The 70,878-nt window shown below is 47.6% G+C and overlaps 2 protein-coding genes across 3 annotated transcripts; one reads left to right on the top strand and one right to left on the bottom strand.

The window, feature by feature from the left end:
• Positions 1-16,503: 16,503 nt before the first annotated feature.
• On the top strand, positions 16,504-42,360 carry FAM20A (FAM20A golgi associated secretory pathway pseudokinase). The gene is made up of 11 exons (XM_087826323.1): positions 16,504-16,910; positions 33,997-34,181; positions 34,852-34,902; positions 35,461-35,539; positions 36,749-36,841; positions 37,239-37,354; positions 37,875-38,055; positions 38,927-39,036; positions 39,758-39,839; positions 40,339-40,398; positions 41,698-42,360. Exons 1-11 carry the CDS (start codon positions 16,504-16,506, stop codon positions 41,960-41,962), a joined length of 1,629 nt encoding a protein of 542 aa, XP_087682449.1. The 3' UTR covers positions 41,963-42,360.
• A 3,572-nt stretch (positions 42,361-45,932) lies between these two features.
• On the bottom strand, positions 45,933-63,687 carry PRKAR1A (protein kinase cAMP-dependent type I regulatory subunit alpha). Of its 2 annotated transcripts, none has more exons than XM_016201477.2 (11): positions 63,614-63,687; positions 60,170-60,358; positions 55,030-55,200; positions 54,143-54,234; positions 53,878-53,939; positions 52,986-53,032; positions 52,126-52,284; positions 50,880-50,940; positions 49,690-49,811; positions 48,645-48,726; positions 45,933-48,389 (listed from the first exon to the last, which is right to left on the bottom strand). In XM_016201477.2, exons 2-11 carry the CDS (start codon positions 60,344-60,346, stop codon positions 48,217-48,219), a joined length of 1,146 nt encoding a protein of 381 aa, XP_016056963.1. In that variant the 5' UTR covers positions 60,347-60,358; positions 63,614-63,687; the 3' UTR covers positions 45,933-48,216. The 2 variants fall into 2 exon arrangements, with proteins under 2 accessions (XP_016056963.1, XP_016056962.1); XM_016201476.2 differs by lacking the exon at positions 63,614-63,687 and adding an exon at positions 63,205-63,310.
• Positions 63,688-70,878: the final 7,191 nt, after the last annotated feature.

The following is a 70,878-nucleotide window of genomic DNA, read 5'->3' as shown; positions in this document are numbered from 1 at the left end:
GCAGGAGAGACTTGATCAGTTGAGGTGGAACTCAAACCAGAACCGTTATCTATTTCTGGCTTTGGTCTCTCTCTCTCTCCCCTTCCCTCCTGTCTCAGGTCAATCTCTTTGTGATCATGCACATAACGAGGAAGATGAATTCGCAAGACATCAGCCCGTGTCACGAGCAATTTCCCCCACTGCTGTGCAAGTTAGAAGAAAACACCACCAAATAACAAGAGGCCTTGTCGTCCACACCCCCCACTCCCCGCCAGCTGTTGACATTTTATAAGCCAACAAAAGGAGCCTGTGGCTGGACAAAACAGCACACCCAAGAGGCGGACAGTCACCTCCCCGGGCAGCCGCGCACTTGGATGCAACGGGGGACACCGCGTGGCTTTTTCTGGGCACTCGAGACGGGCTTCTTGGAGCCACCAGCAGGAGCTGTGTGAGCTGTGGCCCTTCTGACGACATGAGAACCGATTTGGGAGAAAAGCCCTGTGTCACCAATATGGAAAGTCCCCAAACAAGGATTCTCGGACAATGCCTCTCACGGCCAAGTTTATGGGGTGGCCTCCCGACCAGACCCCACCCCCCGGCAGGTAGCTGCGGCCAGCCCGGGGCCCGGTGGGAGAGAGATGACAAGCTGGCAAGAGAAGAGCAGAAAAGAAAGGAGAGTCGTTGTTCCTGGGCTCCTGCCGGCTTTCCTGCCCCTGGTTCCTTTTCTTCTTAGGTTACAGGAGCCTTAAAATAAATTCCCGGTGTTTTGCTGACACTGGCCTGAGCGAGGTTCCAATTTTTGTAACAAAAGGAGTCTAAGTGACACCGATAGATGATACTTCCCCCCCGCCCCTTTCCAATGGGGAAACTGAAGGTCAGTGCAGGTCAGGGACCCGCCCAAGGTCGTCCGGTCCCCCTCCTTGGTAACCCGAACTCTGAAACCCATGTTCCTTCCGCTGAGCTGAGGGGGACAGGATGTGTCAGAGCCGATGGCAGCCTGAGCAACCAGGCCTTACCGTCTCGTCTCGGGGATTTCCTTCCCGGTCCTCGGCAGGAAGACGCCCGGGGAGAGACTCTTCCATCCCGTGCTCCTGCGCTCCCTCGGGGGTCAGTTCTAGTCCCGTTTTTCCGCTCAGAACGGCAGCTTTGCTTCCAACCAGAGCCCCAAAATCTCTAGGTCATGGGAGGTCAATAAGAGAGGCATTTGGGAGCCAGGGCTCTGGGTACATCTCCTCTGAGACTCGAGGTCAGAAAGGGTGCCTACTGTTAGCCCCCTAGTATTCGACTGTGCACTTCAAGGTTAAAAAAACAAGTGGCGAATTTCAGTCCCCTCGGCCTGCCAAAGGCCGACACCCTCAATCTTCCCTCCCGCCTTGCCTCAAGTGCGTCCTGCTATTGAACAGAATTGACCGATTTGAATTTTTTTAATGTATCTTTATTGTTGACAGTATTACAGATGTCCCCCTTTCTCCCCAGGGACCCCTCCTACCCACCCCCGCCTCCCCAGCCTTCACCACACTGTTGTTTGTGTCCAGGGATTATGCATAGATGCGTATAAATTCTTCCGTTAGTCTCTTCCCACCCACCCCCACTTTCCTCTGAGATTCGTCAGTCTGTTCGGTGCTTCTATGTCTCTGAATCTATTTTGTTTTATGTTTATTTTGTTCTCTAGGTTCCATATATAATTTTTATTCAAAAAGGGGAATGAAAGGATGTACCACCCCAAATCCTACGACCCTAGCACCCCCCGTGTTAGGAATTTGGTAACAGTTTCCCGGACATCCCTTTCCTTGCGCACCTGTTTCAGATAAAGTTGCTGGAAAGGCGTCTATCTGATTTTGTAACATGCTCTTTCCTTTTTTCACTTAACGTGATATCATAAGCACTTCTCCTGTTGCTGCTTGTTCTTTAGAATCATAAATTTAAAGCGAGGCAAACGTTAAGGGTGCAGCGTAATTACCGTGGACACTTGCGGCGGGGAGGGGGAGATCTTTGCTACCCTCAACCCCTTTCTTCTCTCCAAAGGGCAATAGCTTATTATTAGGAGCCGAGCTAAATAGTCCCTCTTCCGCTTCCTGGAAACCTAGATACGTGAGAGAAAAGTAAAGAATTAGTGAGGATCTATTATGTGCCTGTTCGGACAGAGCTATAATCTCAGGGAAAGGCATACGTAGCTTAAAGCAAGTAGAGGCAATGCCGTCTTCCCATCCTGGACGAGGGCTTGTGTGTGGGTCAGCCCTTGGGAATGTTATAAACACCTCCCTTCGGCTACTTACATCATGCTAAATTTTGCTCAGCTTTAACCATAACAGTGATCATTTCTATGGGGAAACGAATGATGGCAAATCTCATGGGAAGGACTTGCCTGCATTCAGGCCTTAAGCATAGTTAAATAAAGGCCTTGTCCCTCTTGGGTTTGTTCTATCTCTGTACACAAGGATCAAACAAAAAAACCTCCTTGAAGACAACTAAAAGGAGGAAATGTTCAGGAAACCAACACTATTTGTATGATGATTATTATAAGTTAACATTTATTCTGTGCTAGCTAAAGGCGAGGCATTCATTGTACTAAGCTCTTAGCTCGTGTTATAGTATCTCATTCAAACATTTAACAATCCTACTGCAGACTCCTGTTATCTCATGGGGAAAGCTGGTGCGGTTGAGTAGCTTGCCCAAGGTCAACAGTCTAGGAGGTGCCAGGGCCAGGAACCCAAAGGAGGCATTCTCGCTCCAAAGCTGACGGCTTCGCCACCGCCCTACGGGACACGGCGACATGAACTTGCCGGTGGTCTTATCTCAGTGATTGAATTGCTTATCTCACCTCGCTCCAAACTCCCACGGGATGGCCGTCGGTAGGAGCCACATATTCAAAACAAGGCTCTCCGGGTGCTCTGCTACCGTCCTCTTTTCTCCAGCCCTGAATCTCCCGCCCCTCCCACCTCCACACTCCTTTGGCAGAGAATGGGCGAAACTCAATGTCGACAAAGTATGAGGAACAGCTTTTAAGAGAATGATGGTATCATTAAAACGTTTACAAGGCGGAAAAGCGTCTCCACACACAAGGATCCACCACAAGTGACAGCTGGGAATTCATCTGCCCATTAGATTGTGTCGCAAGATAATGTATTTCAAATATTAACTCACGCCCTCTCTCTTTTTGGCCCTGCTTCTATTTTTAACAGCAAAGCTACTATACGATGATTAATTCAGGGAAATGATGGAAAGAAGGAAGCAAAGGAGGGAAAAATATTTTTTTCCTGGCTCTAAAGTTTTAGAAGCCTAGCATGTTAGGGGCCTGGAAAGGCCTCTCAGCTTAGAGAAATATTTCTTGGAAAACATCTTGAGTAACAGGAAAGCCCTATAGGAGCCGTACAAGTAGGGACAATGAAGTCTCGATGGTGACGGCTTGGGCCAATGAGGGAGGGCCGAACTGGGCCGCACGTGGCCCATCCAATGACGCCCTTAGAACCAGATTGCATTAAAGAGTGAATAAGCCCAGGGGACATCTAATTAACCACAATTTAAATACAATCCTAGAGCAGGAAGAAACCTCAGATGAACTGAGATTAAATTTTTACCCTGGTGAAGTGGGGCTTGAAATAGAAATTTGACTGAATTTTTAAAAATCGAAGTTATTTTTTCTTGAACCCTCAAGCTTCTGGGTTATACAATTGACTGCAAAACAGGAGCATTCCTGGCAGAATCCTGTCTCAAAGGCAATCTGAAGAAAGAATTGGAAGGAAGGGCCTCCTAGCCGGTTTGGTTCAGTAGTCAGAGCGTCAGCCCGTGACTGAAGGGTCCCGGGTTCGATTCCAGCCAAGGGCACGTACCTCGGTTGCAGGCTCGATCCCTGGCCCCGATCAGGGCGTGTGTGGGAGGCAACCAATCGAAGTGTCCCTCTCACATCAGTGTCTCTCTCTCTCTCTCTCTCTCAATCTGTGAAAAGCAGTGGAAAAAATATCCTCGGTGAGAATGAAAAAAAAAAAAAAATAGGGAGAGGTTCCAGGCCACAAGCTTGGGAGATTTCTGAGCAGCAAAAGGGACGGGCCACGCTTCACTGCCAGGTCAGCTCCTATAAAAGTCATCCCAGAGCAGGGACGTCAAACAATTTCGAAACACTTCTTCTTAGGGAAAGGGCCAAATGTTGCATAATTGAGAAACCAGTTGGCAGCCCAGGGCCCAGGACTAACACTGAACCCTCTCCAAGTGTATCAGGAACCCTGTTTCCATGGAAAGGGTGGGCTGTGCCTTTGTTCCCTGTGACCTTGAGGCCATTGTTTGCTCTTCTCTTTGACAGGAGCTGGAGATGTTCCTTTTTTAGCCAACAGATGAGGGAAGGGAGAAATCCGTAGACACACGTGCGCCGAATCCTTGGCCTCCCTTGGACTGATTGCTGAATACCCTGTTTCATGCCAGGAGTTTGTCTCCAGCTTCACGCACACTCGGAACTCAGTGGATGCCTTGGAGACGGCGTAAGTGACCGAGGGCAAGGGAGGTGCCTCCTGCAATCACAGAAGGTTCTTGGACTTTCTATTCAAAGTTCCATCTGAGGGTCACCTGGGCACTTGTTAGAAATGCAGGATCATGGGCCCCACCCCAAGGCAGGCCCAGAGGACCTTTCAGGGCAGTGAAAATACTCTGTGTGATATTATAACGATGGGTATTTGTCACGATGCATTTGTTCAAACCCACAGAATGTCCAACACCAAGAGAGAACCCTGTGATGTGTCCATGTAAGTTCATTAATTGTTAACAAATCTACTCTAGTGAATGATGTTGATAATGGGGGAGGCTGTGCACGTGGGGGGGCAGGGCTGTATGGAAAAATCTATCTTCTCCTCAATTTTGTTTTAAGCCTAAAACTTCTCTAAAAAATACAGTCTTTAAAAATAAAAAAGAGGTCCCAACTGCTCCAGCAGGATTCCTTCTGATGGGAGCTGTGTAAAATCAAACAATGAGCGTGGAGCGGAGGGCGGGCCCTGGAGTTAAACCGCCCAAGTTCAAATCCGACCCTCATTGCTAATTAGCTCTGGAGCCTTAAGCAACGTGTTCTCTGGGCCTCAATTTCCTAATCTGTAAAATGGAACAATGATGGTGATAATAGACTTAGTTCCCAGGGTCCTGGTAAGGATTTGATGAAACAACATAAATAAAACATTTAGCATAGTGCCTGGTGTACTGAGCCCATTATAAATATTAGTATTTTTAAGAGGAAGTGTTTTGTGCTTTGAGTACCTAACAAGGGTGCTGAAACAAGCTTGGAGATCCCTTCCATGTTCTTTCTTTTTGGCTGCAGAAGACACAGCGAATGATTTTTAATGGCTGCTGATGGGTCCATGCTAAGTGGTGGGTAGTGTAGGCAGTTCTCGAGCGGATGGCATACCTCACAGTTTCTCAGACTCTAGTCATCCCAGAAACATCACTGTGGTTTGTTGTGTTTTAAAAAAAACACAAAACACACACACACAAAAATATTTCCACGTACAACCCATATATGTATTGTTTTTGCTTAAATCAATTTATAATGAATTTGGGGTTTTTTAAAGCCACATCCTAAGCTATAGATAATATCTATGAAGCCAGTAGTTTGATGAACTAGTTTTTTTCTAATCCACATTAAAGTGAAACCATAGCTATGGAAATAAAAACATTCCCACACACAGATAAAATGTTGCTTAGAACTCCAGGAAGTCCCTTCATACTCACTTCAGCATTTTCTTAGCTCTCAGCTGCAGCTCTAAAGGTTTTGGCGTCAAATCTCTGCACCCAAGTGATTTGAGCAAAACCTTTTGGCTTCCCTCTCATCCAGCTCAGCTGGGGACCAGAGTCACCAGGTGATGTGCCCAAGATCACACAGCCCGGGCCGGGCAGGAGGACTGGACCACAGCTTTTCTGAAATGCAGGAGGCGGGAGCATCCTTGCTCTGCCCAGCGGCCCCGACACAGCTGCGCGTCTCCTCCCTGCTCCGGAACCTTCGCCTTGCTCCTGGGATTGTTCAGGGCCCCCTTCCTTTCCCATCAGTGTGATTGCTGGGTTCAGGCCGCAGAGCAAGAAGCAATCACTTCCAAATGCCATGGCCTTCATTTCTCAGTTTGCCAGCGTCAGGAGGGCCTGATTTCTTTGAGACTTGTCAAGGTTTTTCCCACATAACCGAAGCCAGGGCTCGATTTTCCTGCCCTCCTGCTTGTCACAAAGGGCATTTCAAAGGATGAGCCTCCCGGGCCAGGTTCCAGGCTCCTTAAATACGTGACCGCGAGGCTGCTGCGAGAGGCATGCACGAGCGAGCTCCGTGAGGGCCGCCTGCAGCCCAATTATTTCTCCATGTTTCCTTTTTCCCTCCGAATTATCAGGCAAGAGTCTGGCGATCCTTGACAACGTTAATTAACGGCTGAGGAAGGAAGACAAATCAGCAGCGTCCCGTGCTCTGCTTTCCGGGAGCGTGGTAATGTGCTCGGACGTTGCCTTGTCATCAATCAGGTCAGCTCAGGAAAGGTTTTCTGAGGGCTCCAGGCCAGCGACGCGGGTCAGGCGCTGTGCGGGTTGCCAGGCGCAGCTCTGGCATCTCGCGGCCCTCGCGAGAGGGATGTGTCTCTGCAGCGGGGCGGCCAATGCACGAGTTTTCAGCTGTGTTTATCTAAATCAGGCCTTCCCCGTGGGGGCGATATTGGCCTCGGGGAGGGGAAAATGGTCCTTGGAAGTGGAAATATCTTACAGTGCTCACTTCTACCCACAAAATCGTATTCTTCAGGGAGAACTTCAATTAATTTAATCATTTAAATTTAACTTAACTGCTTTCTTAATATGGAGTGATAATGGGTAGAGAAACACTGATGTGAATGAATCTATATTTCCAAGGTGCTTCTCTCTTTTTTTTTTAACCCTCGAGCAAGGATTTTTCTATTGCTTTTCAGAGAGTGGAAGGGCGGGCCAGAGAGAGAGAGAGAGAGAGAGAGAAACATCAATGTGAGAGAGAGACATTGATTGGTTGCCTCCTACACTCGCCCTGTCGGGGGCCGGGGATCGAACCTGCAACCGAGGTACATGCCCTTGGCTGGAATCGAACCCAGGACCGTTCAGTCCTCAGGCTGACATTCTAACCATTGAGCCAAACCGGCCAGGGCAAAAGTGCATGTCTTTTGACCTAGCAATTCTGTTTCTATTATCTCTCCTGGAGAAAGAGTCCCCAAAAGAGGCGTGTACACTAAGTTGCTGACAGCATCTTCTTCTTAAACACCGGGACAACCTAAACGCCCAGCAGTTGGAAATGGTTAATAAACTGCGGTGCATCTGTAGTGTGAGATACTCTATGTCAGTTCGAACGAATGGGGTAAATCTAGAAACAGAGAAACTGACACGGAGAGGCCTCTAGGTCATAGCATTGGGTGGAAAAAAGCAATCTGCAGAATATATATGCATGATCACATTTATATTAAAACAAACACCCGGCAGATCTATGCGTTTCCATAAGCAAATGTTCTATTTGCCAATGCAAAAGGGAGTGAAAGGAAGGGCATGCACCGAGGTGATCAACCCAGCTTACCCCTGGGGAGAGGAATGCATCTGCTGGTGGAGTGGTGGCTGAAGGGGTACATCCAGGTTTGTTGTACATTAAAAAGATTGTGATTTGGGTTGTATCCTTTATGTCCCCAAATGTAATCTTAACTGATATATCAAATTGTTATCCACTTGTGGGTAAATCCTGGCATAGAAGGTCATAAAGGCCACATGAGAGCCATGGGAGTGGAAGGAATCTTCCAGAAAGAGTCTCTAGAATGGGGGAGGGGAAGAAAAGATTTCTGGGGAACCTCTACTGGTGCAGAGGGTGTTAAGAGGCTACGGGAGTTAACACGTGTTATTTGGTTTGGTTGAATAAGCGTTTAACAAGCACGAACGTGAAGAGGTAGGAAGGAGGTTAGTGTTTCTTCAGCGAAAACAACCAAATACAGGTATTCCTACCGAAAGCAACTCACTCCCCAGCTAAGGTGCTCAGGCCTTCCTGGGGTTTTTATTTCTGCTAACCCAGAATATAACCATATTTCATCAACAGTGCCTCCGAATATTATCCCTTTTTATGTCTCACTTTCCTCTCAAACTTTATGTAGACAAAGTTCACAAGGATTAATTAATAAATCACGGGTAAAGGATTTCATTCAAGCCCCTTTGTGTGTGTCATTACCGATTATTTTCCAGATTGAGCTATATTATAGCATAAACCACAATCATTCAACACATCCCTCCATATGGCAAAGGCTCTGTACAGTAAGAGTACAGAGCAAGTACTAAACCTGGTCCCAGAACATAACGGCCACTAGAATTAACTGAAAAGGTTCTTGTTTCTAAGAATCTAACCATGTATTTCACAGACAGAGGTATGCTTTCTCTTACTTCCTTTTACGTCAATCATTTCACCCAAATTAATCTTCCAAGGAAAGCATACAGAACTGCAATTGTGTTGTCATTTCCTTCTTACAAGAAAAATAACAAAGCAGATAAGAATCTGCCTTCCCCAATGCTAGCGAGCCAGCATCAATGGCACACTATGGCAACTTTCTGATGGTTTCTTTCAAGGTTCAGCAAACTACCACCCATGGGCTTAATCTGGCCCACCACCTGTTTTTGTAAATAAAGTTTTATTGGAACACAGCCGAGCTCTTAGTTTATGTATTGTTCCTACTGCAACGGCAGAGCTGAGTCATTGTGACAGAGACCATCTGGCGAGAAAGTCTAAAAGACTATGAGGAAAAAAAATTGCCAGCTTCTGAACTGGTTTTAAAAGTGTGATATGTTTTTACATTTCTATTAATCCATTATTATTAACTGACATCGTAACACGGTAACATCACTGTTAATAAATGTTGATCTGGAATCAGCAATGATTTCTAAAGATAATGAATGCTCTCCTTTTCTGTTCAAGGGTGGTTATTACTTTTTAATAGAACTAACTAAAAATATTATCTCCTACTCGGAAGGCAGGATCTTGAGTACAGCACTTGATAGTCACCCATGTTTCAGGCTAGCTGTAAACTCCCCGCTTTAGAACCACAGCCACCACCACCAAGAAAAAAAAAAGTTAGTCCTCGCAAGAGACTGGGAATAAAACATCTACAGCTCTAAGAGACATAAAAAGGTAATTATGCCTGATCCCATGTGTCCCCTTCTTCCCTTTTGAGAAGATTGCCTCTCTAAATAGAAGAGGTGAGGGCCTTTTAAAATGTATCTCATCCTTGGATCTTCTGACGTCATAACCTTCCTAGGTTCGTGGAGCAACAGCTTCCTAGGAATTCCTCAGTGAATTAAAGCGTGATAGCGAGGAGGCGGAGAGCAGGGGTCTGCAGCGGGAAGCAGCGCAGGGACGCTCAGGCTCGGGCGCTGCCCCGGGAGGGGGCTGCCCAGGCCCCAGGTTTGCAGGGACGCTCAGGCTCGGGCGCTGCCCCGGGAGGGGGCTGCCCAGGTGCAGGTTTGCAGGGACGCTCAGGCTCGGGCGCTGCCCCGGGAGTGGGCTGCCCAGGCGCAGGTTTGCAGGGACGCTCAGGCTCGGCCCCTGCCCCAGGAGTGGGCTGCCCAGGCGCAGGTTTGCTCAGCTCCCGCCCGGGAGGCCGAGCGTGGATTTCTGGTTACCAGCTTCCCTGTGGTCGCCTCTTCAGGTCTGCCCTTGAGCATTAATGAACACAGGTCTTGTGTGATGAATTGGCCCCTCCTCCTGAGCTTCTTTATTTTCTCTACGGTTTCCTTCTCTAAACAGGTACAGTTATTTGCACTTTTGTGAACTGTGGGCTCAACCATACCTTCAAGACAATGAAAACAGCACGTTTCAAGGTAGCCTTCATTTTTTCATACGCCAAGTACTCTTTTACTTTCTGCTTCAAAAAGAATATAAAGATGTTTATATAAAATCATAAAAATACTGGTAAGCAAAAAAGAAAGGGAAAAAACCCCACAAAATTCATGTTATCTATCAGTCCTACCACACAAGGAAGCCGCTGTAAAATGCTGCTATGTATTTATACATACGGGTAGTGGGTTGAATGGGGCTCACTCACCCCCTCAAAAGATATGTCCCATGTAATGATGTTAAGGATCTCAAAATGAGATCATCCTGGATTATCTGGCAGGCCCTAAATCCAGTGAAGAGACTTCTTATAAGGGGAAGAAAACCCACAGGCAGGGGAAATATCCGGGCAAAAATGAGGCAGAGTTTGGAGGGATGTGGCTACAAGCCAAGGAAAGCCTGGAGCCCCCAGAATCTGGAGGAAGCAAGACAGGATTCTCCCCTAGAGCCTCCAGGGGAGCCCTTGAGTTCAGGCTGCAGGTGTTTAGAATGGTGAGAGAATAAGTTTCAGTTGTTCTAAGCTACCAAGTGTGCGGCACTTTGTTACAGCATCCCTGGGAAGCTAAAACAAGACATTTGTTCAGTAAATATTTGTAGAATAACTATGAGCCATATACTAGACCAAGGAGCTGATAAAGAAGACACCAAACCTTTCAAAGTTTTTTCTGTGCATGTACATAGAAATATATGTATAAATTTTCATGAGTTATAATATAAAAGCCATTAACACACATTTTTCACCTAATTATATAATAATGAATAAACCTGGCTTCACCTTGTAGATGCCCACATTTTGCCCGAGCAGTTATTAATTTTTGAACGCTGAGCTTGTTTCCTTTTTTCTCCGTACGGCAAGAACCATTCTTTATCTAAATCTTATGTACACCTTTCATTATCTCCTTAAATTTTTAGAAATGGAATTCTGAAGTCAAAGCCTGTGCCAGTTATCAATTTATTGCCTCTCACCTCCCAACTGACCCTTCTTTCCCCTGCTTTGAGAACCAGGAGCTGGACCCTGCCAACATTTCTCCTCTATCAGTTGTCATAATGACAGGCTTTCTCAGCAGAAGGCGCCAGAGGGACACTGCAATCCAGTGGTGGCAGGAAGACACATCCCTCCTGGTCCCAGTCCTCCGTTTTTCTATGCAGCATGGGAGCTCAGCAGCCCTCACAGACCATCTCAGCCATACTCTCTGGGCCACGCTTCCCCATACAGTGTAGCTGTTTCCACAGTAGCTCTGGCCATAGCCTCAGGCAGCTGTCTCCCCTTCCCGTAGGTGCATCTACAGATCAGCATGGCCTCCCACATGGAAAGTTGCTTCACCACCCATGGCTGGGTTTTCCAGTGGTGGGCACATGATCCTCAAAGAAATCTAAATCTCAGCCTTGGGCTGGGGACGTTGGAAACCTCTTAGTCCTTAATTCCTCACTGTCCGATTTCCCCAGCCTAGAAGTAATAGCTTCTTTTTCGCACATGCTGCTTCTGGATCCTTCAGAGGTGTCTTAGCACCTTCACTAGTTAACAATTCTTTTGATTAAATTTTTCTTGTTCAAATAACTGGCACGTGTTCAGTCCCCTCCCTGACTGACCCTGACTGACACAAAATCTAAATGCATTTACATTACCAAATTAATTTTCAGAACAGTGCCTCCCATTTAAAATTCCTTTCTAAGCCCTAGCCAATTCTGAATATTTTCATTCATTTGTAGCAGTGAATATATGATAAGAAAGAAATTATCACTTCCAATTGTTTTCATTTGCATTTCTTTCATTACTAATAAGGTAGAGGGAAAACTATTCGAGTAGATGATATATTGAAAGGAGTGGTTACCTCTGGGGAAGGAAATGAGAGCGCGGGAGAAGGAGGGGTGGGGAGCTTCCACTTCTTACTCTAAAATCCTGCATATTGTTCAAATATTATACAAAGATAAAATATTTGCGTATTGTTTATATAATTAAAAATATATGCATCGTGTAAGTGAGGTGCAGCCGGGCCTTCTCTGACGATGCACACGTGCTGAGAGTCTGAGTTGACGTCTTCTTCAGCAGAGCTGTGCAGTCAGCTTTGGAAATGGCTTATCTAGACCTATATCCACAGGCTGCAGGCCTGACCACTGACTCATCTCTCTGAGGCTACATCTAGAACATCAAAGGGAACTGAGGGCTTGGCACATATGCCTGGTCATGGCAGCTATAGTTACTGTATTTTTGGAGAAAGGAAAATCATGATTTTTTTTCATGCCCTTCCTTGTGGTAAAAGCATGAGTTGGATCCTAAATTCAGATTTTTAGTTCATAAAATATGGTCATCATACACTTTGGGAAGAACTGAGGGAGAGTATGGAGACCATAGGGTCCACTTGCCTTTTCCTAACTACCAGGTGAACACAGTTGAAGCTTGTGAAATGCAGGACTTAGTCTAACCCAGAGACAAGGGGGGGGGGGGGGGGCTCGTACAACACAGAAGTGGGCTACAGTCATCTATTTGTTCTCGGAAGCATTAATCATCTTTTACACCTTTCATCCTTGCTTCCAAATTAACAAACAAAAGCAGCATGAAGAGAATTAAGATAATAATTGAACTTATCACACTTGATAATTTTATTTTTTTGTCTGACAGGGCTGAAATATTAATATTGTATTACAATTATTTGAAATCCTCTCCTTAGGAAAGGATTCTTTAGTTGCCAGCCAGCTGGTTGACCTCAGTTGGGCTGGACTGGACTACATAAGAAATGAAGAGAGGAGTGGCAGCCAGCTGGAGCAGGGCAGATTGCCCTACATATGAAAGGATCAGGGAGGGAAGGAATGAAGAGAAGAGATCAAGCCTGTGGGATGGAGCTGTGGAGGTGGAGGGGAAGAAAGGAGACAGTGAGACCATAAAACATGGACTTTGTGAAGAGAGAGGTATGTCTTACGGATGTTTAGAAAAGTATAGGGTCACCACCGATCTCACTAATAGAATTCTCACTTCTCTGTCCTCTCCAAAGTTATTGAGTCAAGACCTACGTTCGTTTTCAAAGCTTTTGGAGTCATTTATATTTACTTTAGCTGTATTGATGTTCTGAGACTGACCTTTGAGCCAGTCCAAGATATTGATTTGTGTAACATTTGTTTAATGTTTGTCTCACCCACTAGCTACGAATTCATACACTGGATGATGAATTACTAGACAAGAGTTAAAATACTTTAAGACGTGACTTTCTAAAGACCCCTACCCAAAATCCTAATTTCCCTCCTGCAAATAGATGTGCCGTCAATGTAGTAAAATCTGGAGCAGGGGAAACGCATCTGTTGTTAGTCTGGTATATAAAGCTCACATAGCATGTACAGGGTGCTGCTTAGAAGAATTGCATGATCTGAAATCAGCTACATGAGTGTATGGACTTTTAACCTTAACATCAAAGCTCAACACTTTAGTTCAACCATCCCTTTAAGATAGAAGAACCCAGAAGAGGCCACAAGGTAAATCAAGTAGTTTTTAGTGAAATATTGTAAGTGTACAGAAAAGTACAGAGTAGTACAACCAACCTCCATATAGCCAGCACTCAACTTTGTCAGATTTTAACAGTTTGTAATATATCCTTCAGATCATTATTCTAAAAAATAATTCATTACGGACACTACTGAAATGTACTGTCTCATAATTCTGGAAGCCGGAAGTCTAAGGTCAAGAGCACGGCAGGGTTGGTCTCTTCTGAGGATCATGGCAGAGAACCTACTGCATGCCTCTTGCCCCGTTTCCAGGGGTTTGCTGGCAACCTTTGATGTTCCCTGGCTTGTAGAAGCATCACCTGGTCTCTGCCTTCATCTTCACATGGCCTTCTCCCTATATGCATATGTCGGTGTCCAAATTTCCCCTTTTTATAAAAACACCAGTCATATTTGATTTAGGACTCACTACATTCCAGTATGACCTCATCTCTACTAATTACATCCGCCACAATCCTATTTCCAAATAAAATCACATTCTGAGGTCCTAAGAGTTAGGATTTCAACATATAAATTGGGGGGGGGGACATAAATCAACCCATAACCCATGCAAACAACTAGACACTAAAAGGTCAACGCTTTAATGGGAGTGCATGCAAACAGCTCTGAGGGGTCATGACAGCACATGGCACTGAGCTTACAGGCAAGAGAAAACAGGGCAGTGGCCAGAGCTTGGGTAGGCCATGGTCATTCTCCAGGCGGGGGAACACTGGAGAACTGGAGAAATGGAAAGGGGGGGGTGTATTTGCAATGGGAGGCTTCACACAGAATGATGCGTCCTCTTAAACAGCAGCTGGGAATAACTTGGGTGTGAATTGACAGGACGTTCATGAGGCCGGCCGGGAAGCCAGGAGCCAAGATGTAGAGAGTCCGAGCAGGAGCAGAAGGGAACGGCTCGATTCTGGGAGGGAAAAGGAGAGATCTAGACAAACCCCAAGAGGAATGGCATCTGACCAGCCAATCCTGCCTCTCGTATTTCCACTCTCCCACCCCAACCCCATTCATACTTAATATCTGGCTTCCACATACAGTTTTGCCCTTGACCTTTACAGGGCAGGGAAAACTTGTTTAGATAAGCTCCAACCGAGTTAGAAATATTGTTCCCTGAATTGAGGCCAGACAAAGGAGTCCACTCAGGGAGCATGACCCCAGGCATGGGGGAGAACGGAAGTAAGGAGACTCGTGATGGCTTCATGCCCGTGTCCTTTGTCAGGCCAGAAAAATGCAAATCAGCTTGCCACATAGTTATTGCACAAGTAACACCGTTCAATGCCCACTTCTCCATCCACTGGCCATGATGTCGGAAGATGAAAAGTTTCTCTGAAACTGGAGACCAGTTAAAATTTGGTTCCAGATTTTTAAAAACAGGAGGCGGTTCAAGAAACCCTCCAAAATGCCTGTCACCGTACCCAGCTGAGTAAAGCAGCCGGTGATCCTATTATCCTGAAAATGGTCCCTTTCTGGTATATTTCTTTCCCATACTTTGCTATTTTTGTCTCACTCATGAACCCCGTCTACCCTGCCCCAGGTGTACCACAGCATCCAAGGAGTAAGCATATTTCTAGCAAACACATTCCACACTGGGCTGGGGCTGGCTGTTCTAAGCAAGTTATACACTTTTAACTCATGGAAGCCACACAATAACCCTCTTGAGGAGGCTCATATACAGATGAGGGGCTGGCAAAGGCCACAAGAACCACCCACAGAACCACCCACGGGTGGGAAGAACTCTGGTCTGAGCCCACCAGTCCAGGTGTGTCTGAAGGTCTTGACTCCCGCACCCAAGGAGATGAAGGGGTAGGATCAACATGCATGGGAAGCTCTGCTCCCTGGACAAGCAGACCAAGGCACAGATGTACTTTCCTGAACAGTCAGGAGGGTGGGATGGCCTAGGGCAAACTCAGCCTCCTTCCTCTATCAGGTCATTAAACAGAGGAGCCAGGAGTCCAGGCCCCCTCTCCCCCTCCCTGTCTCTCAAAAGGAAAATTGGGTGGGGGTGGGGGAGTTACAAATTACGCACAGAACACCGGGAGAGGGCCTGCCTTGTGTCCTGCAGTGATTCACTTGGGTGGACTACTTTCACACCAAGCCAAATGCAAAAAGTTCAGAGCGGGGTCACGGGGGGCCCTCCCTCCTTGAGCGCAAGAACAGTCTGCTCTGTAAAGCGCAGGCACCCTTGGAATCACAGGCCATCCAAACAGGAAATCGCCAAGATTCTAGGTAACACGGGTGCCTTATTTTTAAAGGTCAAACTTTTTCATTCACGAAAGCGGGTGTTTCCTGAGCGCCCGTTTCGTGCCACGCACGTGGCGCGGAGTCGCTCTGGGTCTGGCGTGTGCTCCGTGGGAAGGCACGGAGAGAGACTCACGCACGCGGGCGGCCAGTCTTACAGGAGGCTTTCGGGGGGCTGTCTTTTTTCTTTAAAAACATTAAAAAAGAAAGAAAGAAGAAAGGTTTTCCACGCACACGCGCGCGCGCACGCACACTGCTTGAGTCCTTCAAAGCGACTGGACTGACCCTGGGCCGGGAAAGGGGGGGCCGGGGCGGGGGGGGGCGCGCGAGGAGAGGGCCGGTGGCAAGGTGGACGCGCGGCGCCCGCGGCGGGGCCGGCGCTGGCCGGCGAGCTGCGCCCGAGGCAGGTGCCAGCTGACAGTGGGCGGGGGCGCGGGCGCCGGGCCAGGCGGGGGCGACGGCGCTACCTCTGCCTCTAGGCGTCGGGCGCGCAGACGAGCTGGCCCGAAGGAGCGGGGGGAAGGAGTCGCGGGGACGTTCGCGGCGGCCGCCCGGCGACGGCACCCCCGGAGAGACGCCCCAGGCTCCGCGGCCGCCGCGCCCCTCCTAGAGGCGAGCGCCGCCGCCCGCGGGGACGGCCACACCAGCGCCCCCGGCCCTTCACCTGCCGCGGGCTCCCGGGCGCGCGCGCGCGCGCGGGGAGAAGGTGCGAGAAACGGGGGCCCGGGAGACGCCATCCCCTGGTCTCCACTCCGCGCAGAGAAGGAACGCCCGCCGGCACCGCGAGACCCCGCCGCGGTCCCTGCCCCTCCTCCCCCCGCGGCTCCCAAGTTCAAGGGCGACGCCCCTGAAAAGCCGAGCTCTCCCGCGCCGTGAGCATTCCGGCCGGCCCGCGGGAGTGCAGGCGGCCCTCTGCGCCCGGCGTCCCCTCCCCCCGGGGCCCCGGAGGCGCCCGCGCGCCCGGCGGGGCCATGCCCGGGCTGCGCCGGGACCGCCTGCTGACCCTGCTGCTGCTGGGCGCGCTGCTCTCCGCCGACCTCTACTTCCACCTCTGGCCCCAGGTGCAGCGCCAGCTGCGGCCCCGGGAGCGCCCGCGGAGCTGCCCGTGCGCCCGCCGCGCCTCCTCCCCGGCCCCGGACTCCGCCGCGGCCGCCCGGGACCCCGGCACGGCCGCGCACAACTTTTCCCGAGCCCGGCGGCCGGGGTCCGAGCAGGACCGCGGCGGCCGCGGTGGCCCCGGCTCCAAGCTGCAGGCCCTCTTCGCCCACCCGCTGTACCACGTCCCGGAGGAGCCGCCTGTCCTCGGGACGGAAGACTCGCTCCTGGCCGGCCAGGAGGCGCTGCGGTATTACCGGAGGAAGGTGGCCCGCTGGAACAGGTGAGGACCCCGCCCGCCGCGCTGGAGAGCGCGCGCGCCGGCCCCGGCCCCGGCCCGGGCCTCCCCGCGCCCCCCGCCCCGGGCCCGGCCTCCCCCGCGCCCCCCGCCCCGGGCCCGGCCTCCCCCGCGCCCCCCGCCCCGGGCCCGGCCTCCCCCGCGCCCCCCGCCCCGGGCCCGGCCTCCCCCGCGCCCCCCGCCCCGGGCCCGGGCCTCCCCCGCGCCCCCCCGCCCCGGGCCCGGCCTCCCCAGCGCCCCGCGCCCCGCGCTCCCCCGCGGCGTCGCCCAGCCCCCGAGCCCTGGGCGCTGGGCTCGGAATGTGCTCCCCACCCAGACCCCACCAGCTGTCGCGGACCTCAGAGTTCAGCCCGAGTAGGTCTCAGTGCGAGAAAAAGTTTCTGTGCAGCTGCACAGCCAAACACTGCTCCGGGCCCCTCCCCCCGAGCGCCTTCTGGCTCGCTCCTTAGCCCCGCTCCGGTCCCCTGGGCCATTTCCGCCCCCTTTCTTCGCGTGGAAAGTCGCCGTTGGACTTGGGTTTTCCAGAATGAGGTTTCCAAACAGCAACTCCAGGGCTGGTTCAAGTTCAGCCCTCTGCTCGATGGGCGGACCTGGGCGCCTTCCAGAAAAGCCAGGCTGCGCCCTGAAAACCCAGCTCTTTCCCTTCCCTTCCCCGTCTGCCCCGCCGGAGGTCAGCCGGGGCAGAAAGTACACCTTCGGTTCCCTGATAAGGCCACCGCTTCGTTTTATTGAAACCTGATGGGCCCCTTTCTGATGAGCGTTACAACCTGAGGCGGCTTTAGTCTCTTGGTGATTTGGGTTGACTTGGATCTGAGACTGGATGCTTTCACGGAGGAAATAAAATTCTACCTGGGATTTAAAAAAAAAAAAAAAACAACCCCAAAACAAAAAGGAAGGGGGAAAGATACCAGTCATATTTAGGATAAAATTAAGAAGGATGTTTTTGTAAAAAGGCCGCGGGGGAGGCGCGCGATGTTGGAGAAGACTAAAGGAAATGGTCAGCGCTGAGATCCCCAGCTCCTGGCAGAAAGCTGTGGTGTGAGTTGGGACTCAGATTTGAAGTATAGACTTGTCTAAATATCACTCACATCCACAGTTCACTTTTACACCACACCCATCAATTTTCTTAATACAAGAGATTTCAAAATGAGATGTCATCCGGTAAACAGTCCCTCCGGAGCATGAGGAGACCATAAATTGTAGTGCTAGTCCGGTTTAACTGTTAGGTCATTATTCTGGAGTACAGAAATTAAAAAGAGAGTTATTGGCTGAAATCACTGCGGTGAATTTCAATTGCAACTCTTTGGCTGATGATTTTCTATTAGAAAGAAAGTGGTTCTAAATCCCGTCGCTAATTGTGTGCAAAAAAAAAAAGGCAACTTGTGATTGCTTCTCAGGCACCGTCACTTTTGACATTACCTTTATGGGAGTCTGGCTCGGTAAACTAGGAAATACGGCCCTCAGGAAATTGTCTACATGTCTGCTGCAGATTTAAGAATGAGGGACTGTGGGCCCAGTCGCTTGTTTTGGTAAATGTAGATCGGCGTTCGCCTAGTCACACGGCTGTGGCCTTAAACTTGCCCTTGTTTCTTTGATCCTGAAGGAGGAAATCCCAGAGGAATATTTTGGCAGAAAAGCAAAACTCTTTCTCACGAATCTGTCCTACAGTCGATATTGAGCTAGATTTCTACACCGTGATGGGCCACGAAAGCACATTTCCTGATCAGAAATGATCTTGGTTGTTTAACCGAAGATCAGCGGGGGGCTGGTGGCCTTGCCCTACTAAGAGGGAACGGAACAGTTTGTGTGGTTGGTTGGACGTGACAGTTGTGATATTTAGCCATCGCTTCCTTCTAATGCTTGAGGTCGTGAGTGAGATTTGTGGGCTGCAGCAGGACGGTCAGCTGCAGAAGGGCCCTGTGAAACTGGGCCTCAAGGGCAGAGAACACTCACGCGCTCCCAACCCGTATTGTAAACGTCCGCCGGGTGATGCTAGTAAGCACGTGTGTTCTTACATGTATCAGGGTTCCAAATGGAATGTGGAAGACTCATTGGCCAGCGTGAATTTAAATCACGCTCAGAGCTGTGTTTTGAAAGATAGTCGTTCACCAGCTTAAGGGAGAGAGTGCCCTGACCAGTCGGAGGGCATGTGGAAGCTCTGGCCAGTGAAGGCTCTAGATCTCAGTGCAGACAAATAATTAGAACAGCAAAGGAAGACACTGAATGGCCTTGCTAATTGTTTGTCTCTTACGCAGACAAACCCTCCTTCTTTGGAGCCACAGCCCAGCCAATGTTTAAACACCAGGGATTGATAGACATATGTGGATGCTTCCGTGCCAGTAATTACCGAACATGAACTGCCATCCAAAACAATCGTATCAGCAGACCGTCCGCCAAGCCAGGAGAGGCGCAGGTAGTCAGATAAGCCGAATCAGCATTCCCCGCCTCTCACACAGAGACCATTAGTCTGACTGAGGGATTTTTTAACCATCACACTAATAAGTAATGGTATGAAGCCGGAAATTATCTTTCTATAACTCGAGCTCATTACCAACTGGAGGTAGATAATGGCCTGTCTTCCCCCCTCCTAGACGTTCCTTTTTGATTTCACACCGTGGAAGATGGAGCGGATACGTTGTTTTGAATGTTTTAGGTTCCCTGTCGCTATTGCTCATCGGATGTCAATGAGCTGTGACGCTGAAGTGTGGAAGACACGCCGTGGGGGTGGGCTTCGCGTGTGCTGGCTGACACGCGCGCCTTCTGCAAACCTCAGCCCCCTGTTCTTCCCTCCTCAAAATATAACTAAACGCGGTACAATCCAGGTTAAAGTTGTAATCAGGGGAAGTGTTTCTGCCAAGTCATCGGCCACCGATCACAGCGAGCGAGCCAGCGCCAGGCGCGATGGCACCGTCTCGAACAGTGGAGGAGAGAGCGAGCACGGGGAGCAAGGGGAGTGTATCCTCACTGTTGAGGCCATAAACCAGCCGGCCAGGAGGAGTCTGCTCCTTTCAAAGTCATGGTGGGAGGCAGGGCCTACCTGGAGCACAGGTAACTGTTCGGGGTGTTACTGTCCTTGCCTTTCGGAGGCTGAGCTTTGGATTTCTTCCCTGCCCACAAGCTGCCCAAGCCAGAAGACGGCTGTCCTTTGACATGTCAAAACTGGTCGGCTAGGCCTGGCCTTTCGCCCGCATGTCTTTGGTTGGCTCCTCTGGATCCCTCTGGTCATGACAGGCAAGGTCAAACCAGGTCAAGCCCCACTGGTGTGGAGACTCCGGCAGCTACAGCACCAACATGAGTTTTCTATTCTCTGCTTTTCTTTCTTGACATCTTCCTGGGGTATCAGGAAAGTTATACGTTCCTGCGATGATAGGCCCAGCATTTCTCAGGAGCGTGTGCAGACCTCTTGTGTTTTTCCCATCATTGGAAGCTCCCAACTTCCCCTCTCCTCCTGTCTCCTTGCTGTCCCCGAGAGAGAGTAACCCTGAGTCTCTCTTTGAAAATCACAACAAAGAGACTGGGCAACTTTTCAAAAATGACAGTGGTTCAAGGGGAGTAAGTGGCCCAAGTTCTTTTGGGGGGAGTGAGGAGCTTTGAGAAGATCCAGAAGCTGAGGCAGATCTAGGAGAGGTGGGGAAAAGAGCCAGGAGGGAAGAAAAAGCGCCCAGCTGGAAACGAGGATTGTCTAGTCTAGGCGGTTTTGGAAGAAAAGCTTCTCCCCACTGTGGCATCTGTGGAATGAAAAATACAATCTTTTAATTCTCACCCTCACTTTTTTATCTCTTTCCTGCTTGCCTCATGCTGGCCCCAGACCACTTGGAATGTAGATTTATTGGGAGCAGGCAGTTCAACCCACAGAGCAGCTAAAAGTCCAGGTTCTTACTCATGGCAGGGTCAGCAGGGCCTGGGTCCATTGTCTGATTCTTCCGCCAATGATGCCAGGCTAAGAAAGGAAACAGCCTCTTCAACTCAAGATGGACCACGGCCTGCGTGTGGTTAGCAAAGGGAGTGGGGACCCTGGCTTCCAGTTCCCACTTCCCTCAATTAGATCTTTGCTTGGCTGGTTTGGGGAAAGCTATTATGTTAGTGGTTTCTGAATCCCTGGACTTGTGGCTGGAGGGAACGTCTTCACTCTTCCAAAAATCAAAATCTCTGAGCAGATGGTTTCTGAGAGCCAGTCCAGACGCCCCTCCTCCATCGCTCTGAAGCCCAGCCTCACGGCCATTATCACTGCGAAGTCTGGGAGGGTATCGATGTTGTCCATCCAAGGAGGACAGGCACTTCCTATTTCCAGATATATCCAAATGAAGCCCCTCTGCCAAGAACTGGAAGATGTTCTTCAGCCGTCCCATTGTTCCCAACCCCATACTCTCTCCTTTCACCCCAACCAAGCTCTCATCAGTCCTGGGAACTCAACTGGCTAATGCTTTGCATGCAGACCTCTACTTGAAACATGCTGGATATGTGCTGAGTACTTCAGCTACACTTGCTAACTTAGGCCTCACAACTTCCCTAGAAACAGGTGGGGGTGGTAGACAGAATTCCTAGGGGGACCCCTGGATTCCCAGCCCTGGCGTGCACACACCTTCTCCTCTGAGGATTCAATCAAATGCTTATCCAGGTACAGCCATAAAGGGCATGAGACCTTAGGATTGGGAGGTTATCCAGGTATGTTTGACCTAATCACATGAGCCCTTTAAAGGCAGAGAGTTTTCTCCAGCTGATGGAAGAAGACGAAGTCGAAGATTCAAAGTACAATAAGGATTTGCCGACTTGAAGGTGGAGGAGACTACTTGGTAAAGGAGGTGAGCGACCTTTAGGAGCTAAGAGTGGCCCCCAGCTGATAGCTATCAAGGAAACAGGGACCTCAGTCCTACAACCACAATGAACTGAGTTCTACCAACAACAGGAATGAGCTTGGAAGCAGATGCCTCCCCCCACCGCCCCGAGCCTCCTGATGAGAACTCGACCTAGCTGACAACTTCACTTCAGCCTTCAGCCCTGCAAAGAGAATGCAGCCACACTAGTGGACTTCTGACCTATGGCTCTGTGAGCTACTACGTGGGTGTTGTTTTAAGCCACTGGGTCTGTGGTAATTTGTTACACAGCAATCGAAAACAAACAGTACTGCTGTTTACTTCATTTTATAGAGGAAACGGGGCAAGGAGGTTATATAACTTGCCTTCTGAAGTCAGCAAGCAAACCACAGGCAGGCTTTGTACCCAGAGGGTCTGGCTCCAGAATCCATGCGGCATCCACTGATGTCCACAGGTCCGCACTTTCCCTCCTCTGGAAAGGCTGTTCCGACTGCTTCCACCCACCCTCGCCCCTCCCTGATGGGACGCACCCTCTCTATATAATACCATATTGCTTTTTATGACTGTGCACTGTCCGGCTTCATGGCAGCCGTCTGGAGCCTCAGGTGACAATAAATAGCCACTGGCTCCCGGCAGGAAAAGCTCCCAGCTTGCATGTGGTCACACTGACACATCTGGTTCGTGGTTTCCCACAGGGAGAGCCAGAGTAAATATCTACGGAACAAAGAATTGGGAACAGATGACCTCAGGATTTTGGGGGGCTGTCCGTCAATGGCCTGTTACCTCCTATGACAAAAGCCTCGAACAGAAACAGTCCCAACTATAAAATCACCCCACCTCTCACTTGTCTCCTCCTCCCTATAAACGTCTAAGGCAAAACCACCTCCTGAGACAGTCTAAAGTGTGGGTCCGGGGTTCTCTCCCTATGGCAGTCACTAGTCTAAATAAAATCAATTTCCAACGAAAACGCCCCAAAGGAAAGTTGAGAAGGTGCCATTTGCCAGCAAGAGGGAATTTCCTCAGCTTCCTGAGCTTTCGGAGAAAGAGCAGCCAATTCGTCCTGCGTTAAAGGAAAGCGGGACACGCAGGGACCCTGACTTAGCCACAGCAGTCCCCGCTCTGCCCGTGGGCAGGTGCTGACCTGTGCTTTTCCTGTGATTACACATTAAGCTGGAGGCCGACGGGAGCTGCGGATTGTGCTGAAGCAGGCGCGCAGCTGGCCCAGCGCCAGCGGGGAGAGCGTTTTAAAAGCTGCAGAGGTAGCGAAGCAGAAGTTACCAGGCTGGAGAGCATCTGTGTACCTGTTATTACAGGCAGGCACACACAGAGAAGCCTAATGAAAACCATAGTATGGAAAAAAAAATAAAGGCTTAGTTCTTTCTGCGGCCTGTCGCTTGGCAGCGTGTCCTGTGTGGAAATGTGAAATCAGGACAGAACGGAGCTGGAGCGCCTCGCAGATGCTGGCATCCAGGACCTTCAATCCCTAGAGCCTGACCTTGGAGGCCAAGCGCCGGAGACGGCCAACACGATCTGGGCTGAGCAAGAGGCAGAGTTAAGAAGCAGCAAAAGGCCTATTTTACTGGATCCACTAGCAATAAACCACATAAATTTGGGAAGCCACAGGAAATAGAAAATAGTAGAGGGCTACAGTTCCTAAGGAGCCAAGAACCTGTAATAAAATTCAGCAAAAATACGGAGAGTGAGAGAGACATCTAAGGAGTGTGGGCACATGGACCGAGAAGCTGGACCGTAAAATACAAGGCGGCCTGGGAAGGGGTGGGGTTTCAGAAAACTTGGGCGAGGCTGGTTGGAAAAGAGCACCGCTGGCAGAAGGAAGCCCGAGCTGCGCGGCCCGGGAGGCCGAGCACAGCGCTCCGTAGGGCACTTTCCTTCAGCCGTCGATGCCCGGGTCACGCTCCGCGGGCCGTGGGTAAATGTTGTCGATGATGGTAACCAAAATGGAGTCCGTGGGGAGGGACAAACCGTCGCTCCCAGCCAACTCAGGCGTCCCACGGGGTCTCAGTTTCATTCAGATGGCGGTCTTCTATCTCTGATTCGTTTTCTTCCGTGGCTGAAGGGTGACGAAGCCCATGGAGAAGGTGTACCCAGCCCAGCTCATGCTTTTTCACTCCGAGTGAATGAAGAATTCTGCGCCACCAGCAGCTGCCCATTTGTACGCTCTGTGCCCCTCTGAGCTTGCAGAGATACTAGAGGAAGTCAGACTGACCAAGCACAAGTCCAGGAGCAAATCAAGGCCCACTGTTTCATGGTAGGGTTTTTAAAAATGGGGTCATGGGAGCCCACTTAGTCCAAGTGGTCAGGCCTGTATTTCCCTTATATTTCATGCAAGATTTGCATTCTGTGCCTATGTTTATTTTCCTGGACATGGCTCGTTATTTTTGCAAAGTGTCACGTACATTCGTCAGGATACTTTGGTTTCAAGTGACAGAAACCCAACCCAAACTAACACAGGCAGGAAAAGGAAATGTAGAGACTCAAGAAACCAAAACTCAGTAAGGGCAGCACTCTTCACTCTCCTTTTCCTTAGCTCTTCATTTCTTCCCTTTTTATTTATTTATTTTTTTAATTTATCTTTATTGTTGAAAGTATTACAGATGTCCCCATTCCCACCCCCCCCTTAACCCCTTCCATTCCCGCTCCCACCCAGATGAACCAAAGAACTTACGTGCCTATGTTTTCTTTTTAATCTGTTCATGGGTGGACATTAAGTTCCCCTTCTGGAGGCGGTTTTTGAGGTCCAAAGGTGAAAACTGGCTCTTTGTCTCTCTTTGCACTCCTGTAATAGTCCAAATCCGATCTACGCGTCACTCTCTGGGTAGGTCTTACTCAACTCAGGATGGGCTGGGACTCAGTTAGCCCAGAGTACACACAAGGGGTCTGTTGCAACACAGCATGAAAGCAGTTCCAAGAGGAAGAAGTGATTGTATTTCAACCAGAAGGGAAATGAGTTTGTGTTGGGAAATCAGCCCATTTGGCAGACTCTCACTAGCATCTTGGTACAGTCATTGCTTTCCCAACAGCAGACGGGTACACTGGTTTCATGCTCCCTCCACACCACCACCCTGGTCTTCAGGGGCTCTCCATCCGTAGTCTCCGTAAACCTTTGACAAAACATTGCTTTCTTGGCATCCTCTATGGAAAAGCAGAAAAGATCCAGGTCAGAAACTCTGGCTGTTAGTTCCTTCTTTTCTCTTACTATGTTGTCACCTCCACCTTGTGGACCTTAATTTCCTCCCCTGTGGATATGAGGGATGATCTCTTCACGGGCATTGAGAGGGCTCCAGTAACATAATAGATGGAAAGAATCCCGAAAATACATTTGTAACGAGCTCAACACATATGCAAGTCATTAATAGCATTAGATAAAAAGACATATCCTAGCCCGACCAGTGTGGCTCAATGGTTGAGCGTCAACCCATGAACCAGGAGGTCATGGTTTGTTTCCTGGTGAGGGCACATGCCAGGGTTGCAGGCTTGGTCCCCAGTAGGGGACATGCAGGAGGCAGCCGATCTGTGTTTCTCTCTCATTGATGTTTCTGTCTCTCTTTCCCTCTCTTTCCCTCTCTCTCTAAAAAATCAATAAAAATATATATTTTTTTAAAAACGCAAACACATCCTACATTAAGTAAGTACCACGAGGCTTTGGCAGAGGCATCAAAATCTACGTGTCCAAGCCTGTTGCTGCTAGGTGGGGCCATGTGACCAGCTCTAGTCAATGGTATATTTGGAGTGACTACAGCTCTTCCTGGCCAAAGCATTTAAGAGCCAGCACGGAACCAGTTTCTCCCTTTTCTTGCCCTGATGACTGAGAAGGCCACACGCTGGGATCTTGTTGTGTCCATCAAGCTGGGTCCCTGAGTCACTCAGCAGAATCCCTGCTGACCTTCATTAGACAGGTGGCACTAATAAGAGAGAAGCAGCCTTGGTTGTGCTAAGCCACTGAGATTTCAGGATTCAGTTGTGACTCTAGCAGGACCTGACTTCACTCCATAAACTCAAGTGTGAAAGAAATATAACACTGATTTTTTTTTTTCCCCTAAAATTTAGCCCAATGAGATTTACCCCCCTGTGAGGCAGGTTGGAAATTCAATTTCATTCATTCCTAGGACTCCTTTCCCCAAACCCCCTAGTGTTAGAGGGATGTCCTTAGGGTCTTAGGTAGCAGAACATTTGAGGAGGACCCTCTCTCCATGTTCTGTCACCTGGTCCAATGCAGGTGGGTGACACTGTTGTTTCTATGCCAACCTCTGGCTCGGGATTGGGATGATTTGCTGAAATGCACCTTTCCAGGCACAGCCATTTCCCACCCCCTTGGCTCACCTCCAGGCCAGACATTCGACCCCAAACCAACTCTCCTCTCCTACTGTTGGAGCATCTGCAGGCTTCCCCCAAAGTTTGTGCTTCTGTAGGCACTTCCTACTGTCTGTCCAACACCAAGTCTAGCCTAATCCTTGGCTTTCCAGAAATAAAAAATAAGACAAAGCCAGTGAAGGAGCAGGGTAACCTGTCTAAACATCTGCTTGGCCTGGGATCATAAACACCCTCAGAGACAGGGAGACACAGATGCCTGCTACCTTCTTACAACAGGGGTGCGTGAAATTCCTCAAGCACAAAAAACACATTAATATCTCAATAAATGATCCTCCCCCATGGGTGACTGCTCATGCTGAGGAGGAAAACGGGCCAAGATCTGCAGTCATCCAGTTTGTAAGTCAGATGGAAAAATCATGCCATGCAAATTAGCACTAACTCACAGGCCAAGGGCTTGAAAGAATTTCCTCTGTGGGTGGGCCACGGGGAAACTGGCCTCCAAACCATGAAAATATGTGGCCCCAGCCTAACCCCATACATTCAGATCCCTCCACCCAGATCTTCAAATCTGGTCAGGCCTGTGTGACAGGCTGTAAGGCAAAGTTCAAACACTTTTCAGACTAAATGTATTCTGGTAAACCCTTGATTATTAGAGGACTGGGGTGGGGATTTTTTTTTTTTTAAATATATCTATTGATTTCAGAAAGAAAGGAAGGGAGAGGAAGAGAGATAGAAACATCAGTGATGAGAGAGTCATTGATCAGCTGCCTCCTGCATGCACCCCGGTCTGGGGATCGAGCCCACAACCCGGGCATGTGCCCTGACCAGGAATCAAACCGCGATCTCCTGGATCCTAGGTCGATGCTCAACCCCTGAGCCACGCCAGCCAGGCTGGGGTGTGGATTTTTAAAGCGCCTCCTTTCTCTTGGTCCACTCTGCGTACTGCTGTTTCCTGCAGTCAGGAAAATGGTAGAAGAGAAAGGGCACATATTCGTCAGTGTCATTTGCTAACAGAGTGAGTGTGTGTGTGTGTGTAGTGTGTGTGTAATGTGTATGTATGTGTGGGGGGGGTGTGCACAGGTATTTGTTTATTTCAGGGCTGCACAGTTGGAGGATGACAGGAACCAAAATTAAGGCATTTAAGTGGATCAGTATCGCATCATTTGCAAGTAACACGTGTGTTTTGTGTTTTATCTTGTTAGGTTGGTCTGACAACTAAATGAGTCTGACTCACATTTGTGTTTTTTGGAACAACTAAACAACATTTACAAGGTCTGCCATGCTGAAGATAGAGAAGGAGCTTAGGAGGCCCCGAGGAAAGCTCTTATGCTATCTATGGAAAGTACTACATTGCACAGAGTCCAGAATCCATCATAGCCACTTTCGGGTCAATCATCAGAGGATTAAGTGCTTTATTTGCTCCTGAGTCTATGGCTCCAGCCCAGGGTTTCTCAGCACTACTGACATGCAGGGCCAGATAAATTGATGTGCTGGGCTGTCCGGTGCATTGGAGAGTGTTTAGCAGCATCTCTTAGCACTTTCCCCCTATGACTATGACACAAAAACATCTCTAAATGTTGTGACCCCTGAGGTATGAAGCTGCCCTGAATTGAGAACCTCTGGTCTACACCAGGGAGGCTGTTTCCCTGTGGAAAAAAATAGTCTGCAGCTGTGGGACCCGTGCTCTATGAATCATCACATCACAATTAGGTTGAAGGGCTTCTTTGTCTAGTGTCAATACTTGGTGTTTCCCAAAATGTATTGTGCGCCACACAGAATCTAGGGTATGTCAACAGGTGCTGTGTAAAGGAACGGTTTATAGATGTTCTCTGAGCAGGAGGCCTAGCTGCAGGACTTCTCAGAGCCTTTATGGCCGTTACATAACTGTGATTCTCCAAGAGGTTCCACAGTTTGCAGCTCTTTCCAGATTTATTTGCATGCCACCAGTGATGATTGTTAGTCTTTTTGGTGCTTAGCTCTATGTCAGGGAATCAAATCTGGGAAACGTGGCCCAGCTAGAAGGTACCTGGTTGGTTCTCTGCCTTGACTCTGGGGATCCCTTAAATCAGGGATCGTTCTTGCCTTCTTCTCCAGGGTGTCCAACCTACTCACATCTTCAGCAAGTGATCTGGAAGCTCTTTTGAAGGTACAGAAACAGAAGCTATAGTCCCAGCTCTTGGGATGAGGGGCCTGTCTCTCCCACCCTCCTCTCTCTGATTTGCAGACTCATCGCTAAGAGTGACTTTGATTTTCTGATACAGCAGCATTGTCACCTGCCACCTACCCCTAAAACTCGAGCTTTGGCCCATGAGCTAACGAAGCGGGTAGGCCTTTAGGGCTGAAGGGCAGGCTCCAGAGGGTGGATTTACTTCTGTCTGGGGAAGGGAAATGAGGAGCAGTTAGGAAACTGACTTTGGGGTCCGCCAGATCACCGCAGCCCTGGCTCGCTGACATTGCCTCGCAGCTGCCGTGGACTTCCCTTGGCCTCCCGGGCACAGAGGTAAAAATGGATGTGGAGGCAGACGGACAGAAAGGGATGACACAGGACATGTGCCCTCTGAGCCCACTGGGGTGGAGTGGCGGGGAGACGTCGGCATTCTGTGACCTGTTCATGATGAGCCCCAGGATTTTGGTGATGAGGCAGCCGGTCTGCGGAAGGTGCATTAGGGGGCGAGCTGGTCAGCCCACGTCACTCTGCAGTGAGCGCGTGCAGCCAGCAGGAACTCAGTGCTTGGTCCCAGAAATAGTCTATTGGAACAGAAAAGGCATTTCCAAAAGCCCGCGGCCTCGAGGGCCTCGGTCACATTCATGTATTGCTATTGTCCTGATGGTCTCATACTCAGGTGCTGGCCAGGAGAGCCCAGAAGGTCCATTAGAGAAAGCCCTGACTTCCTAAGTCAGTGGGGCCCAACGTGACATGCTGGGTGCTCAGCAGATGTTTCCAGGTTGTGCATTGCACAATTCACAGGCATATGGGCCATGAGACTGACAGAGCTTCAGCCGAGGGCCCAGTCCCCCCCCTGAGGGGGCAGAGGGCTGTAGGGTGGGGAGGGGAGCTGAGGGGAGGAGGAGGCAGGTCACCGTCAAGACGTATGTCCACGTTAGTGTGAAATCTCAGAAGAAAGGCGCCTAAATCTTCAAGGCACTAGTAATTTGTTGACATCTTTTCACATTCTAATAAATAGCTACGCTCACGCCTCATTTTATAGTCCTAGTTTTGTCCTGTTTTGAGAAATGTTCTCTCTGAGACGAATGTCGGGAGAAAGGATCCTGAGAGAGACACGGACCAAACAGATGCACCGATTTCATTCGAAAGCCCAGTCCCGTAGAAGTTCGCTATGGTGCTGTTTTGTTTGTTTGGTTTTTGTGTGGTTTTTGTTGTTGTTGTTAATTCTCACCTGAGGATATTTTTCTCCATCGCTTTTCAGAGAGAGTGGAAGGGAGGGAGGGGGAGAGACAGAGAGGGAAACATCGATGCGCGAGAGACTCGATTTTTGGTTGCCTCCTGCACACGCCCCGACGGGCAGGGGTGGAGCCTGCAGCTGAGGTACGTGCCCTTGAGCGGGAATCGAACCCGAGACCCTTCAGTCCTCAGGCCGACGCTGCAACCAAGTAGCCAAACTGGCCAGGGCTGCTTTGTTAACTTCTTCATAACACAGTGCCTTTGGACCAACCTTATGCGTTCCAGTGACCAGGAGCACGGAGGCCCGGTCCTCCTTGGGCCCCCTGAGTCGCAGCTGTCCCCCCGCCGTGCCAGGCTTACTTGTAGCACCTGGATAATTAACACCCCACCCAGGCTCTGCCCTCGGGGTCCCAGAAGGGACTGGGGCGCGGGTTGTCTCCCTCCACATGCTCTCAGCTCCCCACGTCCCAGGAATAGGGTCCAGGCCCCCAGTTAGCCCACCAGGAGCACCTGAGGTGCCCCGCTGCGGGCTTCCCACCCCTCCCCATGCCAGCAGACGCCCCTCCTATGTCCCAAGGCCAGACCTGCCCGAGCGTTCAAAGGACGGGAACCACCGCTTCTCTCTGCCGCCTCGGAGATCACTCGGCCCCTGCTTCGTTTGCACATGGAGAGACCGCAGACAAGCTACAGCAGGACCCGGGTCGCCTGGATGATCCTGCAGTTTGCAGACGTGCGAAGGCATGACGGTGGCGGTGTCTCATGCACCAGCATGACACAGGTGTCGCGCCCGGCTTGTGGGATGTTCCAAGGGGCTTTGCTCTGGCTTGCAGAGCTGGATGTGTCTGCGCACCCACTGCAACTGTGTTTTTGAAAACCTGTCCTCCACCTGGTGTCTGGTCTTCACAAACTCTAATAATAATTAGAGAGAGCAACCATGCCTGGCCGGTGTGGTTCAGTGGCTGAGCATCGACCCATGAACCAAGAGGTCACCGGTTCGATTCCGGGTCAGGGCAAATGCCAGGGTTTGGGGATCGATCCCCAGGAGGGGCGTGCAGGAGGCAGCCGATCAATGGTTCTCTCTCATGGATGTTTCTGTCTCTCTATCTCTCTCCCTTCCTCTCTCTCTAAAATCAATAAAAACATATTAAAAAAAAAAAAAAGAGCAGCCATGCTTGGATGCCTACTCTATGGTTGGATGTTACTACACTTAACTCCTATGACACAAAGAAGCAGCTGTCAGCATCCCCATTTTCCATAATAGGTAAACTGAGGCTTAGGGGGTAAACTGCTTTTTTGAAAGCCATGCCCTGTCCTCAGTCTTCTCATCTGCAAACTGGGGATAAGAATACGGATCTCGCGGGGTGGTTGTAGGCTCGCATGAGACACTGTGTGCGTGGGAGTGGCCCCTGGCCCCATCCTCCAGGGCACACTGCTGGTAAGAGGCAGGACCAGGCCTTTGTGACACCAGAGTCCATGTCCTTTTCTACGATCGCCCTTCTGATGAGCTTTTCCTCAGCTTTGCGGTGCTTATTCTTGTCTGTGTCTTCGCCTCAAGTCAGCAGGGGTGGAACTTTGCCATTATCATCACTGTCCCCCGACTCAGGCCTCCTTTTTTGCTTCTGTACTCTTTATTTGGGAGGGTCTAAAATGTTCATGCTGGAGGTGGGGGCACTTGAAGTGGCCCTTGTAGGAGCTCTGGAGGTGAAGGCTGCGGTCACAGGGACTGAGGACTTAGAAACATACTAAGAAAAGTAGGGTTATCGAGAAAATGAACAAACTAGCGAGTCTCATTTTGTCTGGAACTAAAACAAGGGTTCAAGCAGGCACTGAGTGACAGTGACGATTATTGAGAAAGGCATCTATCACGTTGGCTCACGTGGGCCTAGGAACTGGTTGTGTTTATTTTAAAAAGTCCCTAATTGTTGCGGACATGGGGATGAATTTCAGGGTCCTGGTTGGAACTCAAGGGGCAGATGAGATGGCCGGGCTCAGTCCCCGCCACGGCGTGTGGGCCACGGAGAGTGGGAGGTGACACCATCTCCGCAAACCCGAGCAGGCGTGAGACAGCTCAGAAGTGGGAAGGGCGCTGCGAGACCCTCCTTCCCCCGGGCTGTGACTGGCTCCGGGAAGGGCAGAAGAGCACAGCAGAGAGCCACGTGGCCCGGGCTAACCGTGAATGCTTAAGGAGTAACTTGTCCTTATTCAGAAGTGGCCCCCAATTTGCCGCATTTGTTTTTTTATTTGGATGCAGTAACCCCACTGCTGTCATAGCTGGAATCCATGGGCTATGGGCTCCACTTAAGGAAACTCCAGCCCTCGCCACCCCTCCTCCCCATCATAATGGTTTCTCTTTCTCCTGACTTTCAGTGCAGCTCTAGTTCAGGGTGACTAACTTCGGTCAGGACTTCACAATCTTTCCATCAGACTCCCGAGAGAGTTCAGTGATCAGAGTCTTAGCCTCAAAGGAGCCTTGAGAACTAGAGCCTGGCCCGACTATTTTTTCAAATAAAAATAAATGTTAATGTAGTTATAAAAATCTGGCAGGAGGCCTACTGACCTAGTCAACCATTTGCCTTTTTTTTCCCTTGATTTTCATAAAGCCCTAAGGCTGAAGCGGTTTAAAATGTGTCACTTAAACAAGTGTATCAATTACTCAAACCTTCCCCCACCTCAAGCTGGAAACTTTCCTCTTGGGAGAGAGTCTCAGTTTTTAAAATGTTCCTGGACCTGAACAAAGTAAGGGTATTGGCTCAAAAATGAAAACTCCAAAATCAAAATGAATTAATATATAATTGTTTGCAAAACCACAAGTCAGTGTTGACTCACGTAAATTACTAGATACTTTATTCAGAACAGAATTCAAAGTGATAAAAGGAAACTTGCAAAAATTATAGCAAAAGAAAAAATTGGATTGTGGGGTGGATTTTAATATGCTTGATATGATATGAGGTGAAAGTCCCCAAAAGTAGAAATACCCAGAGGCTACCAGGGCCCTGGAGCAGGTACTAAAAGAAGGCCACGACCAAAAGCTTCCAGATATCCATTCGTTCACATCTGTTTATAAACCTGTGCACCTTCCTCAAGACAACTGACTTTCACCCTGGACAGGAAACCCCCAAAAGGACAACCATGCTCTGTTACTTTATTCACACAGGGGCAGGAGAGCGCGAGAGGGTGGGGGTGAGGATGAGGTGATTGACAGCTCACTTGCAGGTTAGGCTTGAACTCATGACCCAAGTTGGTATTCAGCACTTCCCAAACTCTTCCACTAGGGGCAGTGCAGAGTAAAAACACCCTGTACCCCTGAGGGTCTGGATTCTTGGACGTAGAGCCCCAGGCTTCCTTCTTCACCATACCATGTCTATATTTAACATAAAGGTAATTTGAAAATCTATTATCCAATGAGAAAATTTAACACTGCGGCAAGAGTATCGGCCATGTTTGCTTCGTTACTCGCGCCATCACAGACCTCAGAGGCGTGGTATCACAGTTGAAGAAATATGGGTGTGTCTCCACCCAAACCCTGACCCCATAGTCAGCTTTACCTGGCCAGATGGCAGCATGCTAATTTGCCCTCTTTCCAGTCAGAAGGCTTCCGTCTTTCACCCACCACTCGCTGATTCAGCCTGCCTCCCTAATCCCCAGTGTACCTGTCCCTGCCTGCCTCTCCCAGTGCTCAGATCGTCCCTAATCCGAGAGCACCCGCCACATCTCTTCCATCCAAGTGCCTCCCAGGGAGTCCAGCTGAAGTCCACCTTCCTCCGTAGTCTTCCTCCGATTGCTTCGTCACATAATCATCTTTCCTTTCTCAAAAACGTTAAGGTGTTTTCGTCCACACCACGTGTCTAGCAGTCGATTTACAACTGCCTTACATGTCGCTCTGATCATCCTAGACGCACGCCTTGTCTCCCAAACTGGTCTCTTCGCCCCTCTCAGTGGCAGTGACACTGCCTCTTACTTTGTTCTTTGAGCAGGACGAACATTAAATGAATAATTCATTCTTTCCCTCTACGACGCATCAATTAATCTCACTCGGTTTCCGGCTCTACTTAAGGACCCTCACCCTCTGTTCTTTTCATTCCCACCAGTTACCTTCTCTCCCCTATCCCCTGACTCCTTAGGTCAGAAAATATTGGTAAACATAAGACACAGACTTTTTAATGAGCAGGTGCACGAAGAGGCTCAGGATCACTTCCTAAGATCCCAGATTACATGCGGTCCCTAATTTCACTTTAACTGTCTGCGTTTTCCCTTCACAGGCTTTGTCCCGGTTTGCATTAGGCGCTTGTGTACTGTGTATGGTGTTGTGTTAATTGCTTGCCTGTTTCACTCACTAGATTGTAAGCTCTCTGAGGGCAAGGGGGGACCACGTGGCGCTTTTGCCACACAGCCCCCCCCCCCCCCCCACCGTGATAGGTGCTTAATGCTCCTGCTGAATGAACGGGGAGTCCAGACCAGGTATCTCGGCGGGTCTTTGCATTCGTGTCCCTCCGATTTAAAAACAACTCTCCTGCTCTTTCAGACGACACAGGATATACAAAGAGCAGCTGAACATCACTTCCCTGGACCCCCCGGTGCAGCTCCGCCTCGAGGCCAGCTGGGTCCAGTTCCACCTGGGAATCAGCCGCCACGGGCTGTATCCCCGGTCCAGTCCTGTCGTCAGCAAACTCCTCCACGACATGAGGCACTTTCCCACCATCAGTGCTGGTGAGGCTCCCAGGGTCAGGCAGGAGGACTGGCTGTCCCCCAGAGAGGCTGGGTAACCGCCCCGGCTGTGGGGCGAAGTAGGAAAGGGTTGTCTCTGGCTCCTGACAGACAGGAAAGTAAGAAAAGAGAAAACCATAGGCATTGACTCTTTCCCTTTGAAAGAGCTCGGACAACCATAATCTTACCGCAGCCGAGGTGTCCTGTCCGCTTAAGGGAAGGTGATCGCCACCAGTTAGCCAGCGCCGTCTTCCCCCTGGCAGCTCTGTCCTACGCGGCGATCCTGCGATGTGGCAGCCTCATTGCCATCTTCCTGATGGTTGAGCTGAGCCTCAGAGGTTGAACGGCTTGGCCGGGGACCATTGCTGGGACTGGGGCTCAGAAAGGCCTGCCTGTCGAGCACTATACAGTCTCGGCGACAGCAGGTTATTAGCAGAGACAGAACCCCATCGGTTTCCCAACCAGGTGCTGCTGGAGCGCCCACTGAAGGGCTAGCGAGCGTGGGGCCTGGGGTGGAGCAGGGAGAGAGGCTCCAGCCAACTGGGGCCCCGGGAGATGCCCTATGGAATGGGCAAGGGCCCCAGGCTGCCTCGGGGTCCCCTCTAGCGTCCGAACCAGAGTCCATGCTCCCCTCGACACTGCTGAATGTTCTAACCGCCCTGCTTCTCCACAGATTACAGTCAGGACGAGAAAGCCTTGCTCGGGGCGTGTGACTGCACCCAGAGTAAGTGGCCTGGCCCTGCCTCCTCCCAGCCCTCCCTGCCACAGCTGTGTGAACCCCCGGGCAGGACCTGGCAGCTCCTCCATGGGGTCCTGGTTGGGAGTTGAAGGGGCGTGACTCTTTCTGCCTAATCTTTGAGAATTCAGCATCCCCCCCCTCTCCCCCCAGAAGAGCCCTTTAAGGGGAATTCATGTGTAGGTCCCTGCTGGTCAGCGTGTGGTCCAGGAACCAGGGTCATCTTGTCATTGAGCAGCTTGTTAAGAAATGCAGAATCTTAGCCCCCCAACCCCTCTGATCTTCTGAACCAGAATCTGGATTTTAACAAAATCCTTAAGGGATTGGAGTGCATTTCAGATTTAAGAAGCAACTGTACAGGAAAGTGGTTCTGAACCCAGCAACATGTTAGAGTCTCCTGGAGAGCCCCAAACAGTGCAGAGGCCTGGCCTCCTCCCCAGGTTTCCATTCGGTCACATAGGATGTGGCCTGGGCATCAGCATTTTTAAACCATTCTTGGTGGTTCATCCCAAATACCTTGTTAACGTGCCCTTGTCCCCCTCACAGTTGTGAAACCCAGTGGGGTCCACCTGAAGCTGGTTCTGAGGTTCTCAGACTTTGGGAAGGCCATGTTCAAACCCATGAGGTAAGTGACTGCCTTCCTCGCCTCCATACCCAGCCTTAGCGGCCCTGGGGGAGTTTTGACCCAAAATTAGTAAAAGTGATCTAACATCTTCAAGCCAGTCATCTGTAGACTGTCTTTTGAACAATTTGTCCACGCATTGAACTTTTTGGTGAAAATAATAAGAGTTAGTCCTTCTCAGGTCTTTGCTAGTATCTACGCGACACAGATTATATGATTGTCTCTGGATCATCAATAATCTTATGGGCCAGGTACTGTTAAAGGGTCCACTTTACAGATAGCAACACTGAGGCCTGGAGAAGCCAGCTGGCACCAGCCTTCCAGCTTCAGAAAGTGGAGCCAGGATTCAAACCCGGGCAGCTGGGTTGCTAAATTCACACTCTACCACTATAATTCGTATCCACTTGTTTCCTGGGCTAGGACCCTTTACAGACCTCTATATAATAATGCTTGTTTTGATTGAAAAAAACTAGGCAACGAAAAAGGCTACTGTGATGTCAGTTATACTTCTAAATCAATTTCTATTTTATTTATAACAATAGCAAATACACACCTTTAACATTGTGTAGCACCTGGGTGAAATAACATGTATCCAGCCCACAGAGTTTGGTGTACATATGGATTCCTGGCCCCCAAAGGGTCTGCAGCCCACAGGCTGGGGACTCCTGAAGCTTATGTTCTTCATGGAGGTGACATGCATAAGAGAAAATGGCCCCAAGAGAGTTCCCGTTACCCAAGCCATGCTGTCCTCCAGAATGCCCTGTCTTCCAGTGGGATCCATAGAGTGACTCAGGTTCCAAATGTCCAGTTAATTGAGAGGACCATGGAATGAATGGCCCAGTAGATGGGTCTGGGGGTGGAGCCTCATGGAATGAGCACCAAATACAGAATCTTAGTTCCAGGCCCTGCACTGCTTTGGCAAAAGAACCCTTTACAGAGAGGTTTGCAATAGATCAGATGTTTGTGGGAATCACTTGGGGAGCCTTGAAAAATCCTGGTGCCTGAGTCCCACCCTCAGAGTCCAATGGGATGGTTCCCCCAGAACCCCAAAGCCCAGGTAACCTTGAGAACCACCGCTAATAAGGCAATCCCCTATGCATACATTAAAAGCAAAAAGCTGTTTTCCTTTCCCTCTGGTCATGCTTCTCAGCTGTCTTCTCGGGCTGTCCGCCGAAGTCTGAGTCCAGGGCATGATTCCTCCCTTCTTTTCAGACAGCAGCGAGATGAGGAGACGCCCGCGGACTTCTTCTATTTCATTGACTTTCAGAGACACAACGCTGAGATCGCAGCTTTCCACCTGGACAGGTAGGGTCTGGCCCCGTGGAGATGGCACTGACGGCAAGGGCCATCAATGAGGGGGCACTGGGTGTGGTCAGAAATGCCAGTCCAGCCCGGCCAGGCATGGCTCAGCGGTTGAGCGTTGACCTAGGATCCAGGAGATCGGGGTTCAATTCCCAGTCAGGGCACATGCCCAGGTGGCGGGCTCGATCCCCAGTCGGGGGCATGCAGGAGGCATCTGATCAATGACTCTCATCATTGATGTTTCTATCTCTCTCTCTCCCTCTCCTTTCCTCTCTCTGAAATCAATAAAGATATATTTTAAAAAAAAAAGAAAGAAAAGAAAAACCAGTCTATTTCTAATGGGTGACCACCTAACTCCCTGACCATCCCTCAGATCTGAACAGGGCTCCCTCTCTTTCAGGATCCTGGACTTCCGACGGGTGCCACCAACAGTGGGGAGGCTGGTCAATGTCACCAAGGAAATCCTAGAGGTCACCAAGAATGAGATCCTGCAGAGCGTCTTCTTTGTCTCTCCAGGTAGATTTCTGGCCAGAGCTGTGTTCTGGGTCTAAGACCAGGATAGGCCAATGTGGCCGCCGTCACCTTCAGCACTGGTCTGTCCTGCTAGTTACCACGTCCGTTCCTGGGATGGGGGTGTGTTGTCGTCCGACACCCCCACCCTGGTCCACCTGAGCTTCACACAAGAGGAGCTGGGGGTGGGAAAGGCCCTACATGAGATGCTAACTCGCGTGGGCGGGCACCCAACTACAGTGCCAGCCTCCCTGGAATCAGGTGCTATCCAGACAAACGAGGGACACTGACCCTATGGACAGGATGCAGTGAGGCTGGCCCCATGCTTCCTCTGCTCCGAGACATTTGAAAGTTAGTCCTCAGGGTGTTCGGTTTAATAGCTTCACCTTCTGGAAAAGGCAGCATTTCCTTCTGCCTTGCCCCCAGCTTGCGTTTGGGGCTTCCCTTCCCTCCCGGGGGCTCTTGGGGCAGGAAGATGGTCTACTTCCAAAGCCGTCCCCTACTCCTCTCTCGCCCCGTCCTGCAGCCAGCAACGTGTGCTTCTTCGCCAAGTGTCCGTACATGTGCAAGACAGAGTACGCGGTCTGCGGCAACCCGCACCTGCTGGAGGGCTCCCTCTCCGCGTTCCTGCCGTCCCTCAACCTGGCCCCCAGGCTGTCTGTGCCCAACCCCTGGATCCGCTCCTACTCGCTGGCGGGAAAAGAGGAGTGAGTTGGTCCCCTGGCCACAGGGCCGTGCACATTAGTCCCTGAGAGTGAACACAGTCCTATACCAAGGACTTGGAGTCGGCCTGGCGTTTGTACCCCAAAAGCTACCTCAGTCTTCCTTCCTCATTTCATATAAATCCTTGTCTCATATAGATCCTGGGACCACCTAGCTGGTGTCCATTCTTATAAAGAGCCTACTATGTGCCAAACACTAGGTGCTAGGGGATACAGATATGAAAGACACAGGCTTCCCCCCCAAGATGCTCCGTGGTCTGGCTGGGTGGTCAGAGAGGTAGCCAGATTATGAAAACACAGCACAACGCCTGCTGAGATACGGAGACACCCACCAGGAGCCTGCAGGAGAGACAACTGGTCCCCCTGAGTAAGCCTGTGAAGCCAGGGACCCCACCATTGTATCCCTGAGGCTTAGCACACTCCCTGGCACGTAGTAGGTACTCAGTTCATATTAGTTGACTGAGTGGGGGATGAGGAATGTCTCAGGAGAACTGCAGGACTCAAGACTTGGCTTGGTGAGAGGAGCTGGAGAGGAAGGAAGCAGGCCAGGGACACGGAGCCAGGCTCTTGCCTGCTGCCCTGTCATCTCCCCTCTGTCGCATGGTGGCCCAGCCATCATTCCAGCACCCAGCACAGCCGATGCTCAGGAGACATGTCCTGAAAGGACTCCGAACCTTCTCACCACATGGAATCTGTGTCCTCCCGTGTCTTTGCCCAGGGCCCACCCAAATGTCCCATTACCACCTGCATGCCCAGGGCAGGATTAGGGATTTGGGGGCGGGGAGCGGTGTGAGGAGGGCCCCCAACACCTTGCCATCTTGGCTCTTCCAGCCCCAGGACTGGTTCTCCCCCTCAGGTGGGAGGTCAATCCTCTGTACTGCGACACAGTGAAACAGATCTACCCGTACAACAGCAGCGACCGGCTGCTCAACGTCATCGACATGGCCATCTTCGACTTCCTCATCGGTGGGTCCCATGCCCCAAGCCCCGGGCACAGGGGGCTCTGCTGCTGCTCTGGGATTCTCCCCAACCTCGGGCACCAGTTACAACCCAGACCATGAGGACTGAACTAACCCCATACCGCCCATGGCTTCAGAAGTGGTAGAGGCCCCAGAGGCTAGAAGTTAACATACTCCCCTCCTGCGAGGGGATGTCACTCCCAAGGCAGGGACATAAGCCTGCAAGCCAGGTCCTAGTGGGCCTCAGGCTTGAAGTCACTGACCCCCTTGACCAAGGGAAGGGAAACCAGGGAGGAAAGGAGGGTGCACTGTGAATGGGTGGCGGAGGGGAGGCCTTGGGAAGTGGCAGGTCATTCACCTTCACATTCCTTGGGGACACGGGAAGGCTAGTGAGAGTTATGAAGGCAGCCGGCGCACAGAGGCGCAGACCTGAAGTCCTACGGCACCCACCCCAGCTCGGTGTTAACCCCGGGGAAGTTAACCTGTGTCTGACCTGTGTCTGCTTACTACCCAGGCCTGAGGGTTGGGGGAAACAGTGAAAGCCTTAGATTTGCAAAGTCCCCCCTAGGGTGTGTTGGCTTGTTTAGCTTCCCTCGGCAACGTCCCTCATCGCCTGGGTTCAGACTCACTTCTGAACTAACAGGCCTCCATGCGCTGGAGACAAACCAGGTCAGGAGCACCTGCCCCCAGCCTACAGGCCCTAGCTCCAACGTCTCCCTCCTTTACAGGAAATATGGACCGTCACCATTATGAGATGTTCACCAAATTTGGGGATGACGGGTTCCTTATTCACCTCGACAATGCCCGAGGGTAAGTGTCCCACCACTCCTCCTGGGCAGCCATGGCCCTTGCAGCTGCTCAGGGGAACCAGCAGCCCAGGAATGAGGGGCTCTGGTCACATTCCCCGTCTCCTTGCCCTACTTGTTTCGTTTTTTGTTTCTCTTGATGGGTGCTAAGTACCATCCGTTTCTCCTCTACCCTGAGAGCACTAGCGAAATAGATTGGAGCCTGCCATCGCTCTTCACTCGAGGGCTCACTGCTGGAGGCAGAGCCCGGGGCTCGTCCTCAGTAGTTGGTGAACAAGTGAATGGGTGAATGATTGCTTGGTTTTAACACCCTTGGACAGAAGCTTTGTGACCTGATTGAGGACAGGGGCTGGAGGGGCAGCTGCCATGATCCCTCATGTTTCTACCCCAAACTGTGCCTAAAAAAATAAAAATAAAAAATGGCCGAGGTAGAGGAGAAAAAACATTAGGAGGGAGATGCTGCTTGCCACCCACCACCCACGAAAGCCTGTTTCTCCTCCTAGGTTTGGACGGCACTCCCACGACGAACTCTCGATCCTGTCGCCACTCTCCCAGTGCTGCAGGTGGGCGTTCAGCTCGGGCAGGTCACAAGCGTGACACGTCATCCTGCTTGCAAGCGAGATCTGAGGCCCTTACTTGGTTTTCATTGGTCTAGGACATGGGTGGGTGGAATGACAGGAATTACCAGTGACAGAATTTCCCCCGACATCTCAGATTCTTTCATCTTTCAGCATGGGATGAATTAGGATCTTTTATTTTTCTATTTTTACCAATGACAGAATTTCTCCCAACATCGTCTCAGATTCTTTCATCTTTCAGCATGGGATGAATTAGGATCTTTTTTTTTTTTTTTAAACCTTTCAATCACGAACTTTAATCTTCAGCCCACTCAGGTAACATTCATCCACTTTGGCAGAGCCTGCCTTTGATATGACTGATCAGACTCCACTTTGCCCAGCATTCATATAAGCTCATAAATATTACTACTTGATCACCATCTAAGTAAAATGCTGACTCCAGTCCCATAAGCCCACAGCAGATGGAAAGGAAGTACTGACACCTTCACCTGGCCACCATCTCTGGAGAATCTCTAACCCACTTCTGTTGCTCTCTGGTCTCACCGGGTGTGTGGAATTGTCCAGCTGCAGTTAGAGCTAATTAGGAACATGGGACTCACGCCTAGCAAAGCCATCTCATTCATTTTCAGCTGGAACACCCAGAATGAAGCCTGGATTTTCTTTACCCACCTCTTAAGTTAGTTTAGATGTGCTTCCCTCTTGGCCTCCCTTCCTCTCGAGTAGGGCAAGCAGTTTAGGACAAAAGCTGGACAGTTAGGCTGCTTCTGAGTTCAAGTCAGATTCCCACGTGAAAAGAAATCAGAATCCTAAAGTTAGTCAGTCCCACCCCATTTTCATCCCGCCGATGTGAGAATCTCAGACTGAGAAGTATCATCAAGTTGCCAAGAAACAACTTGGGAGGCCAGCAGTGCCTAGAGCTTTTGAGATGGTGAACTTCATCATTTTCATGACTAAAAACCTCTTATAGCTTTAAATCTCCGTGACCTCATGATCACTATGGATTCCCTTAGTGACGTCAGATGCATATGGTCCAGCATCACCGGGTGGCATTACAATTATTAAACGGCTCAGCAGGCCTTTGACCAAAAGGCAACTGGGAAAGGGCTGAAAATTATTGGCTCATCTTTTATTCATTCCTTTTTTATCTGATTTTCCTTAAAATGTGCTTGAGAAGAGACCGAGGCAGAGGCTCTCAGAACATCAGCTTTTTGTGGGGAAAGTGAGTTCAGGTAAGTTACTTTCTTTACATATGCTTATTTGGCTCCTATGACTCTGTCCTTCCAGGATTAAAAAGAAAACGCTTCTGCACCTGCAGCTGCTGGCCCAAGCGGACTACAGACTCAGCGACGTGATGCGGGAGTCCCTGCTAGAGGACCAGCTCGCTCCCGTCCTCACAGAGCCCCACCTCCTCGCCCTGGACCGGAGACTCCAGATCGTCTTAAGGACCGTGGAGGGGTGCATAGCGGCCCACGGGGAGCTGAGTGTTGTCGCCAGTGGCCTAGCAGAACAGGCAGCCCCAGACTCTGGCCAGGCTAACTTGACAAGGTAGTGGCTGGACAAGCCCCACGGCAGAAACGACACCTGGAGCCAGCAGTGCACTCGAGTGCGGGCCTCAGCGTCCTCATGTGCCCCAGTCAATGCTGGAGGTCCTGGGTTGTGAGCTCGGGAAGCAGCTAGGGCACTGGGATGATCCTAAACGTGCCAAAGAAGTGGGACCCACAGCACCCTTCTTCCTTGGTGCACTGCTTCTCCAGTGGACTGACTGCCCTGGCTCCCTCCTGCCCAGGAGGTATGGCTCCATTGAGGCTTCAGACTGTCCCCTGAGCCCACTGGGAAATCTGGGTAAATCTGGATACAGGTCAGGTTTGAAAGGTCTGGAAGCCTTGATCCCAGAAGAGAGTATTAATTGTTACAAATAAAATAAAAGGACATCAAGTGGACACCTAACCAACCTCCAGATCCTTATTCTACCTACGAGCGCAATTTCCAACCCAGGTAAAACATCTGGCACATGACGAGTGAACAAAAAAATCCAACACCAGTAACTCTCAAGTAGGTTCAAAGCAGACCTGACACTTTCTCCTTATACACCCGCTGTGGCCCAATCTGAGGACAACGATCACCACTGACCGGTCCTCTAAAGTAACTTCTAAGAAATGTTATTACAAGACATAAAAGTAACAGGGATTTGCTCAGAATATCAGAAAAGGGATGTTTCTCTCTGAAGACTATTTAACTATCAATTGAAATAACATCAAGTATGTCAAAATTAGCTTCCAACAGGAGGAATTTTAATGAAGGGCAACAAGGTTGGTCTTGAAGGTGGGACAGCACAGGCATGGGCCCAGCAGGTTCATGAGCCTGGACTGAGGCAAAAGAAAGCCAGGGCCTAGCACAGCTCACCAGCCACAATCTTTCCCAAGATCCAGGAATCGCCCCCACCTGCCCCCAAGAGCAGTAGGGCCATCTGAAGAGGTCTCTGTAGCACACTAGGTGCCCCACTCCTCAGCTGCTTTCTCAAAAAGGCCTAAACCTAAGCCTCCCTCAAAAGGGAGTATATCGGGGATTGCCTGTCTCCTCTCTCTTCTCCCTCCTGACGCTGACGTCTGAAGCTCCTGTAACAGGAGGCCATCTCATTCCTAACTCACAACTGAAAACACAAATGACAGGCCAGGATTCATACTACAGAGTGATTAGTCAGTCAGCAAGTAAACACTCCTGATTGTATGGGATCAGCTCCCAAAGGCCAGAAGAGTGCAGACAGTCCAAGTGTGAGTGGGTAGGAAAACGCTGTCACTAAAGAGGGTACAAGGTCAAGACTAGAGAAGTGACCCGACTTCTGCAATATGTCCAGAGACAGTCCCGATGAGACAAGTAACGAGAGAATTCCTGACCCACCCTGATGCCCCACAGCACACTGCCCCTAAACTGTGTCTCCATCACCATACGCTGCACTCTCACCAGGTGTGAGAATGAACACAGGTTTCCCATCCTCCCGAACAGACAGGATCCCCTATTTCCACAGAAGGAAAGTGATGCTGAGACTAACGAAAATCACACACCTCGATTTAAATCACTCCGAAGTGTTCTTTCCACTGCAATACAGAAACCAATAGAATCTTGCCCAATATATGAAGTTACATTTCTTTACCTCAAAGAAAAAAAAAGAAAAAAACTCATTTACTAGAGGAACCTTAATGCAGAGACTTCAACAGCCCAGGGCTTCCTTCATGAACTGTTCGCCTACTTCAGGTTAATAATTCCCTTAGGAGGAGGAACCGGGTAACTGCACACAGAAGGGAGAGAAATATTCAGGCAAAGATGTTCAAATAATCACACAGCGGTCTGGGGCTCCAATCGCAGCGCCTCAGAAAGGTTAAGCTGCAGTTCCATCTCAAGAGAGCCTTCCCTAGAATGCACTGGGTTTCCAATGCCTGTGACACCAACTCGGGCGTACTTTACAAATGGAGACAGAACTGAACGACCATAAGGTATAGAGTACCTAGATACCTAATGATCCCCTTACCTTAAACATCCCATTAGGTTTTCACTAACAACAAAATTAAGCCTCTATCACTTGTCAAAAATAGCAGAAAACAAGACTCTCTTCTTAGAATTATCAAGTTCTTCTAACATGTTCGTTTTAGACCATTGTTCAACTTCTCAGGACATAAAAAACCCGTGAGCCTCTGGTTACATTTCTGTCGCCCAATCAATACATAATCTTGTTTCACGTGTGTTAATGAATCAACAGTATATACTAAGGTTTCTTTAACACAACTTGTGTGTCTCACGCCTGAAAGAAGCTTGTTTAAAACATTTAACTTTCATCCCTCTTGCCCTTAGAAACGCTGGCCAGCACTTCAGCCCTACACTTGGGGGCCATTTTAAACAGTGAAATCACCAACAGAAAGCACAAAAATGCAAAAAAAGTGGAACTAAACAGACCAGGAAAAGGATGTCTGATCACAGTATGAACGCCAAACGAAAGGCGGAGAGTCGCCTTGCTCAACTGGAGCTGGGCTCGTGCATGCTGGGAGACTCACTCTTTGCCACTTATGTCTGGAAATGACTGTGAAGGGCTGCGAGTTCTGATTCTGGGGTTACAAATAAATCTCAGCAAATAGGCAAATACGGTATCTGTGAATGAGAACTGTAACTTTGAGATTAACAAAGATTAACAAAAAAGCTCTCCATCTAGTGGTGACTTTTAAAATCACAAAGCTACACAATCTAAATTGACAGAACTTTCACAAAATGAAAATCTTGTACTCATTAGTAGCTGTGGTAGTGACAATGGAATAGAGTCACAGCTCTGAACTTATGCCGGTAAGCAAATTCTAACTTGATAGGTCCACAACAATACTGATTTCTACGTACAAGTTCTGTAGGGTAAGAAGAGAGACCAATGATTCCCCCTTTTAAACCTTCCTACTGACAGCCTTTACTGGTAACTGTTATGATAGCTACCTTCGGGGATGTACTAAATGGTGACCTAGCCACTGCCCCTCAAGATTGTTTTACAAAGAGGGTTCAGCTATTAATTTGTGGTTGGAGATACAGCAGCTTTAGGAAAACTGACATCATGCTACTTCAATTTTAAAATGTTATTTAAGTCATTAAAAAACAAAAAACAGTTCTATATGAGCCAGTGTTTTAGAGAATTAAACTATAAGCAGTACAACCTAGGAACATTTTTTTTTAATGTTTTTATTGATTTTAGAGAGAGGGAGAGGAACATCAATGTGAGAGGGAAACATCAACCAGCTGCCTCCTGCAGACTCCCTAGTGAGGATGGAGCCTGCAACCCTGGCATGCGCCTTGACGGGGAATCAAACCAGTGACCTTTTGGTGCACGAGAGGACGCTCAACCAACCAAGCCATACCGGCAAGGGCAACCTAGGAACATTTTTAGTTGTATTCTGTTGTAACTCTAAAGGTTCCACTCCAGTGAGTTGAGGGAAGGGATTACTGAGTCTGGACAAGACGTTACAAAGCAGTGCAAATTAAAGGGTGATCTAGAATACATTATCTCCAACTCACTGGATGTAAGGAAATTAACCGATAATGAGTACAACTTAATTATCTCACTCCTGAGACAGAAGACTTTAGACATGCAAAATATATAAACATACCTCAATATCTAAGTTGCTGTTAAATTTAAACCAGAGAGTATGCTGGTCCAGAAATAATGTTTTTTTCTCTGGGAAAATTCCAAAGCCAGAGAACCAGCCCTCAATAAACAGGAAATCTCTAGCTTCTGATTTAATCTTTTCCTTCCACTACTCTGTGAGCGGATCTGCTGTATCTCAATTACCCTGTAAGAAAAGTTTTCAGATTCATTCTCTGACAAGCTGACTTGGAAACCATTGAAAACAAACATATGACTCTTTCCAAACACTAATCCCATAATTCACTTTCGATTTTCACTCTTGCCCACCAGACTGGGAGATTCCAGGGGGAGGGGAGGGAGAAGAGAACAGAAGGACAAAGGGAAGAAAAACTGATTCACTTAAGAATTTAAATTATTTAATCTGTTTTTATTACTTGACCTACCGTTAAGACAATCCATAACAAAAAGAATAGAGTATATTAGCACACACAGTATCAGACTAGTAACCAGGAAACAATACAAAATGGTCCTTTGGCCATCTATACTTTCTAGAGCAACAACAGATCTGAGAGATTCACTTACCAAGCCCAGAAATGACGACTTCTAAAGTCCTGATTATCAGCTAAGACAAGTTACGCCAATCATGATATCTCACGTATACTCAGACTGCACAAAGATAAAGCTTTAAATGTGATAATTTTTAAATTTAGACTTAAAAGTTTCTTAGATTAAAAACTACAAAAGGGAGTAAACAGCAAGCCAAATGATTTAAGAGAAAAACTCATTTAGGAAGCATTATATGTATCTAAATATACATGAACGTGATTATATACATATATGAAACTGTAATTTATGGCATTCTAAATAATTCACTGAAGTACAGTTTTGGCATTTAAACAAAGATCAAATCAAGCTTTACGCTAATAACATAATTTTTATTTTTAATTTTTTAAATATAAAAAGGTAGCTAAACACAACATATAGATCAGAAAACCCTCATTTAATATAGATTATTTTGAAACATAAAAAATTTGTTAACAAGGTGGCTTTCTATCTCACACTAAAATGTAAATAAAACCTCTTTCCCAGATTTATACTCCAAACTTAGTAACAACCTAAAAACTGTTGAAATCTCTGAAAAAAATCTACCACAACCAATTTAAATGGCCTGGGAAAGGACAGGAGAGGGGATTAGTACCCAGAGCCAGTCGCATACAAATAGAAAAATGCTTGCAGTCACTCCCAGAGAGAACCCTGCGTTACATACAAATCAAAATGAAAAAAGTGCCTACATTATGGAACTGTGAGATTTTGTTTAAAAAAAATAACATAATAAAAATAAACTGTTGGGTTTCATTGGTGCACTGTGGAATAATGGAACACACAAGGTTGATAAGGCTGGAAAATACTGAAAGACAGTTAAGACTCAAAACACAAGCTGACTTTAAAAATCAACATCTGCAAGAGAAGTGCTAGATAGAAAGCAGAACTTTTCAGCAGGATGGCCTTTTAGACCAATTTGAAACACAGACATATCCTACCCCACCCCCAACCCACAGTAAATTCTAGTTGATGTAAAAAGGAGGGAAGGGCAAACCAAAGTAAAAAACTTCTTCCCAAATCTCCCGCCCCAATGAATTTAGTGGGGCAATGTTCCTAACAATGAACTCTGTTCACCTGGCCTTTCTCCCTTTAGCAACATCACCCCCATGCTTGTTATGACATTTGCTCCATACATTCGGTCTATTCCCAGCAAATCCAGTCTCCTGGCATCAGTGTTAATGAGCACAGGAGATTATCCTGGAGTCAACGGAGAAATGTGCACTAACCAAGAGCTCTAAGTTAGTAACCAAGAGTGTAGACCTCCAATAATTCTTCTCAATTCAGCATCTGATGATCAATATTTGGCACTAGCTGGATAAATAAGGGTCTATTCAGACATTGAGAGATGAGGCAGATGGAGTTAAATCATAATCAATGTGTAAGCCTATAACTTAGTCTCAAACTCTACAGGTAGGTCTAGGTGGCCACACCTATTTCAGAACTGGAGAGGAAACAGTAACAAGATATAACCAATACCAGGCAAATTAGCCTGACAAAACTTCGGGTTAAAAAGAGAAGAAAAAAATGTAACAGATCATATCCATCTGATAATTAGCAAAAATGGGCATTTTCCCACCCTTAATCTACTTTAAACACAGGCAAATATCTTTCTAAGATTTTTCTACATCCATTTTTCCTAATCCTTAGAGCTTAATGAGAAATCATTTATTCTATAAAGAAATATAGCACATATGGCCACAATCTAAAATATGCTTATGATAACTGGAAAATTATGTTACTTAAAAAAAAACCTTGCACTGTTACATCATCACTCTATGGTAATTCACTTGGTGCAAGGATCTGCCCTCACCAAAAAGCAAGGCACAGACTGCCCAGGTGGGAACTAACACTGCACAAAGAGAAGCAGTAACAGCACGGTCTCCGAAGAACTCTCTATTTATTTAACTGTGTGAGAGCATTCAGTTAATGCTCCAAATGAAAAACGGTGCAATAAAGCAACTTTAATATAAACAGACAAGAAGCTGCGATGCCAGTGGCCACGTGGTGCTGCGAGTAGGGAAAAGAAAGCAGTGTGCGAGAGTGAGGCATGACTGGGGGGGAGAAAAGGGAGGCACAGGAGGCAGATTTCAGACAGACAGCGACACGAAACTGTTGTACTGCTGGATGTTTCGTTTGAGGATATCTGAGCACGGGCCAAGAACACGTTCAAATCTAGGTCGGTCCAGCTTGACGCACTTCAAAGGGCCCCGAGCCACCACTGTGGCCGCACGGGGACGATTCATCAGGAGTGCTATTTCACCTGGAGGAGGGAGAGAGAGGAGTAAGAGAAGGCTGACTTCTACAGGAAGCATTTTCTTAGAAGTGCACTTCTGAGAAAGCAAAAACAAATATGTATTTCTCTTAATAACTCAGTACAGGCCACATCACATCTGTACTTAAAGACTGCAATTAAAAAATAAAATTCAGGAGAAGAAAAGAGAAAATATGAGACTACAGTACTGCACTTAAAGGTGATTAAAAAAACTACATATTTATTTTGAGGAAATCTACATACCAAAATAATCCGAAGGCCCCAATCTTCCCACTTCAACAAACTCTTCATTTTCTGACCTGCGTTGGAGCACAGCAGCTGACCCCTATGATAAAATCACCAAAAAGCACAACAAACATTTTCAAATGCAGGTGACACTTTAACTTACTATTTAATTTTAGCTCCTGGGGTGGGGGGATTCCACGGTTATTGCAAAACCTGTGTTCATATGACAAAAGCTGACAGAAGACAGTAACTACATGAGCTTACTTCCTACTTACCCAGCAGCCCCTGCTAGGGGGCCCTTGTCATCAAGCTAAGGTACTTGGGTAACTTGGAGGGTTGACACAGGTTAGCAAACTAGAGGAGGCAGGAAGGGGTGATCCAAGCTTACTATCTGTTTTTATAGGTAAACTTCATAGGAACCACACAACTCATTAACAGTGTCTATACTGCTTTTGCTCTATAATAGAGTTAAGTCTTCACAACAGAAACTCTAGGGCTCACAAAGCCTGAGTTACTGACCATCTTGCCCTTTACAGAAAGAGTCCCTAGGTCCCTCCACCCCACCCCCAGGTTAAAAAAAACAATTAGCATCTACAGAGCCACTTTCGTAGAAAATCTTCTTTTGGATCTACTTGTCAGTCAAGAGTACCTGCTATATGCATTTCCATGGGTTGTGAAGATATAAAACACAGTAGCTTTTAGAATGTAAACCCTTGCCTTTGATCCTTGGTTGCCAATTAGCCCAAACACATGATTTTAACAAAGATGGTGCAGAATCATTATAGTTTGTTATGCTAAATAGTTTTTTGGCTTACATAAGGAAGATTAACTTCAGTAGTTCAGAATCTGGATACTACTTCATGAAGAGCCCTTCCGGAATTCTGACTCAAATGCATTTAAAATGTAGGGGTCTGTCAGAAAGCCAAACACCAGCTTTTCAAAGTGAAAGGCAATTTTTAAATAAAACTGTCAGTCTCTATATCTAAGGGTGTGCATGAGAATTGCGCCTTTTTTCTCTCTTATAGTGCACAACTTCTTAAAGTATCAATGCAGAGCCTTTTACCTCCAGAATGATGAAGAACTCATCCCCTGGTTCTCCTTGCACCACAATCTTCTGCCCATCTTCAAACTGGACTGGTTCCAATGCATCAGCTACTGTGAGACGTTCCCACTTGTCCAAAGATTCTGAAAAGCAAGAATCAAAAGAATTTCTCCACATTATTTGGTACTGCTAAAAATTTCAGAACAGAAAGTATAAAGAGAATCAACCATACAGCCATGCCCACTCAACACTCCAACAGTGTCTCAGATTAAGCATGGCGCCTGTCTTCAATTATCTCTAGTATCGGCAAGACCTCCCATTACTCACAGAAAACCCTCAGATCCTTACTTCAGCAGCCCCAGCAGCCAGGTTAATTTAGACCAACTGCACCCAATGGTAAAGGAATCAAAAAAGTAATCATTATGTATTCCTAAAGACTGCCATCAATGCAAATCAAACGTGCGATTACAGAACACAAAAGTAATAGTGTCACCATCCTTATTATTCCAGAGGTTCACAGAAATATTATCTATTTAAATCCTCTGCTGAATTAATTTATTAAATCAACAAGAACTAGAAAATAGTTTGGCTTTCGAATAAAAGTTAACACCCAAGACATTAAGCAAATGTAACCGTTTCAGAGAAAGGAGAAATGGGGGGCATCAATTCACCTAACAGAACAATGGCAGACGAAATCCTACCTTTTCCCTCTCAATGAAGAGCAGGTTCTAACAGTACATACACATATCTCCAAAGTGTCAACAAAACTTCTAGCATTTTTCAGAGAAAGCAAATGACACCTAATCTTTCTTCAGAGGAAATGCATTCTTGGAAATACTTCCCTTAACTAATCAACTCGCGATGGAGCAACAGAGACAGGAGTCACATCGTCAATAGTCAGAATGTAAATGTGCAGAGTCAGGACACTTTTAGCCTTTTCATCTCTCCAGGAGAAATAAGTAGCACAGAATCCCAGAAAGCTTTTCCCAGGCCCAATCTTTCTAACGGAGAGGTCTGTCATATCCTAGCCAATTAAGCACGCTTTAAGGTTAATTCTTAGTCAAACTTGACCCTCTGTACCCGTGTGTTTTACATTACTATTAGGAAAAACTGAGCTGATAACTAGAGTAGTTTTTATGAAATACAATAGATCCTACTCAAGTACTGTTAACACTTCAACTTAATTCTCCATGCAATCTTCCAAAACTCACCAAGAATAGACACTTTACTAAGGAACTCCTCGTACATCTTCCGCTTTCTCAGAGTGCTTCCCTATAAAAAGAGTAACAAACGTCATGTCAAAAAAATGTGTGATTATCAAATAATGCTATGAAATAATAACTACTAAGTTTCAAGTAAATTAAGAGAGAGAGAGAAATCAGAGCTTGCTGCTGCTGCTTGATGCATGATTATTTTTCTTCATGTCGAAGATCGTAAGGCCCTGTTTAGCTCAATAAAAACCTCTCAGCTACTTGCTCCTAAAAAAACACCAAGTACATGGCCAAAGGTAGTTCCTCACACCACCAATTAGTGAAATGCCAAAAAAGCAAATAATCAGCTCTTCAAAAAAAAAAACAAAAAACCCCAAGAAATAATATCTGTGACTATAGCTAAAAACATTTCCAGTTCAGGATCCTTCCTCATAACCCCAATCCTCCACAGAATAAAACTGCTACCACTTACAGCCCACCCTCCCCACCCCCCAAAAAGGGCCATAGCCCCATACTTAACCAAGTTGTCTTATCTGCAAAGTTTGCTGATTCTATCTACAAGGAAAAAAGAGGCACAGTCCCCTCTAATAAACATGCCTTACACAATAAATTGCCATGGCGATTTATATACTTATATTGATATACATACACACATACCCATGCCCCAAATACAGAAAATGTTCAAAGTACATGTAACTGCACAAATCTAGAAAACCATTCAAGATGACTAATGAAACATTCAAAGCTACTCTAAATTTGTCACAGAGTTCTCAAAAAGTCTGCCTATGTCAGTAGAATGTTCCGATGGTTTTATTATTTTCTTTATTCCTACAGTGAGAGGGAATATGACATCTGCATTACCAATAACCGACTTTCAGTTTAAGGAAGCTGATTACTTGTGAATGGCCTTAAGTAACTATGCATTTAGAAGCAGCACCTATCGGACTATCTGTGACGTGTCAAGATTAGGTAAGTGAAGATGTGCCTATCAGCAAATGGACAGAGTCCCAAACACGAGCGACCATTCCATATACACATTTGTTTCCACGTTATTCCTGGCCAAATGTTTGTTCTAAAAGATAACTGTCTCAAATGGTACAATGAATGATGCGAAATTGGGCTTAATGCAAAGCATTCAATCATTAAAAGTAACATTCTCATTTTAAAATTTGGTGATATTATTCAATTTAAACATTAGTTACATAGACGGGCAGTCTACATCACGCTACAAAACCCATGGTCTTACCATAAGGATTCTTCTATAGCTGTCTCGGTCAATTCCCCACAATTTCACATTTGTCTTAGCTTTGACAGTGGCTGCTCGAGGTGTCCCATAAATCAAAGCAAGTTCGCCAAAGCTCCCTCCTTCCCCAACACTGGTTGCCCATTCATTGTTGACATAGACCTAAAATGCAAATCACAAAGAATTGTACACAAACACCTAAGTATTAAAAACCCGTAAACCTTTTCCAGGGGAAAGAATTCTGAACTTTGTTTTAAATAGAATATACTGTTTTCAGTACACAGCAAAGTACTTGACTTCTGACGAGTTAAGTAAGTTCAGCATGTCTGATTTACCTTTTACCTGGTTTAATCACGGTAAGAAAAAGGCACTCTGTGCTGATGATCAGGGCAGGAAGGTGAACTAAGCATTAATAAACCCACATGCATTTGTAGAGCACTGTACTGAGCACTTTGCTTATTTAATAAGCAGTTTACTTGCACAAGGCACTGAATTTCCTAATAATCCTATGAGAACAATGCCATGAGCATCCCCATTTCTTTTGTAAACAAAACTTACAGAATCAAGGAAGTTGTACCAAGTCTCATAACTAATGACTGGGTCTAAGGGTCTCCCTTACACTCGTCTTACTCCATAGCACACACGCACGACTTAACCATTACTCCAGCAAAAGTTCTGAATTACTTGCCTACCTAAAGGAAAAGACCTTTAAAAAATTCTGTCACTAAAATATATGGCAAAGGTATTGATGGAATTTGACATGCAAGAGCTGTAACAGCCTTTGAGAAACTCTCAGAAGCAATAAATATCAATACATTGACTTTTAAGATTATCAACATATTTTTGTTCTTATTAAATCTTACATCCATCTCTCCTTGATCAATCACATAGAAGTTATCCCCTTCATCACCTAAAGGAAAGTAAAAGAGATAGAAACATTTTACAAATTAAAGAAACTATCAAATTAATGTAAAATAATAAACTTATTTACAGTATTACTATAAGAGAAGGGAGCATGTTATAAATTAACGCCATCTTTCAGGGGGCAAAAAGTCCAGCAATATATTTTAAAAATCATAAAATTGATCAAATTTTCAGTCATCTCATTAAGAAAAAATACCTCTGAAAAGTAATTTAAAAAACAAACATATATGTGTACAAAAATAATGACTGCCTATCATCTATAACAGCAAAACAAGAACCAACCCAACTAGTAAGTAACAAAATATCAGACTGTCACAAATGGAAAAATACATGGATTGTAAAGACCTATGAAAAATCAAGAGTACATAAGAAAGGCAAAAGGAGAGGAAGGACCCAAAAGATTAGATCCACGTGAGGACATGTGAGCTAAAAGATACATATCACAAGAAGATATAAAACCTCATAAACAGATAAGCTACACAATGAAGAAAATAGTTTTGCTTATTTCCTACTTTATAAGTGGTTAGTAATAATATAAAAGATAATATGATTCTGAAATCCCATACATTCAAAATAAAAATGCAGGAATTTCCTTTAACAGTTACTATAAACAAAATTGTGTCAGATGGTAGGGAAATAGTAGTCCTTTCGAGAAAATGTGTCTTTTAGTTCATCCAATTCTAATTTTCTAAAGAAACAAAAATTCAGTAGTACAACGTAAGTAAACTGGTGGGCTGAAAGAGGAAAATAAACTTCGATATTTTAAAATTCCTACAGCCTCGGCTCCTCCCCCAAAATAATACTGCATGCCACAAAAGCAGCAGCCCTTACCTTGCTGAATAACGGTCTCTCCAGCAATAAAGGAAAGTGGAAACATGGCATCAAAAATATCACTGCAAGGGACAGAAGACCTCGTGTTACGTTTCACACACCTCTTCTGTGGATTTCAAACATTAACCTTAAGATTCAAGCTCCTAGATTTTCAGCAGGGATTATCATCAGTTGAGTAATGAATGTTAACATGTGCAACAATGATGAGGCTGGTTTGGGACCACAGCTGTACAGGAAAGCAGGGTAACAAAGAACCTACACCTACCTTCTCTCGTTATCATCAAGATGTGAAAACAGCACATTCTTTTCAATGGCCTTGGCTAAAGCAGCCATTGTCTTGTAATCTTTCGGTATAACCTAGAAAAGAATAGGTGGAATGATGATTGCGTAAACCAAAAACATTTCATGCTTGCAACCTGCATATCAAGTAAATGACAAGCTGCATCGCGGTATTTAAACAAGACTGCTCTAAGTATTTTCAACATAACATACACATACTACCTTTAGTCCACAAAGTACTCAACAAATATTGACTAGTTAATCCCCTTGTCTACAACCAGACCTGTATTTAAAGGCTGGTATTTGGTTCCCAGTCAACAGCTAAAGAAACAAACCAAAAAACACCTTGACCAAGGTCATTATTCTAGGCAAACTAGACATTTTATGATTGTCATTTTTTAAGCTGTGATTGTGTACTCTTAGTTCCACAAGCCTCTTGCCAGGACGATTCTCCTCCCCCTTTAAGCCACTAGTATAACCTGAAACGGCAGGTGGGTTCTCAGGAAGATCCAATTAGGATGAAACTAGTAAAATAAAAGGTCAGAGGCCACAGCATGAATGACAGGATGTCAAAAACCTGACACCATGACTCAAGAGAAGTAAACGAGTACTGCTTCCATCTACTGTGATCATCGTCATGGAAAAGAAAACTCCCCAAACGCATTATTCCGTTTTACAATCACTCCTGCGGTCTTCTCTGATGGCGTGTTGCCACGGGAGTCTGCCCCCGCACCCCAGAAGTACACGGGATGGAACACAATCTATCCTGTTGGTGTTTCACTGTTCCAAACTCTGCGTGCCTTCATCCAAGGAACCACCACCACCATGCGGGTCTCGAAAACACCACCCCAAGTATTTAGACACCAAAGCTACCTTTCTGACATAGGATGCAGCGTCTTCCTCAGTGTAGACCTCGGCGCTGATGGCGCCCCGGCGCCTGCGGCCTTTCACCGCTGGGTTGGGTGGAGGAGGGGAGACTTCGTCCTCGCGTGAGTCCCCACGAGTGCTCGCTTTCTGCGGGTTCTGCATCTGCCTGGCCTCCTCCTGGAAAAGTGTGCACTTATAAATGAGACCTTTCAGGATGTAAAGCTGGTACGCGCACATTGCAGCAAGTCGTTTCAAACCCCTTCCTCTATCACCAGTGTAAAAGTTAAGGGGAAAAGCAATTCCAAATGCAAAAAAATGGAATGGAGTTTGAAAAGAATGTTCTGAAAGACTCTTTCTCAGGTGACAATAGGTGCTGTACTTACTAATGGGCAAAAGCCATTAGTACAAGGACACAGAACATGCAGGTAAAAACTAGATATGTATCATAGCAACACACTGACAACAAGGACTTGTAACACACACACCAGCAATAAACTGCAAAACAAAATCCTGGGGACTAGGTTTTTAGTATGCTGTGCAGACAGCATGAGACGCCCCTTCCCCCAAAGAAGAACATGCTCAGGCAAAGCAAAGTGACCCAAGAGTGTCCAGATGACTGGGTTACTTCACTCAGTCAACAAGCATCTCTAGGTCTGCATGCCAAGGCTACGTTAAGCAAGGGAAACAGAAAGCAACAGAGGAGAGTCTTGAGCCCATGGAATTCAGTTTTAGCCAGAGTCTCAGAGAAAAACAAATGATGAAATTATGTGACAGTAACCAAAAATGGAAATTAGATCAAATCCAACAATGCTTCTCCCGGCAGAGCTACAAGCATTCGTCACTATTATCAGTGTTTACACTTGAAGTTAAATTTTAAAAAGTTTCCCTGCTTTTAAAGACACCTTGTCAAACTAATTCATATAAAAACTGAGATGAACTATTTTAACACTCTTATCGAGAGCCTTAAAAAGAAATTCCTCAGGTCTGCAGCAAAGCATGTTTATTGTGCCTGATACAAACGAAGACTGTTGACACACGTTACCCACCACTTCCTCACCTGCCTCATTCTACATTCCTTCCCTAAGCCACCTTTCACATTCAGAATGAAGTTGCCGCATTTACTGATGATTTCAGAAACCTTTTTGGTAAAAATAAAATTAAGGAGGTGCCTACTTTTTTTCTCTTTCATGGTACTCAGCCCTGATTTTGGCATCAAGACAAATAAAAGAGCTACATACACGCAGCAAAAAATGTCCAGGACAATAAGCATCAAGGTATTAACAGCATTCATTTCTACTGGCAGAGTCATGCCTGATTTTTACACTTTTCTTTTGTGGAAGGACAGGGTTTGCTTTATTTTTCTCATTTCTCTGGATTTTCTAATTTTCAGTTAAGAAAATATACAATAGGAAAAACCTGTAACAAAGATAGATTTAATATACTTACATATCTGATTACAAATGCTTTACTTCTTGACCAAATAAGTCATTCTATTTCTAGTTTATTCTAAGATATGTATATATGTGAAATAACATATATACAAAATTATTCACTATATCAGTTTTTAGTATGAACACTGGAAACAACCAAAATGGTCGTTAACAGAAGGATTTTAAATAAATTATAGTGTATCTATACAATGAGATGCCACATGTGTCTGAAAAGAATAAGCAGCACTTTTATATGTGAATTTGTCTACAACGCCCACATGCCTATGGAACAGTGGTTGCACTCAAGGAAGACAACAGAGAGAAGACTTTTTACTGTTATGCCCTTCTGTATCTGCGGAATTTTGAACCATATGCAAATATGTAACCAATTTTTTAAAAATACATTTTTAGAAAACTCACTTCATTTTCATTCTGGTAAGGTTTTCTGATTCCATATTAACACTCAACTATAAAACTCAAGTCTCCCCAAAGTCTAAAGTTTAAGAGTATATATGAAAACAAATTCCACCCCCTAAATTTGTCATCAGAATTTCACAAAAATTTCACTAATTTCACAAATAACATTTCGTTTGGAACTATTCCATCTAACTGAATGTTTGAGATAACTCTGAAGCACCACACGCATTGACTTTGACAGCGCTGCACAGGCTCTCATCTTGAACAGCAGTCGGACATACCCTGATCTCGATGACTCGGGGCCATTATCAGGATCGATTTCCAATTATCCTTGTTCTTGTTGTGGTCGTTCTGTCAGTCTTCTTTCTGCTTCACTTCTTTCATATATTAAAACCGCGCCCGCTCCAGGCTATGTACTGGTTAACAGCATTACGTTCTACTGATTTATGTTCAGATTCTGTCCGGACCACTTAATGTTTTCACAGTTATTTGTTCCCTCCCTTCCCTTCCCATCCATTCTCCCCTATAGGTGAAGTTGCCTCCCCAGTGACTTGGGACTTAACCTTATGACTTGCTTTGACCATGGACAGTAAGTGGACATGCCATACCATGTCTGCGTGTATGGTCTGGCTCTATGCCCGAGTTTCTGTCCCCTCTCTGCCTTGACAGCAGCATGCTCTAACAGGGGCTGCTCCTTCCACTCAGCCCCAGAATATCACATGTGGAGTCAAGAAGACAAGGTGTGCTGAGCTCAGAAGAGCTGCCTATGACTGAGAAATAAGAAAGGTCTTTTGTATAAGCCACTGAAAGTTGAGGGTTATATGTTGCTGCAACAAAAACTATTACACTGTATAATCATAACCAAGTTACTTAATCACTCTTCGTTTTACCTGCTACCTCTATAAAATGGTGACAATCACCTCACACATCTGAAAAGAGTATGTATGTACATAAAGTGCTTCACATAGTACTTGGCACATAGCAGACACACAATGTTCATAGCTAATTAAAATTCCTCTAATCTGTCAGACACGCATGGTTCAAATATATGCATAAAAGGGAACTTAAATTCCAGACGACGGTCTAAGGTAAAATGCAGAAGCTTTCAATGGACCATCTGTGAGAGCTTTTGGTGCACTGAGTAGTTGAGGATACCAGAAACATGACCCCTGCTTAACACAAGGAAGGAGGTGACAAGAATGTGACTGTATTTTCAGGCATATAAACCTAACACTTAACGAATAGAACTGACCTGTTAAAAAGTTGAAAATCTACTTACTTGAAAGTCCTGGCTAAAGAAACGTATGCAAGTGAACAAAGACCCTTGCGTTATAGGGAAAGCTTGTTAAGTTGTGACTTTTCACTAAGAGTTAAAGAAACCAACCTGCAAAGAAACTAATTTTTAGATTTTTAAATCTAAAAATCCCACCTGCAAAGAAACTAATAATGATGCCTTGCCTTCCCCGATAGTGCTTAATCAGTGCTATAAGTACAGGCTTTGAAACTAGCACCATACATTCAACACTCCCTATAAAAAGACATGTAATATCTCACCAGCCTCATCCTCTTATCTGATGGTTTCTACTGATGTACAAAGAGAAGAGGAATCACCTTACAGTGACCCATTTCAGAATCAGATCTCCAGGAACCCACTTTATCGAGAAATAGAGACACCCATAGCAGCCTAGCTCTAAAGTATTTCACTGTTTGAGCAGCATAGCTTAAAAAAGAGAAAACCATGCCCTGGCCAGGGGCTCAGTTGGTTGGAGTGTCAACCTGTATGCCAAAAGGTTGTGGGTTTTGATCCCCGGTCAGGGCAAGTATGGGAGGCAACCAATTGATGTTTCTCTCACATTGATGTTTCCCTCTCTCTCTCAAAAAGGAAAATCAATAAAACATATCCTTGGGTGAGGATTTAAAAAAAAAAAGCCACACACACAAAAAAACAGACTTTCTACAACAATTCCAATTCATAGGAACTGGTTGTTACTCTTGTTATTTTTAATTATTCTAAATAATGGTACTAAACACCAATTTTAACAAACAGCTTTTCAAGAAAACAGCAGAAAATGCCTGATCATTGAGCCAAACGTTTTTTAAACCTTAGTATAAAGATTGTTTTACTAATAAATTATGCTGATTAAGAAACTGTCCAAATCACCCTTGCAGGTTTAGATCAGAGGTTGGAGCATCGGCCTTCGAACCTAGGGTCTTGGGTTCAATTCCCTGTCAAGGGCAAGTGCCTGTGTTGCAGGTTTGATCCCCTGCCCCTGGGCACGTGCGAGAGGCAACCAATCAACGTCTCTCTCTCATATCCATGTTTTTCTCTCTCTCTCCCCCCCCCCCACTCCCTTCTGCTCTAAAAAAACAAAACAAACAAAAAAAACTGTCCAAATCAATGGGATTTACTAGAAATATTCCCATTATACAATTAGGTAATGATCATGTACCTGAGATACACCCCTTAACTGGTTCATAAACATTATGAACCATACCAAAACTTCAATATGCAGAAAAAAAGCTATAAATTTATCTCACAAACTTACTTACAGAAGCAAATCAAACCAACTGCTCAAAACTCTCAGCAATCCAGGCTTCCTCATTCATAGTTCCTTGAGGGAACTGACTAAAGCATTGTCTCTGACGCAATATTATAATTTTGCTCAGAAAAACATATACATATGCTTTGGTCACACTGATCTACACTCAGTGGGGATGAAAAATGAAGAATAAAAACTGGTTTAAGTTTTTTTTAAGAGAAAATAAGTCCTGACCAGAATTGTAAATAAAGTACAATTCTGACGCCCATCAACCTTGATCTCTGCTCTACAGTCAGTTCATCTGAGATGTATTCTACAAAAAGTGGACTTCACTAATTTGGAAGTTCTGATATACCAGTCACAGGCTAGGCTCAAGTGTTTCATTACCTTGGTTTTAAAGGTGGGATAAGGCTTATTAAGGTTACTTGCTTTGCTGAGGGACAGAAAACCATTAACTGCTTTCAAGTATGTTAGAATTTCTCACTCCATACAAGTGTGTGCTACTTCTGATCACTTGTATCTAGTTGGTTATTTTACCAAGTAAACTTAGCTTACAGGTTTGTTTTCTGACAAAGCCTACTAATGGCAAAGTTAAAAATTACCAATGCCTTAACTGCATTTTCTTTTGAAATTGTATTTTAGACTTCTTATTTGGTCAGAATTCCATTTCTTCCAAAAGATACAAATTAGTGACAATCTACAGAATTACATTTAACAATTGTCAGGGTCTTCTCATCATCTCCCCACATTTATTTTTACCTTCTCCAGCCTCTCAAAGTATTCCCTGAGGAATTCCATGGGTCTCTCGGGTCGCGCAGTGCACAACTGCACAATGGAATCCTTCAGCAGGGCCTGAATGTTGTGCTTCTGCACGTAGAGCTCACATTCCCGGAGACTGCGCTCCTCCTCGGTGGCTGCAGAGCTGCCAGATGCCATGGTTCTTGTTTTCTACAAGAAAAACCACACATGTGCTTGTGTAAACTATGAAGAGCAAATGCCGATTTGGCCTTTGACTTAAATTAATTAGTACCGATTCACAAGGGTTTTGTGATTTTTTTCCTCCCAAAGTTGATTTTTTTCAAGAGAGAAGAGAGCTTGGAAATAGTAAGATAAGCAAAGAAGTAGCATTCTTCTAAAGAAGTGTTTCATTCAGTGTCCACTGCAGGATCTAGACTCTGCAGGCAGCAACAGTAAGAGGCAATAACCTTAGCTCAAGGGAGGAAGTATGAGCCACTATCCCCTGCAGAGGCTGGCTGATGAGGAGTCAGGCCCTAAGGGAATTTCATTCAGTACTCCCCTTGCAAAAAAAATTATAACGTGAGAAGTGTGTAAATGGTAAACAGGACAAAGAATTACAAGAGCACACAAGCGGGCTCTAAGTGAAAGCAAGGAAGCACAATGAAGAACGTCTGACGTTCCCTGTACAAAACTCCTATCTCAAGGGACTGTCCTAATGTCAGCCAGCAAACCACTGGGGCAAAGGATCTGATCAGCCAACTACTAGCGTAATCAAAAAATTTAAAGCACAAAAAGAACCCCAGATGAGTTTTTAAAGAAACCTTTTATTCCAGACTCTTACCAGATTCCAACCCTAAATGATAACACACTTAATCCACTGGTAAGAGATAAAAACCTTAATAGAAAAAAAAAAAAAAAAAATCTTACCAAGTAAACTATAAAAGATTTGGACAGGAAAATGTCAAAACATTTTCTTCATCTGGACAGAAAATATTAAAATAAGAAATTTTAAACTTACATAAAGATTCAATAGATAAACTGCATTTAACGAATTTTAGAGGATTCAAAATATCTCAATGTGAAGTAAAATAGAGATGTAACAACAGGCAGCTAACCGTACCTTGGAATTAAAAGCTTAGTAACTTAACAACAGAGTCATAAACTGTTTTCCTTCTAACTCCTAATTACTGAACAATTAAGATTAAAAGATAAAAGCAAGGCCTGCTCGGCAACTAAATTCAACACTAATCAGACTTTTCCAAATATAATGCACACAAAACTACTGAGATGAAACTGTACATGTAAATGCAGAAAGAAATACCAGAATAAAGAATTAAAGGGCTATACTATTACTTATGTCATACAGGCAACTTTCATAAGGATCAATAAAGAGCATATTAATTAAGAGACCATGAAAACGTACACAGCTCTCTGATAACATACATTAAAGGCCACAGATGCTGTTACTTCAGAAATAAACAGTTAAAAAAAAAAAGAAAGATAATTTACTTGAGGATGGATTTATACCAGACTCTTCTTCAGGTCAATCATATGAACTGAGAATACCCTTCAGCAGAATTTTATGCATTTCTAATAATACTGACGGCCACCAAGAACAATGATAAACCAGATCTTTTATGCTTCAAAACATTCAGACATTTTTTTTAGGAATATCAATACATGTATTCAAGTTGACCAGAGAAATCATACAAAGATTAATGAGAACTGGGTCTAAGGGATGAAACTGCTTTTTGTTCGAAACAAAGTAATGTATTCAAATGACCAAAAAAAAGTACCCTGGTAATAAGGCGGCACATTAACAAACAAAAATGCCCGGAGATGATGTAGTCACAGGTGAGCGCCCCTGAATCTCCAAATTTCATGGCTTTAATATTTTTAACGGAATATATTTAGACCGACTCTGTACCTGTACTTAGTCTAAAGAGCCCAACAATTTAGCTTCTCCCTCCAAAAATTGTTTCAATACTTTAAAATGTTCACCTGCTTTGTCTCTACACTCAGGTTCCTCCGTTTGGAAATTCAGTTTCAAGAGGATCACACGCTAGGAAACACTGGAGACACTCTGAGGGGCTCTCGCTGACTCGGGCTGCGCCCCCCCAGGCCAGCCGGGAACCCTCCCCCGGAGTCGCCGGGAGAGTCAGCAGCCCTCCCTCCCCGGAAAAGACCAGCCCTTTGGGAACCTCTCAAGACGTTAAGCCTTTTGGCATCACACCTGCGCCGAGCCGCAGGGGTTAACAGGTACCGCGCATTTTCGAGAGGAAGGACGGGAGAGTGCCCTTCACTTCACTTAGGCCACAGTCATGGCCACAGAACGAAGAAGGGAGGCAGGTCCTTCATCCTGGTCTAGTCGGAAGGCCACCGTGGTGGCGGGGAGGCCTCGGGGGGGGGCGGGAGAGAAAAACAAACCTGGAAAGGGAGGGAGGTGAAACGGGACAAAAGGAAATTCAGGAGCCAGGCTAAAATCGTGGGGGGGGGGGGGGTAATCGGGGCAAGGAGGAAAAGCGGTTACTGGAGGAGACAGGAGAGAGGAAAACAAGAGCTGTCGGGTCTCAAAGATCGGCCAGAAACGCCGAGGAAAACCACGGCCGATGCCGGTAAAAACCGAGCTGTTGTCCTTCAGGAATCGAGGGAAGGCGAGCGGGGCGGCCACGGCGCGCGGGAGCGGAGGCGGCGGCCGCGGGGCGCGTAGGCCGCCGAGGGCCGGCGAAGGCCGCGAAGGGCCGGGGGCCTGAGCAACGCGGGGTGGGGGGAGCGCGCGGCCGGGGGATGGGGGCGGGGCGGCCGCGCAGCCCGGCACCGCAGCGCACGTCCCGGCGGCCTCGGGGCCTCGGAGGTGCAGAATCGGGGTCGCAGGCGCGGCCCGGGGCTTGAGGCCTGCGAGGAGGCGCCCGCCGGGGCCGGGGAGGGGCAGGGGGTGCGGCCGTCCCGCTGCAGGTCGCTCCCCGTGACGCCATCTTGGATCGGTCCAGCGCCCCAAAACGGGCGGCGGGGCGGCGAAGCTCGCCGCGCCGGGGCCCCTCGTCGAGCGCACTTACCTGGGGACGGGCGGAGGCGAGCGCGGGGCTGCGGCAGCGAGTCTGCGGCGGGCTGAACTCTCTCAGCGCTTCCCTCCCAGCCCGGATTCACTCTGCGATAGCGGCTCCGCGGCGGCCCCACCGGAAACGACCCAGCCGCAGCCAATCAGCGCTCGGTTGCTGACGTCAATGCGCCTCGCTCTGGCCAGAGCCGTCGCCGTGACAACCTTAAAGGCGCGGCGGCCCCACCTTCTCTGCGGCCGCTCCTAGAAAGACCTGCGCTCCTCAGCACCCCAGAATCTTGCTCCTTCGGCTCCTTTTCCATCTCACCTTCTCCGTCATCCGCAGCCCTTTGCTCACTCCCGCCTCCTCTCCTTTTCCCACTCTTTCTGGCCCGGCGCTTCCGCCCCGATCACCTGTCCCTCCTCACCTGCGCCTCTCCGGATGCTGCAGGTGCCCTTTCTTCCTCCTGCCGCCCGTCGCTCCCTCTCCGCGGGGCTCTCGGGAGCTCGCCTCCCCTCCTCCTCTCCTCTCTCCCACCCGCTCTCTCCGCCGCCTCCCCCGCCGCCTCGGCCTTTTCTCCCTGCCTCCAACCCCCGCCCCCGCCCCCACGTGGGGCGTCTCGGATGACAGGTGGGCGACTCCGCCCCGCGGCCCCTGCAGGGGGAGGACGCGGGGCCCCGGCGGGGAGAGTCGTGCCGGCTCCAAGCCCCGAGGAGGCGGCGGCCCCCGCACTTGGGAGGCAGCTGCCCCGCGGGCCGGGCGCGGGCGGGTGCCCGGGATGCACACGCCCCGGCCGCGCATCCTGCCCCCGCCGAGCGCGCCGCGCGCCTCCGGGCCCCGGCCGGCCGTCCGGTCCAGGAAACCTGAGCCCTACCGAGTGTCCGCCGTCCCCTCCGGGGGCGCTGTCGTCAGCGGAGGCCACACCGTCCCCACGGGCACAAGACCCCGGAGAGGGTTTTGCCAGGGTCCAGATTGGCCTGCGTGCTGCTGGAGCCCGAAGTGCGCCCCCAGCGTCGCGCCCAGCCCCGCGCGGTGAGAAGCACGCGAAACGCGCAAATTGGCACAAACGCTCGGCGGCCACACAAAAAATCCCAGCTGCTCGCAAACACTGCTCACGGAGGGTGACTGGGGGAGGAGGGGCGGTCTTGCTCCTTCAGCCATCTGTCTCCCATCGGAGGGTCTGCCCCTGGTGGAAGAGGAGGGGGGAGCAGGGGGGCGTTTTGTGTCAAGTCGCTGAACGAGTACAGAAGGCCCTTGAGTCTGGCTGGTCCCTGTCGTACTCGGACGGTGTGTGGCTGCAGGGCTGTATGTGTAAACACAACGGGTTTAAACTTAACACATACACTATCTCGCTAATAATTTTTATATTGATTCCAGGTGGAAATGGTAATATTTTGGAATCTTTTAGGTTCAATATGATTAAAATTAATTTCACCCTTTTTTTTTTTTTTGCTTTTCTAATGTAGCTATTAGAAAAATTTTAATTACATACGTGACTGGTATAATATTTCTGTTGGACAGCACTGATCTGGGAGGCCCACTGCTCCCCGAGCTCCATCAGGCTGTAATAAGAGTCCTGCTCATTGGGATATTTTATTTAGTTATAGTTGTCCCCTGCTTTCTGATAGAGGAAGCATAGGCCACATCAGATTTATGCCTACTGGGAGCGGGGCCTGTAGGAGGGAAGTTTCTCCTTCCACCACCCCTTGCCCCCCACATGTTGACCATTGGCTTTTTGCCAGGGATGGGTGGAATGGGGGGGATTAAAGACAGAACCTGAGTCATATAGGATTTCACCCTTGTCGGTACAAAGGACAGCTAATAAACTGAACCCTGAGCTGGCAAGCAGGAGAGGGAATTCGATAGCATTGAGCAGGCCCGGTCCTGTTCTAAGAAGAAAACAGTTCAGTGGGATAAATCTGAGTTTGGCTTCAGGCTCTGCCATCTCCGGTAATTGACTTAATCTCCATGAGCCTCAGTTTCCTCAATCATAAAAGGGTAAGCAGGGCTCTGTTAAAATTACCTAGTAAAGAAAATAATAGCAAACACGTACATAGCACTTACACGTTCCTGGCACTGTTCTAAGTGCCTTACACATAATAATTAATTTAATCCTTGTAATAAGTCTGTGACGTAGGTATTGTTATCACTGTTATTGTTACAGAAGGAACATGAGGCACGGAAGAGTTAAGTGACGTACCCAAGGCTGCACAGTCAGTGGTCTGAATCACTCTCCTTTGCAGCATATGTATATAAATAAAGCTCCCAGCTCAGAGTGGAGTACATAAGTTAATACTAGTTTGCTTCCTACGTTTCCTCCCCCTTCCTACAGAACCTACAAGGTTAAGGCAGAGTTTACTGCGTCCCACCATTAGTGTTACCTTCCTAAGACTGCGAAGACACTTAGAGCAAGGAAACACACAGCCGATGACATTGAACGGGGTGCTTTGAGTGACAGCTGCTTCCTTGCTAAGGCCCGGGTGTGCTTGTGCCCATTCAGCCGCATTCGGGCGCCAGTCCAGCCACGGGCCATTTCCTGTGTGAGTTGTGCTCAACCTTGTTCTAGCTGCCAAATCCTCCTATGCTGGGCTTTAAAAGACAAAAAGGGACTTGGGCAGTCGATAGCTGAGCCTGGGGAGGAGTTCATGGAGACAGCTGTTCTGAAAAACCATACAGCCTTCGGCCGTTTCCAAATGGTATGAATGCTCCCCCGGTGCCCCTGGGTCATTGTGAGAATAGCAACTTGTAAATGGCATTTCCGCAGCGATCATTGGTTCCACTGTCCAGCTTCAGTGATCTCCCCTTCCCCAGCCGCCTTCCGCCCTTGATTCCCAGGTCTGTGGGCCTATCATTTAGCCTGTGTCCTTGGAAAGCTCAACAAAGTAAGTTTCTAGGGGAGTGGGGTTGTAAGTAAAATTTTCTCTTTAAAACAAAAGTCCTTAGTTGCTGTTATAATGTTTGTGAAACAATGGCACACAATTTGAAAAACAAACGTCAGCGGTGCATTTGGTAAGCAGAAGTAGAACTAAGAACCAAAACATAAAACAAGGGAATACTTTGGTGGCTCCTTTCTTAGTGTTTCTTATGCTTCAAGTTCCCATTGGCAAAGGACAGGCGGAATATTTGAGATTTCCTAGGGGAACTCTTCAGACTATCAACACCTATTTGTGGTGTGCAGGGGAGCTGAGGATTTATGCTGCCTGTGGGCCCCAAGGTTGTGGTTTCAAACCTAACTCTGTCCCATGCCAATGCGTGCAAATACCAAAAGGCTTCCTGCTTTCCTCCCTGACAAATGCTTATCTAACCAGAGAATGGGTGTTTATCTCAAGCATAACTGAAAATATCAACCACAAAAACAGAAGAGTGGCCATCTTGGGTCTAATAGTAAAAGAATCTCCAAGTAAAAATATCTACCCCCAAAACATGTCTTCATCTGAAATAGCATATGTAAATCCACAACGTTCAACAAGAGAGACAAAGAGCAGTCTTAGGTTCTCCAGAGAAACATAACCAATGGAACATGTATATATCGAGAAAGAAATTTATTTTAAGGAATTGGTTCATGTGATTTGGGATGTCGGCAAAGCTGAAATCTGCAGGGCACCCCAGCAGGCTAGAAACCCAGGGAAGGGTTGATGTTGCCGCCTGGAGTTCAAGTGAAGTCTGGAGGCAGAACTCCTTCCTCGAGGAACCTCAACTCTTTTGCGTAAGGCCTTCAACTGATTGGGTGAGGCCCACCCACATTATGGAGGGTAATCTGCTTTACTCAAAGTCTTCTGCCAACCACGGAATCAGAGATTACAGGAGGCGCAGCAAGGGGGGGTGGGACGGTACCAGGTTCAGTTTGGAATATTTTGAGTTTGAGGGGCTGTAGAGTTGCTTGCTGGTTGGAAGTTCAGGAGAGAACTATGGGATTTGACATCATCAGCTTGTTCATTACAAAGCCTTGGTGTGAATTAAATCCCTCCTGGTAGAGGGGGCTGGGAGAGAAGAAAAGGGAAGAAAGGCAGCTTGAGAAGGTAAAGGGAAGAAGGAATTCCAGAAGGAACAGTTAAAAAAAGGCAACAAACCTGGAGAGAATGGGGCTCGCAAAAGCCAAGGGAAGCAGGTGTCTGGAGGAGGCGGCGGATGTTACCAAAAGATGGAGAACTGAAGGGTCAGGGCAATTCACAGCACAGGTGGGACACTGGAAACCAAGATGACCCTTCTGATCTGCCATCAAGGGGACCTATGCTCATGGATGTTTCTCCACATCCAGCCCTCATCAGATATAGAAGGTGTGTTAGCATTTTAGGCAAAAGCACGGATTCTGGAAACACTCCCATAATTTGACACTGACCCTGGGAGGGGCGGGTGGGTATTGCTAGTTACCAGCTAAAGTGGCGCCACCAAGTGGAAACTGGCAGAAACCGCTTGAGTCGCTCCTGCTTTGTCTTTGCGGGGTTGGAACTTGACGGTGTCATCTTATTTCAGATTTGCGTCTTTCTGACGCCTACATTTTCTCGTCTACAGGGTACTTTGAGTTGGCCAGGGCAACCATCCATCCATTCAATAACAGTTCAGTGTGGATCTGTGCCACCAGGAACTGTGATAGTTCCTACAAGAGTGAGCCACACACACACAGTCCCTGGTCTCTAGGGGGACACAGAAATACACATGGGGGAGGGAGAGTGGAGAGGAGTCAGGGATGGCTTCCCAGAGGAGGCGGCATCTGGGCTGAGGTAAGAATGAGGAAGCTTTGGGGGGGAGGGGGGGACACTTTTCAGAGAGAGGAAACTTGTGCAAATCACCTATAGGTAAGAGGGAGCAGGCTGCAGGCGGGGCATTTGGGAAACTGAAATGGACTCAGGACAGGCGGAACCAGAAACCGTGTGAGGAGAACTGGCAAGGGATGAGTCTGAAGAGTTCATACCAATAAGGCTAACACACGACTGTTCTCGTGTGTTACGTATTAACTCCGTTTTACATGTGTTAACTCACTTAGAATCTCCGGGGGTAGGTTCTGTTGTTGCACCCATTTTACAGATGAGGAGCCTGAGGCACAGAGATGGTTAACCTGCCCCAGGCATGTAGCTAGGAAGAGGTAGACCTGGGGTGTAAACCAGGGCCTTGAGCCAAGCGGACGAACTTGGGTTTTCATCTGAGAGCAAGCAAGACTCTCCAGGGAGGGTTGCGACCGGGTCGGGGTGTGCTTTAGAGAGACTGCAGGGTGCCAGCACCTGCTCTGACGCCAACAACGGGACTGAAACCAAGGACGTGTGGGGTTAACGCTCGGAGCGGACACCGGCAGACACCAGAGCCAGGCCCGGAAGCAAGGGGACAGCAGCAGGGGATGGGATTAGGGTCCTTGCCCCGTTTCCAAGAGCTGGGCAGAGAGCTGCCAGGGTCCCAGTGGAGGCTGCCCGGGAAAGGGGCAGAGGGCTGTATCCGCAGGGTCCCTGCCCGGTGCCCGACACAGACTGATCTTTCCAGACTGGCCTCTTATCTTTTCAGACGCCTTTTCCTGCGGCCACCCTAGATCCTCACTCAGCTTGAACCTATTTTGTTATTTATACCCAGGCAGGTTCACAGAAGGACCGAAGGAGCATCGCAATAAATAAGCTCACAATAAAACTGTATTAAAACGTGAATGAGAAGAAACATTAAGATCAGAAAAAGCATAAATAAGAGGGGGGGAGAGGGAGCTGAAAGAAGGGGAAGAGAAATGAGAATTTCCTTATGATCCAGAGCTGGAGCCTCCTGACTCTATAACAGACTTCAGCCCAGTGATTTTTCATGAAACAATCCCCTGGAAAGCAATTAGGCTTTCAAGGCTCTATAATCACGCAGGCATTAAAAAAATCTCACCAGGTCCTCTGGGCCTGGTCCAGACACCAGTCTGACTAACGTGAAATTGACTGCAAGGCTGGCCGGCTGCTGAGAGAATCCCCTTTCCTTTGGATCAATCAACAGTTCACTGAAACACTAAACACGGCGGAGACAGTAGGACGTGCTCGCCGAGCTGCAAGTATGTTTCTTTTAGAATCAGTGGAATGAATACAATTTTTTTTTTTTTAAATGAAGAAAGTGTAGCTGTTCGGCCTTGGCAAGATTAATTACAATGTCTCCTTCTTTATTCACCACAGGCCCTTGTCTCCAAAAGCTGTGGCTGCAAAATAAAGCCTCTGCCTCCGTGGTCCTGGCATCATCGCCGTTTTTGCAAACACGAGAGAGGTCGGAGTTTAGAAGGTCCTCTCTGCAGAGTGGAAGATCAAAGGGTCGAAATAACAAGCGGTCACCAAGAGAGAAATATTTTTAGAAGGCTTAACTCGCTAGAAATAACAGATGCCTCCTCCTTTTTACCTCGTCCTCTCTCTTTTGCAAAGCAGACCTACTGCTGTGTTATTATTACAATGCAATCCCAGGCCTCGGAGTAACTCCGAGGTCTAAGATAACTCCTTGTAGGCAGCAGCGGGTTTAGAGGTCACTCGGCGGAAGTGAAGTCAATGAACGTCTCCCACGCTCCGTCTCTGTTGAGCTTAATTTCGTTCTAGACGAATAGTCCTGTGTGCACGAACTACTGCTCTTTTCAGGATTTATCCAAGATGACTTGGTGGGTGAAATCATCTAATTTCAGGTTGTCCTTTGAGTCCTTGGTAAAAAAAATACGTCTGTGACATCCATACATATTTCTAGGTATTCCTTTAGACTGCTAATTTGTTAGTGCTTTGCTCTCATGGTAGAAAATGAATTTATTTTAAAGCAAATGGACAAATATAACCCTGACTTGAACCATGAAATTTAACACTGTCCAGTGAATCGCCACATTGATTTTTGTGACGAATACAGAGCCATTGCATTAGTTTGGATGGTCCCCAGGATCTGAGACAGAACAGACCCAGGGATGCCCTTATTTACAGCCTCCAGCCACCCTCCAAACTCTTTTCCAGTCCCCACCTTCAGAACCATCTCAGCCATCCTCGGCCTCCAAGACCAGCCAACACCCTTTTTGGAGCACAACTCCTTACTGCCGAGCAACCACGAGCCCCCAGATTCGTCAGAATTATTCCCCCAAGGTGGAGGCCCTGTCAGCCGCTGGCCAGCCTGCATCTGTGGCCTCCTGCACTCACCTTTCTCTGGGCTTCTGTTTCCACTGAGAGATGGAGGACTTGGGCCACTTCCCCCGAGAGTTACAAAAGCAGCATGTGGCTGCGCCCCCTTCCAGGACGTGCTGAACACTTCCCAAGATGAGTGGGGAGAAACTCAGGACGCCATGGAAGCCGCCAGGGTCCTGGAGAAGAGCCTGAACCAGGACCCTGTTGGATCTGCGGGCCCTGGATTCCACCCGAGCAGACCCTCAGCCCTGTGACTCCCTGGAGAACCACTTCCTGGGTGAGCAGGTGACACTCATCAAGAAGGTGGGCGACACCTGACTCACCTCCGCAGGCTGGGCTGGGCGAGTATCTCTTCGGAAGGCTCACCCTCAAGCACCACTAGGAGCCTCCGGAGCCCAAAGACTTTTGGGGGCTCCCACACCCCGCATTACCCTGGTGTCCGGCTTCCATCTGAGCCTCTCCCTGCAACCACTAGGCAGCCTTTTAACCACCCTGGAGCCCTCTCCCACGCCTTGGACCAAATGGGAACAATAAAACTTTTCAAAGGAAAAAAGAGAGAAAGCTTTAGCTGCATAACATTGGAAATAATATTTAAGAC

The sequence above is a fragment of the Miniopterus natalensis genome, chromosome 17 (genome assembly GCF_054644295.1).
Source record: "Miniopterus natalensis isolate mMinNat1 chromosome 17, mMinNat1.hap1, whole genome shotgun sequence".
Lineage (NCBI taxonomy): Eukaryota > Metazoa > Chordata > Mammalia > Chiroptera > Miniopteridae > Miniopterus > Miniopterus natalensis.
Note: the sequence above shows the minus strand (reverse complement) of the source record. Positions and strands in the feature narration are given on the sequence as shown.

Bases quoted from the DNA above. Each gene is read 5' to 3' on its own strand.
- FAM20A (XM_087826323.1), top strand. From the start codon at position 16,504: ATGCCCGGGCTGCGCCGGGACCGCCTGCTGACCCTGCTGCTGCTGGGC. The intron at 38,056-38,926 runs GTGAGTTGGTCC...TCTCCCCCTCAG, and splicing joins TCGCTGGCGGGAAAAGAGGA to GTGGGAGGTCAATCCTCTGT. The intron at 40,399-41,697 runs GTGGGCGTTCAG...CTGTCCTTCCAG, and splicing joins CCACTCTCCCAGTGCTGCAG to GATTAAAAAGAAAACGCTTC.
- PRKAR1A (XM_016201477.2), bottom strand. From the start codon at position 60,346: ATGGCATCTGGCAGCTCTGCAGCCACCGAGGAGGAGCGCAGTCTCCGG. The intron at 55,201-60,169 runs GTAAAAATAAAT...ACACTTTTCCAG, and splicing joins ACTTTGAGAGGCTGGAGAAG to GAGGAGGCCAGGCAGATGCA. The intron at 52,285-52,985 runs GTAAGATTTAAT...TTTGCATTTTAG, and splicing joins TTGATCAAGGAGAGATGGAT to GTCTATGTCAACAATGAATG.